This window comes from Aplidium turbinatum, chromosome 9, assembly GCF_918807975.1.
Source record: "Aplidium turbinatum chromosome 9, kaAplTurb1.1, whole genome shotgun sequence".
NCBI classification, from domain to species: Eukaryota; Metazoa; Chordata; class Ascidiacea; order Aplousobranchia; family Polyclinidae; genus Aplidium; species Aplidium turbinatum.
Genome location: NC_137480.1, coordinates 24,988,194 through 25,048,492, shown reverse-complemented (window position 1 = coordinate 25,048,492; position 60,299 = coordinate 24,988,194). Strand labels below are relative to the sequence as shown.

General features: G+C 37.4%; 4 protein-coding genes across 6 annotated transcripts; 2 read left to right on the top strand and 2 right to left on the bottom strand.

Annotated features, from left to right (window-relative positions):
• Nucleotides 1-4,307: 4,307 nt before the first annotated feature.
• Nucleotides 4,308-7,410, bottom strand: LOC145777304 (vacuolar protein sorting-associated protein 53 homolog). The gene has a single exon (XM_082588655.1). It carries the CDS (start codon nucleotides 7,360-7,362, stop codon nucleotides 4,807-4,809), a length of 2,556 nt encoding a protein of 851 aa, XP_082444781.1. The 5' UTR covers nucleotides 7,363-7,410; the 3' UTR covers nucleotides 4,308-4,806.
• Nucleotides 7,411-25,711: 18,301 nt separating this feature from the next.
• LOC145777717 (uncharacterized) lies at nucleotides 25,712-36,847 on the top strand. Its single transcript, XM_082589156.1, has 4 exons — nucleotides 25,712-25,990; nucleotides 26,598-26,747; nucleotides 35,267-35,446; nucleotides 35,757-36,847. The coding sequence occupies exons 1-4, from the start codon at nucleotides 25,810-25,812 to the stop codon at nucleotides 35,846-35,848; spliced, it is 603 nt and encodes a 200-aa protein (XP_082445282.1). The 5' UTR covers nucleotides 25,712-25,809; the 3' UTR covers nucleotides 35,849-36,847.
• A 144-nt stretch (nucleotides 36,848-36,991) lies between these two features.
• LOC145777715 (nucleoside diphosphate kinase 5-like) lies at nucleotides 36,992-46,257 on the bottom strand. Of its 3 annotated transcripts, none has more exons than XM_082589153.1 (6): nucleotides 46,109-46,257; nucleotides 40,328-40,508; nucleotides 39,503-39,685; nucleotides 38,813-38,936; nucleotides 37,877-37,995; nucleotides 36,992-37,157 (listed from the first exon to the last, which is right to left on the bottom strand). In XM_082589153.1, exons 1-6 carry the CDS (start codon nucleotides 46,183-46,185, stop codon nucleotides 37,080-37,082), a joined length of 762 nt encoding a protein of 253 aa, XP_082445279.1. In that variant the 5' UTR covers nucleotides 46,186-46,257; the 3' UTR covers nucleotides 36,992-37,079. The 3 variants fall into 3 exon arrangements, with proteins under 3 accessions (XP_082445279.1, XP_082445281.1, XP_082445280.1); XM_082589155.1 differs by lacking the exon at nucleotides 46,109-46,257 and adding an exon at nucleotides 43,796-43,881; XM_082589154.1 differs by lacking the exon at nucleotides 46,109-46,257 and adding an exon at nucleotides 43,630-43,786.
• Nucleotides 46,258-48,713: 2,456 nt separating this feature from the next.
• Nucleotides 48,714-56,355, top strand: LOC145777718 (small ribosomal subunit protein uS8). Its single transcript, XM_082589157.1, has 4 exons — nucleotides 48,714-48,765; nucleotides 49,081-49,229; nucleotides 55,224-55,389; nucleotides 56,237-56,355. The coding sequence occupies exons 2-4, from the start codon at nucleotides 49,097-49,099 to the stop codon at nucleotides 56,328-56,330; spliced, it is 393 nt and encodes a 130-aa protein (XP_082445283.1). The 5' UTR covers nucleotides 48,714-48,765; nucleotides 49,081-49,096; the 3' UTR covers nucleotides 56,331-56,355.
• The last annotated feature ends 3,944 nt before the right edge of the window (nucleotides 56,356-60,299 follow it).

The following is a 60,299-nucleotide window of genomic DNA, read 5'->3' as shown; positions in this document are numbered from 1 at the left end:
ATAGCCACACAAGTGACACAACTTGCACACGACTAACGATCAAACAGCCGCTAACCTACCGTTTTTGAGAAGATGTAGGCCTGACACTGTGCATTAGCCTATAAAAAGCATCCTACATAAAGCGACTCTGATGGCACAGACATGCAGTCAGTAGGTTACATTAATTAAAAAGAAAGTGTGGCACGAAACATCTTAATCCACTTTCGGGATTTTGCTCTATTTCAGTACCACAAACCTAAGTTGTTTCTGATAGAACAGTAGAGTCGACTTTCCTTCGCTGGATGGATAGTCATTTCATTTTTGTTTGGATGCGAAACGCCGAAACGTACATAAAACAAAAAGCTGAGCAACCCAACGTCGGGAGCTCCCATTCTCGCATGTAGGACGAATGTGAGGACTAGCGACCCTCCCCCGCATTGGTGACCCCGACGTTCAGAACAACGCAGGGCACTCTACCTTTGCGTGTCTCTGGCCTGTAGCGCACCCAGCATGGGGCTAAATTAAACCCGCCACTAAAAATGAAGTTTTTGTATGCTCCTCATACATTTTGCTTACAGGTTAGGTATGAATGAGACACAATACAACAGGGCTAACAATAGGCCTATATCTTACATATTTAACTTAAGTTACAAATAGTTTTAACAGTTGAACGTTTTCGATTTAACTTAGCCCTCATCAGGAATCTGAAAATATTTATAAAAATGCAATAAATTTCAACTTCTTGAAGGTAAAATTACATTAGGAAAAGGCAACTACATAAATAACTACGAAAAATTTAGCTCCACAGGGAAGGTGATAAGTAGGGCCATTTTTATATGACTTTAAAAAATCAATAATATGACTTTATTTTTTGGAAAATATGACTTTATGTGAAAATCGTTTATTTTTACATACGAACAACGTCACTCACGGAACTAAAGAGTAAAATATACGCAACATAACAGTAATACACATCCATTTTTATTTTAAACCACTGTTGTAGTACAGTTTCATGTAGTGTGGAATGTTAGAGCTTTTGAAGTTACGATTTGGACGTAAAAATGACTTTAGTAAGGAAAATGAGCGCTCCACAGACGCTGATGTGGGTTGCCACTTCTGCAGTTTTGCATAAAGCGCTGGTGAAATGTCTTGTCTTTGTAGCTCCATAATTTGTTGCACATCGTTTTTGTTCAATCGCTTCTTAATGCAATTTTTGAGCTCAAGCTGATCTTTTCCGAAATCAAGGGCATTTAGATCAGCATGGGCCTCTTTGATGGTGTAGGCTACGTACAACTTTCCATTTTGAGTATTAAGTTGACCTCAATGTGTGACCTCATAAAATATAGGTCTGCGGACTGTAAGTGTTATGTAGGCTAATCCTACAGTTTTCCTTCGTTCAATCAGAAATTGCCTTACTTTCTTAGTGCTTAATTGCTTCACCGCTTAAATTGGTACTTTTTATTTAAAGTATACAACGGTATGACTTTATAACTCAAAAATATGACTATATAACTTAAAAAGCTGATATATGACCTAACCAGGAAAATATGACTTTATATGACTTCATAACTTTCTTAATATACCTCATAGAGATGCGGTTTTTGCGTTAAAATTGATTTCACGACTTACTGATTCATAGAAAAAAATATGACTTTAAATGACCCTAGTGATAAGTTACATCAAGTAGCCTAAATGTTGAAGAGAATGGACTCACTCCCAGCAAATAATTGTTTGTTTAAATTTGAGTGATAGCGTTTGATTAACAGTGCTTCCTAAATTTTGGTGTCAAATTGGGATTTGTCTTTGCGTAAAATTTTAAATGAGTCGGCAGAGAATTTTCGATCGGAGCAAAAAGAACACTTCGTGATATGGTCTTTAATGGCACTTTTCTTTAACTCCCTAAAGTTCAGATGCTCCTGTACTCTCGTGGTCAAATGTCTGGTGGACATACGTAGGCTACCGATATAAGATACTGTACGTCAATGCCGAATCACACGAATCAATGTTTGAGCAGAGAGACAAAGGCGTCTGGGACTTTAGTTGAAAATACGAACTAAATTTGAATGTTTTGTAAGTAGAAAAAACGTCCAAATCAAATTTATTGTTTACAAAATTAGTGTTTTGTTTCAAACTGTTTTCGCACTTATTTGTGTTGGCAAACGGAAAGCTAATTCTATTTTGTCATAGGCTACATGACGAAAAAGTCGAGATCTACAGACGATTGCAAGAGTGGACGTAGGGATGAGGAAGCTGATGGTGCTATTAACATGGGGTCCACTATAGGCCAACTTCTAATTTGATTGAGAGAACGAATGCTGAGGCCTCTCAGACCTCCTCCGCTGGGTGTCGTCTTAGCCGAACACGCCGCCGGCCATCAAAACCCTCCCTTTTCAAAATTCCTGGCTACGCCAATGGCTGTGAGACTGAGTGCCTTTAAATATTAATCAAAAAAAAATGGACATTGGCCTATTGTCACTATTGCCGCAAATCACTCGGCCGACATTTCTGAATTAGCCCCCCCCCCTAACTTTTTTTCTGGGTGTGCTACTGTCTCGGGCAAATCCAGCCCTCAGACACTGGTGGGGTGTTATGTGGCACGAAACAGCTTAATCCGCTTTCAGGATTTTGCTCTATTTCGGTACCACAAACCTAAGTTGCTTCTCACAGAGGGTCGACTTGGCTTTGTTGAAAAACCCAACATTGGGAGCTCCCACTCTCGCATGTAAGGCAACGTCGACCAACGAGTGTGAAGACTAGTCACCCTCCACCGCAAAAGAACAATCTTAAGAGTAGATTAAGGAGTCGGATGCATTCAGCACAAAAATAATTTAAAATCTTTCTTGTTGAAAACGTAACCAATTTATTGAAAACGGAAGTAATGTTGCTAGAAATCTTAAATAATTATCACTGTATTAAATGGCAATACATCAAACATACATGGCACAATAAAATGATTATTTCACTGACTTCAAAACTACACTTTCAACGCTGATGGACAATGAATGAGGCTGGAAACCCGATGTGATGCATGTTGAGGAAAAAGACAAACATTAAGACAATATTTAAAATTTTGACCTAAAACTGCAGCAGGTGATCACACAAAACAGTTTCCAAACATTTCAATATAAGCCAAGGTCAAGAAATAAAGGCTATGACATAACTGATGATGGCATTGCTATGTCACAACAGAAAAAAAACAAAAAATCGTTTATTTTGCTTGCTGACAACTTGTGGGCAAACAAAAATTGTAGTTCACCATTAATCGTAAAAAGTTTTTGATTTTAGAATAACGATTGAACTGCTAATGTCTGCCAATCTCATGATCCAACCCAAATTTCATGCAAGAGCTAAAAGTCGTGCTGTGAAGAAAAAACGAAGCACAACAGTTTCCATCTCTACAATTAATGTAGTTGAAGAATAAGTGGCACCTTCACAATGTGACTACGTTCACATTGTTTATTCAAGTGACATTTAGCTCAAAAATTGTAGCATTCCATCCAAGGTTTCGAACTTTACAACTCAGCGCCAACATGCTACTTGTCCGTATCTTATCAACCAACTACCGTATCTTGTCTGCACGAGGAGGCATTGCCAATCTAAGCTACTACAAGTCAAACGAGAGAAGAAGCGCCAACATAATAAAAAAACGATGTTTATAATAATGTAACAATCATAAGGTGAAGTTGTAACTTAAAAATATAAAGCTTTGACATAGAACGGATTCAATAAACATCGAATCACAAAGAGAAATAACACATCACAATTGTTGCACCGGTAGTAATAGGGTGCCACCACATACCACAGCAAAAATATATCGGGAAACATAATATTCATTAGTTACCATTGTTATTCATTAGTTACCATTGTTATTCATTAGTTACCATTGTTATTCATTAGTTACCATTGTTGTTTTTAAACTGGTTAAGACAATATGCACAATAGTGACAAGACAAAGTAAATCATCGCCAAAATCAGGGGTGTGCACATTTGCAGCACTGCAGGGCCAAACACACATAACCAGTCTGCGGGCCACAACTGGTTATGTCTATTGTTCACCAATTGTAAGTTTTGAGCTGCGCGCGAATAGAATTAAACTACCACAGATAAAATGTGAATGCAATCAAAAGATGTGGGTAAAGATTTGTTTAAAGTAAACAATATCACACCAAATCAGAAGAATCAGTTTATTTAAATACAGAGCTTTCGCCACACAAGTGATTTTACAAGTGACACAAGAGATTTTATTTGAATAAGTTTATACTGATGAAGTCACACTTGTGTGGCAAAAGCTCTGTATTTAAATAAACCGATTCATCTGATTTGGTGTGATATTGTTTACTTTATTTAAAATGTTTTGTCACACCATGCATCCCAGTGGATCATCAGTTGAATTACAGGAAACTTTGATGAAAAGTTTAGGAACGAAATTTTGTTTTTGGAAGATTTGTTTGCTTGATTTCACACTGGTTGAACTTGTCGGGTTGCCAAACAAAACATAATGTTTACTAAACGTTGTAAACTTAAAACATAAATGAAAATCGTCTAGTGGGCCACACATTATTTAAAATCCGGACCTTTGAGCGGCAAAAGTTTAAGCTCCAGGGTCACATTTGGACCACGGGCCACAGTTTGCACACCCATGGCCTAAATCACCCAATCCAAATACAAGGAGAAAGTGCCAGTCTGGCACACGCCTAAGTGACTACGCCTAAATGTAGTGATTCCAAATTTCAAGTATACCGTATCTATAATTGAGAACAGATTTAAAAAGTCAAGCAATTGAAAATCAAAATAACTTTGTAAAGAGCTTGTGAAGCGAAGTTTGAGTTACAAACGCTTCATTATTAACTTTTCCAGTTTTCTGATTCGGGAAGTCGATTCATTGTCACCAGAAACATTTGTTGACGTAGAAAGAGAAGACGATCCGGCTGGGGCTTGTGCGCGGAAAATGTCAACAATCGCGTTTTGTTCAATTCGCCTGAGACCTTTCATGTCCAATACCTTCTGTATTGTTTCAATGTCAGGATCAACCAGTAGCCGCATGCAACTGGACACAAAGGCAGCTGTGGGCTCGTGTGGGGTCATGGCGACCTTCAGAAGCATCTCTGCCTTTGTCATTCCTTTGACAACTATCTTTGTGTATGAACTTGGAGCCTTTCTAGCAACTTGTGACGCAACAGATGGCAGCTCAAGCAAAATAGTCTTCAGCGAATGAGTATCAAGCAATAACTGCTCTGCTCCCACCGTACCAATAGGTTTGCATTTGTACAGAGATGAAATGTACCGCGGGATGAAAGAATTAACAAATTTTATGCAAAACTGTGTGAAATATTTTCGAGCTGAAGATAAATTGACTCTCACCAGAGGAACAGTTTGCTTAATATGAGATGTAATGGCAGTGACATATGGACTTTGGTCACCAACATGTTCAACTGAAGTCCATGAGATTTTAGACATGGTTGCCAGAGCAGGGTCACATGCCGATTCAAGATCTTGCACTAGGAGTTGGATGCAATTTGAAATGCCAGTGCTGAAAGCAGCTCTGTCTTCACTTAAATCAATTCTCGATGCAAGATACGAATCAACCTTCTCTTTCAATTTTTCTTCCAACTGCAACGTCGTTTCCAAGCAATAATCAGCAGTGGTTAGAATAGAACAAACTAAACTCAGTTCTCCTTGATTAAGTCGGTTCGGTTCAGCACCTTCTTTATTCAAACCTGATGTTTCCTTCAACAAATTCGTGACAGTAGAAAAAGTAATGTTGCCAGAAAGTGATACAGGAGGATTCGATAACTTAGGCAAATTCCTGGTTAAAATACGAGAAGCATACTCTCGCAGATATTTTTGAAACAACGTTGCTAAAGCAATCATTGGTTCCCCAGTGCTGAGTTGTAAACATTGGGTCATGCATTTCTTATAATAAACAAATAAATCTGCACAGCTTCCCAAAACACCACTTTCATTGTTCAGACCATCTGCTCTAATTTTTTGTGCTTGGGCAACAAAATCTTCTTGAAACTTTCCAATCAGTTCAGACAAATTCCGATCTTGTGACTCGATGTAGATGTACAGATATGGTTCAAAACAACCTGATATCAAGCGTTGGAAGGGGTTTTCAGGCTGACGAGTTGCTTCTGGTGCAGCTTCCTTTGACTGTTCTTCGGTTTCAGTCTCTTCCTCCTCAAATGGATTGTTTGATTCTTTATTATCGTTTAATTTGTAAACTTCAGAAGATTTCTGTTCACTCAATGAAGTTGATTTCAAGGTGATACCAGACAGACGCTTGGAGAGCAGGGTTTCAAAATTGGTTGTTCTCTGAATTGCAAAAAGTAGTAGTTTAACATCAATTTCTTTTGCTCTTCGTTGCATTAAATTGCTCAGATCTTTGTTAGTTATTTGACAAAACTCGATAGCGATTCTCTCTGAAACTTCCCAATGCTCTGGGAATATTTTTCCCAGTTTGTCTTCAAAATCAACCAACAGTCTTTTAATCCATGCATAGCGTCTGTCAATCTTATCAAGCCAAGCAATATCTTGTGATGCTTCAAATAAAACAGTATATTCAGAAAATTGATTCTTTATAAACTTTTTCAATAACTCTCGTTTTACACTGGGTTCTAAAACGTCTGCCACCTGACAGGCTTCTCGGAGTAATGTGCTGTTAATGCCACTTTTAGGATTAGCACCAAAAACAAGCTCAAATTCGGATAAAACTAGTTGTGTTAGTTCTTGCTTTAAACCATCTACTTGACCCGATAACTCTCGAACAGTTGGAATAGTTTTGTATTTACTAAAATGTTCCATGACATTAATGATACCTTGTAATAGGCTTGCAGCTTCACCATATTGGCGCTTCTTTGTTAAATTTTGTAAGGAGTCCACACCGCTCATCAACATGTGCAAGTGATTGTGAGTTGTGATAGCTTGAGTCAAATTTCGCTTGGCTTGGTCCAACTGCTTTATGTCTCGGGTGATTTCTTTTACCATTTGCTCAGATTGTTCAGCTCGATCCTTGATATTCTTAATCTTGACAAATAGTTCTTGAATTGCAATATGAGCTTCTTCTAATGCCTGTTGTCCATCAACTCCTGCTGTAGTCTGCCGACGAACTGCAGTTTTTATCTCTTGGTCTAAATTAGAAATTTTTCCTTCAACAGTTGCCACAACATCATCAATGTTGGATAAAGATTGTTCATTCGGAAATAAAGTGTTAATATAATCAACAACATTAAAATTAGCTTGCTCCAAAGGGTCTGAGCTTGGAAACACAAACGATATTACGTCTTGTACATCGTCTGAAAAATGTAAACTTGGCTCTAACAAGATATCTCCACTTACACTACTACTTTGTCTTTGTTCATTCTCCATAGCACTTTCACACATAAAGTTTCATGGAAACACACTTAGTCACAAAGTATGGTAGACTATTAAAATACCCTTCACTGGGAAAACCTGAAATTGGGTTATACATAAATCATGCAGTAACACAAAGAATATGTGTGTTTAAAATACAACATACAATAAAGCATAGCTTAAGCATTGTATGTAGGCCTACAAGCTTTTCCTTGCAGTGCATGTACAAGCTCTCTGGCCCAATCAGTTGGTTAACGTGTGACTTCTGGAACGTAGAACCTTCAAGTTCAAGCAGCGCTGGTTCGACTCTCGGGGTTAGCACTTGAGCAACATATTGTGAAGACTGCTATCCATTTAATACCTAGTGGATGGAATAAGTCAGACAACAACACATCAAAATTGCACTCTGTCAATCTCAGTGACAGAGCTTGCCTATGTGGTTCAAAGGATCTTCAAGTATGCAAAACTGTCAGGAATCACCTTTCAGGGCTTTGCTAGTCCGAGGAAAATAATAATTTATAACTAACCAACTACTTTTTCAGAGGTATAACCGAAAACTGTCGTTTCATTTAATGGTCATTTAGGCTATCAAATGTATGCTAACTTAAATACAATGTAGTGATTCCCCTAAACACGAATTTTTGGTAATATAACCCAAAACACGAATTTTGAAATAAACAAGCTAATATTTGTTCAAACTCAAAAACTGAAATGGCACCTAGGTAAGAAGATTGCTATCCCTATTTCTGCACTAAAAATTAGACCAAAACCGCTTTTCAGATTTCAAAACCCTGTCCCTAATAAAATTGAAAACTTTCTGACAGTCTGCACTAACTTTGCTGTTAAATCTCTTCTGGTGAACCTAGAATTGCCAATAAAACATCAATAAAATCGGAAAATATATAATACTCTAGCGCCATGTGGCAAATACAAGTTCAAAACAGCAACCGCTAGATGGCGATAGTAAATATCGCGCATTCGAGCAATTTTACCATTGCGGAAAAGCAGCCATGCTTTTATTATATCCGTTTTGATCTGGTCATGGAAAAGGTAAGGAAGTGTAATGAAGAGTTAGCCTTTGCCTAGGATGCAGATATAATTCAGATATATATGCATTAGAGAATGTAGAAACGTATTTAAACATGTATATTATATATACAGGCTAGTGTGGGGATGTTCAGAGCCGGAGGCAAATTTACAAATGTCAATCAATCAATGGTTTATTTGTCAGTAACAGGAACAACTACATGTTTGAAATATGCAAAATGTCCCGGATGATTTAAATCCGGACATCTCCATTTTCCCAGGATGTGACGTGATATCTGTTGCATCCAAGCTGCCTCTTAAAGGCAACAAATGGCAATGCACTAACTATGATGCCATAGTACGTCTCACGCGCACTCGTCACGCAGAGCGAGTCAAAATATTTGAAGACTTTGTTAAATCATTTTAATTCCTCCGTGTTGATTTCTTGTTTCGTATGCTGTGTTGTTCATTTTAATTTCTTTAATAAATTTCTTTCTTTTCACTGTTGCGTTGTGTAATGGCGTCCTCCCTGATCGCTCAGTTGGTTAGCGCGTGACTTCTGGAACGAAGAAGCTTCAAGATCAAGCGGTGCTGGTTTGACTCTCGGTGTGTGCGCTTGAGCAACGCACGTTAAGGACTGCTCTCCATTCAGCGGCATCTAATGGATAGAATAATTCCCTGGCAACAAGACTTCAACAATCGGAAACTTCATTCTGTCAATCTCGGTGACCAGGCCTGCGTCAGCGATTCAAAGCTTTTACAAGTATGCGAAACTGCTAGGATTAAGCTCTGCAAGAAGCTTTTCCAGTCTGAGGATAAAGGTTCAATCAATCAATTGATGAGTAATGTCATCACTGCTATTGTGTTCTCAAGTCTTTAAAATGTTTGGATTGATATTTTTTGGATGCAACCTAGTTCGTACCCTGAACAGTTCGGACCCTCAGTTCGTACCCTAAAAAGATCGAGAAAAAAAATTAAAAAAAGCGGAAGTCACTGATCGCAGTTTCCGCAAACATTTTAAAATTTTCCCCCTGAAAAGATCGAGAGAAAGATAGCACTAAGCCGAAGTTGCTGATCGCAGTTTCCGCTAACCCTAACCATAGACTAATCTATGCTCTAACCCTAACCCTCGCTGATCGCAATTTCCGCAAACATTTTCCAGCAGTTTCCGCTAACCTTTACCCTAGCCCTAACTATAGATTAATCTATGCTCTAAATGTAACCCTCGCTGATCGCAATTTCCGCAAACATTTTCCAGCAGTTTCCGCTAACCTTTACCCTAGCCCTAACTATAGAGCAATCTATGCTCTAACTAAGCCTCCTTGATCGCAGTTTCCGCAAACATTTTCCGCAGTTTCCGCTAACCGCAGTTTCGGCTTACCCTAACCATCGAGTAATCTATGCTCTCTAACCCTAACTCTCGCTGATCGCAGTTCTGCAAATACTTTTCCTCAGTTTCCGCTAACCGCGGTTTCCGCTAACCTAACCCTTGAGTTTGTTTGCGGAAACTCCGATCAGCGACTTCGGCTTTTTTAATTTTTTCTCTCGATCTTTTCAGGGTACGAACTGAGGGTCCGAACTGTTCAGGGTACGAACTACCGTAGGTTGCACCCATATTTTTTCACTAAATAAATAAGAATTAGGAAAATTGCGGATCCGCGATAATTTATACATATTTTCTTACAGACCAACATCGTTTTCGAGATCCATTATGCCAAGGTTTGTTTTTTTTTCGGATGAAACTATGTGAAAATAATCAGTAGGTATGCAGGAGCTAACCATGTCAAATGGAAGCAAATTTATTCCAAAATAAACGTGCAATTGAAAGATTTGTTGTGTCCACGAATTTCCCCAATCGCGCATTTACGCATTAGGGATTTTCCCCTTCCACAAAAATCCTGCTCCCAATTCACGCTCTTCTTCCGTATTTCCGAAGTTAATGGAGTTTTCACCTGAAATAAATTGTTTTGTAAGGTAGACGCAAGTAGCTAGAAGTGGATTACCATCAAAAAAATATATTTTTAGAATTAAAGAGTGGGTGATGAAAAATATTTTGTGTTTAGGGGAATGACCATAATTAAAGAAATAAAAAGTGGCTATTTTTACCCACTTGTTGCCATGGTTACAAACAGGTGTTGCCAGAGTTAGGATTATAGTTAGGAAGAGTTAAGGTAAGGGTTAGAGCAGTGGTCAGGAACCTTTTTAGGTAAGTGAGCCAACTGAGCCATTAATGCTATATTTTTGTAAATACATTTCCGTGAGAGCCATGTTATGTTACAATGCTTTAACACTTAATATAACTAACATGTGGTGGCACTGGTGAGTTGTGAAGATAGGAACGTCTCTTCGCAAGATGAGGAAAACAGTTTTGGAGGTTTCCGCAGTTTTGGAGGTTTCCCCAGCAACAAAAAATTACATTTAATTTGGTGCATTCTAAGCGCATTTTCAGCTCTAAATTGTAATGAAAGATAAGGTAAAACTTTCACGGTTGGCACTTTGGAAGATTAAATTTTTTGCGAGCCAGATGCCATCGTCAAAAGAGCCATACATGGCTCGCGAGCCATAGGTTCCCGACCCCTGGGTTAGAGTTATGAATAAGCTTAGGGTTTTGATCTTTGCCCAGCAGTAAAAAAAAATTCCAAAATACAAGTTTTGCTTTCAACAGCTTTAAAGCAATTCTGCCCTAATTTGAGAAAAGTTTAATCAAAGGATATCAATCCAAGACAGTGCTTTTCAGTTATGATTTTAAGTAACGGTGTCGTCCGGTGCAACGGTCCAGAAGTTACCGCAAGCTTCATACCACTTACTACATGCAGTCCAGAAGTTTTAATCAGTGCTTCCACTTTTACAAAGCTAGATTACCACTTGTATTACCACATTTGTCCTCAGATTACCACATTTTTTACTGTGATTTTTTACCCGATCTTAACCGTATATCGACTTACTTATTACATTAAAACAGTGGCTATTTTTACCCACATGTTGCCATAGTTACTATCAGATGTTGTCAGAGTTAGGATTAAAGTTAGTAAGGGTTAAGGTAAGACTTAGGAATAAGGTTAGGGTTTTGATCTTTACCCAGTACTAAAAAAATTTCTAAAATGCAAGTTTTTCTTTTTAACAGCTTTAAACTTTTCTCAAATTACGACAGAATTCCTTATCCGGCAACGCTATTATTTGGTTATATTTACACTATAGTGTAAAATAAGGCCTAAAACAACTACTCAGTTTATTAACAGAACGTCCGAAATAAGAAAGCAACGTACCAGTAGCTTAGCGAGGAATTTTGAAAGGGGGTGTTTTGAAGGCCGCCGGGCTTCGCCCGCTGGCCTCGCCAAATGCGACACCCAGCGGCTGGGGGCCTCCCCAGAAAATTTTGAAAAATTACTTTAAATTTGGTGTATTCTGAGAGCATTTTCAACAAAAATGTGGGTATAAATATTCCTGTAAAATGGTGCTGTCTGGTGGCATAGCAAAAGAATAAGATCATGTTTTCTTGGGCATTTTTTGGTAATAAAGCTAATTCTCTATGTTTTCTTGTTGCTAATTCCTGGCTGAGATATTTGAATGTTTATTATTCGAAAAACTCGCTCTTTTGATGCAGTTTCGTTTAAAATTAGGCAAACTTTGTTTTAGAGACATAGAGACTGAAAGCATCATTCTCAATATCGTGACGTCATGCGCGTGCCAAAGGGGGGGGGGGGTTGTAAGCCCAAACCCCTCCCCCGGCTACGCCACTGCAAAGTACTGTACTTGACACCGCAGTTAGAATCTGAAAGACATCTTGACTATGAATATGATCACATGGTCACCCTACCTTCAAAGTCAAAAGTCAGGACGCATTCCAAAATCAAACCGAAAACAGCGGAACATGCTAGTCACATGCTGTTATAAGTACTTTTTTGCATATCTGTTCGATTTTGGAGGACAACAGTTTAAATGCTCTTATTTATTGATAGTATTTTTTGTCAAATTTTCAAAATTTATAATTTCCACATTTTGGCAACATTTCCACACAAAATTTCCATATTTCCACATTTTTACCACAAATTTTTCATTACCACATTTTTACCACAAGCATGATGAAAATTCCACAATTGTGGTAATTACCACAAAAGTGGAAGCGCTGGTTTTAATGCCAATTGCCAGTGCCATTTGCCACAGTGCCAGACTCTGCCAGGCTACAGCGGTAGGCACTTTTACGTATTACACTGTCCGAAGAGGTAACCGCAACCATGCGTAACGTTTGTTTGTTTGCTTTTCATATCTTTATCCTGCATTGCGGGAAAGCGGACTTGAGCGCTATGCATCGGTGTACGCCTTCCGACGTACACCTGACCCACGTTGCAGCCTACGGCAATGTCTGTTTCCGGTTGTTTTACTCTACTTATTACTGAAATTTGGTACTACCCATTACTCGAAGTCGATCACTGGGTAGAGGCAATTATCTTAAAGTTTCTTGCCCAGAGAAACAACAGCAAGTGCGGTGGCTGGAGTCGAACTTGCAGGCTCTCGACTGCGAGCCCAACGCGCTAACCACTCGTGTTTTAGTTACAACTTTTCTCATAAACTCCATTGATTGCAGTCACTACGATTCTTCTTGCACTCAGATCAGTTGCAGAAGAAAAAATAGTATTAGCAGAGGGTGGGAATCGAACCCATGCAATCGAAATTACTACTCCTCTGCCTTAACCATTAGGCAACGTTGGTTGTGGCGATGCATTCAGTTAAATTTCTTTGTATCAAAATCTTTCGATAAAGACGACCAGATAATCACGTGTTGAGTCATGTCACGCATGATAGCGCTACCAACATCAGCGATGTCGTATGTCACGCATGGTTGCGGTTACCTTTTCGGGCAGTGTAATACGTAAAAGTGACTACCGACTAGAGCAGTGGTTCCCAACCTTTTTGACCTTGCGGCACCCTATCAAAGAGATAAATAGTTTGCGGCACCCTTGCAAAAGTGCATCAATTTTATGAGGTTTCTGTATTTCAAATAACTGTATGAATAACACAGAATGAGTTGTACAGTAGGCCTATAGCACGCGTAAATGAATGTATTTATTCAAAAGTCAGTGTAAAATTTAGGCTTGACTTCTTGCACAAAGTCCCTTAATATCTGGGGGCACATTCGATAAAGCCACCAGCATTTTTTCCTCAACTATAAGCAGTCGTTCTCGTTGTTTAGTTTTTTAATTCGATAATACGGAAAACCCACTCTCACATAGGTATGACGTGGAAAACTGCAGCAAAAGCACAATAGCTTTCTTTCCAACGCAAGGATATTTATTTTGAATTTTTATCCAGAACTTGTCGAGATGCATCTGCTTGTGCATAAACTTAAAATTTCCATCGTTACGAATATCAATTAATTCTTCTTCTTCTTTAAGATTCAAAACAATATGAGAGTCCAGCTGGATAAGCTGGAAATATACTTCTCATTTTTTTCTTCCAATGATTTTAGGTGCTGAGTTATTAATGAGACAACTTCTTTGTTTTTCATTTCAGAGATATGTGAAAGCATGTCAAAGTTTCCGTTCTCCACTTTTATGGACCACATTTGCAGTTTTTCTCTCAGTAGGCTACTTTCATTTTATCGTTTGAAGTTAAGAGAGTTTCATTTTTGCCATTTACGTTATTTAAATGGTCCCAGATATCTACTAAATACGCTAGTTTGGAGACCCAATTGAGCGCCATGAAACGCAAAATAAAATCATGAAACCTGGCAATAATGATGCGTTTCAAACGTTTTTATGGAAAGAACAGCAACGAGTCAAAATCTCTTTCACGCTGTTTTTCCTGGGCGAGAAAACAAAGACATACCGCGGATTCTCTACTTACCGTATCGTCAGCGACTTCTCCACTGAGCGACTCTCCAGAAGAAGCCGGAAATAACTGCCAGACGCAAAACTTAATACGCACTGAAACTCGGTTAGAAATTGATCAATTCCGCACTTCACGGGTAAACAAAGATTGGGCTGCAGTATTGCTATATCTCAATTCTCAATATCTCGCGGCACCCTTGAGCATTGCAATTGGCACCCCAGGGTGCCGCGGCACCCCGGTTGGGAACCACTGGACTAGAGCATAGTGGACCCAGGATTTGTCACCAGAAGTGAACAAACGACGGTTGCCAGATTTGATGGCTGCAGCAGCTTCAATAAAAATAAGACGAAAGTTAAAAAAAAAACTTGTGACAAAGTCATTGTTGTGTTAGAATACGTTGCAAAAGATCAATTAATCCACTTTTGCGCAATGTTATGTCTTCTGATTGCTACTTTAATTCTACATTTTATAGGCCTATTCACTACAACAGTATTTTTTACGTTGTTTGATGTAGCCTGCTTGATGTTGTGTTAGTGTGATATTTTGTGTGATGACTGTTAAAAATTTGAATTCTAAGGACTTTGAGTCTGATCAGGGGCGCCGGAACGATTTTTGACTGGGGGGGCAAGATTACAAAAAAAGGGCACTTTTGTTTACTAAAAGGCCAATTTTTTTTTCAAGTTTTAAGATAAGATATAGCGATAATGCTAATCTATCAGCTCACTATGTGTTGAGTAATGATAGCATACAAGTATCCGGTATGCAAAGAAGGGCATCATGCTATGTTATAATAGGCTTGCCATACGTCCCGGTTTAGCCGGGACAGTCCCGATTTTAAGACCTTGCCCGTTGTCTCGCCCGGTTAACCAATTTGTTCCGGAGTTTTCAATTTGAGATTTGCAAAAACAAATTCTTGAGCTAGTCATCACAATTCTTTCTCAAGTAGGTCTGCTAAAAATATCAACAAAATGTTTCAGAAGCAAATGATCAACATCGACTTCTTTTTCGATGAGCACGTTTTGGTAAAGAAATAGATGTCTAAGAGTGAGAGGAAAGAATCATGGCAAAATGCAACGACATCTCTTGAACAAAAGTAAACTTTTAACAAAAACATAACCATTCCAAACTTTCAAAACCTTGTCGAGTTTGCGTTTTGTTTGCCTGGGACATCAGCACCAGTTGAACAATTTTTTTCAATTATGAACAATATGTGGTCTGATGACAGAGGCCAAATGCTAGAACAAAATGTCAAAGCTCTCCTCACTTGCAAAATTAAGGTTGATTTGACATGAAGTGAATTTTATGAAAAGATAAAATCTAACACTGTAGCTTACTTTCAAAAAAGGTACTTAGCACAGAAAAATATTATTAGGCCTGATTCATGTGCTCATAAATATTGTTAAGTTCCCTTGCTTTCGTTGGAGAAATAGGCTTAAATATATTGGTAATTTTCCCATATTAAATAATTATAGTTGCATTAAATTATTTTGTATTAGGCCTACATTAAGATTATTTGCAGTTTTATATGCGTCCCGGATTTGCATTTCTAAAAAACGACAAGCCTATGTTATAATGATGTAACCTACTGTCAAGCCTTAAAGCAGCCTGCGGCCATGGCCGCTAAGTAGTGCTTGAATGACCACCGGTGCTACCTCCTCAATCGGCCAAGTTTGGCCGCCAGTCTCTTCTAGCCAATTATTTAATTTCGCAATAGAATGATCGTGGATTAACTGTCGAAAATATGTAGTGTCAAAGAGTGACGCAAAATTAGATCAGCGCGTCATAATCGCCACTGTTGCATTGTGCGGGAATATTTGTTATTGCTGGAATATATCCATCTGCAATCAGCCGATCAACAGCGCTGTAAGTCTTGTTTGTAATTCCCGATATATATTTGAATAAAGTCTTAATCGAAAGTGCTAATTTACATCGGCTGGCAATATTGTCGTTTTTATGTCGAATCGATGTTGTCGGACATTGAATCGTTGTTAAAAAGGAAAACTAGGTTAGTTGACATCCGAGGGGAAAACATTTTATCATCCTATTTTGCAAAAATTATGCTTCTTTTAGTAATGTCCTTCACATCATTGAAATACTTATTTTATTACCTTGCCGTCATCGTCAACACATGTCGAACGTTGCTTCTCGTTGCTAAAAAGAATTCTAGATGAGTGGCGAACTTCTTTAAAATCAGTCACATTGGAGACACTCGTGCGAGTGTCGTTAGATGGTCCCGCAGTACTGGATTACAATCCCGATGAAGCAGTTATTGCGTGGTGCAACGATTCTATTGTAGGACGTCGCCCAGGCCCAGACTTCAACAACGCTAAGTGATGATTTTAGCATTGTTGCAAGTTTAATTCTATTTACTTGTGCTATCGTTATTTTGTATTTTGGCCTCCAAGCACGCAGATTTGGCCGGCGAAAAGGAGCTCCCGGTAGGCCACGATTGCTGCCGAAAAAACAACAAATTTTAAGGCGAAAAGCAGAAATTGTTATATTGCAGAATGTGCAGTAGCTTACATGACTTTAAAACGGCACCATTGCCCCCCCTGCCCCCCCATCTGCAGAAAAATTGAGGGCAGGGGGGGCATTCGCCCCCCCTGCCCCCCCGCTTCCGGCGCCCCTGAGTCTGATTGCAAATAAATAAATAAAAATAAATAAATATTTAAATTAAGACATTCTTTAGAATATTTGAATCATGGCAATTGATCAATAGCGGACTTGTTTGCGTTTGATTACAGGCTAATTTACAAACGTAAGCTGCTTGTCTTGTCTGAGTTGTAGTTGATAAATACAATCTGACTATGTATTTATTGAGTTCTATTAAGGATAGGGAATCTCCTGACTAAGAAGCAGCAAGCCAGCAATTCTCCATCAAGTTCCAATTCAGTATTTTATTATTAAAAATGCATGGAGAATCAGCAGAGCCCTATTTATGGCAAATGCATTTCGCTTTAAAACTGTAGTTCAATTGTACAACTGCATTTTCGCTCTACAATTTTTAATAATAAAATAAAATCTGACTATATTTGACGTAATTTTGTACAGTACTACTTTTTTGCTACTGGCAGCATGCACAATGTCAACTAGATTTTGGCCTGGCATTTGTTCTGAAACTATAGACTAGAGAGAACCTGGCAAGTGGCAACACTGAAGCAAGTGATTTTTTTTAATTTTGTGAGAGGTAGAAGTAAAGGTTTTGAACTTGTGACTAAATTCAATCTAGCTTTCCTATCATCTTGTGTAAAAACAAGGTACTTATCGACAAAGTATGAAAACATAACTCATTTAAATTTTTGGAGCTGGTATACAAGTCCCCCCCCCTTGGTAACTTATGACAAAGACAGGACTCGACCAAACATATAGGGTGAAAAAAAAAACAAAGAGAGACTGTTCACCAGGCATTTGATAATTAAAGTAATTTGCGTTCTTCTGGTGACTATTTACTAGGTTACTTCCTGATGTTAAAGATGATAACTAGCTTTTTGTATTTCTGACGTTTCGTCAGTCAGCACGACTGACTTTATCAAGGTGGATACCTAAACACCAAATGGTTGGTTCACTATTTGACATTCAACAGCTTTGCAATAAATATGACATAATTATTCTGCAAGAAATCTGGCTGTCCAAGCAAAATTTGGACCTCCTATCAACCATAAGTGAATACCATCATGCAATTGGCTATTCACCTATGGATGACAGTCAAGGTGTACGTGCTGGAAGACCATTTGGAGGTACCGCAATTTTATGGAATAATAACTTGATAGCTACATCTAAATACAGTCAAGATGAGTCTATTATTGCATTGACATTTATTGTAAAGGATGCCTCATTGACCATTATAAATGTATACCTGCACTACTGTTGTGAAGAAAATACCGATGACTTCCTAAACTATATGAGTAAGCTAAGTGTGCTGTGTGATAGCCTGGAATGTAACAATATTTTTATCATGGGCGACTTTAATGCCAGTAATTCAAATGCATTTGGAAAGCTTTTGCAAGGGTATTGTGATGAACAGGAGCTCATCCTCTCTGACAAGATATCACTACCATCGAGTACATTTACGTACATCAGTGATGCACATGGAACAACAAGCTGGCTTGATCATTGTTTATGTACTGAATCAGCCCACAAATCCATCAGCAATATCTCTGTTCTGAGTGAATACTTTATATCTGACCATCGTCCCCTGCATATTACCATACAATGTGAAAACCTCTCTCGGCTTGTCCCAAGTATTGGTTCCCCTAGTTCACCATATCAAAAGATAAACTGGGACAAAGTTTCCAAGCTCCACTTAGTCAAATACTATGATGAAACTGAACAGCTAATTTCACAAATTTCATTGCCCTCCATTGCTATCTGCTGCAAGAGCCCGATGTGCTGCAATTCATCACATTTAGAAGAAATTAACAATTTTTACGGGAGCAAGTCTTTTAGGCGCTGACAGTTAGGCGCCGGTCAAATAGGCGCGCACACTGTGGCGTCTGCATATTTAGGTGCGGAGCACTGTGGCACCCGTTCATTTAGGTGCTATTCTTAGTAAAGTCTGCAGATTGTATGAGCTTGGCAGGAAGGGCAATGCTTTTCACACAATATGTTATATTGAACAGAAAAATATGTTGTTTTGTTAATGCGCGTGCATTTATTTGTTGTTAGTCATGGCTTCAGTGAGTGAAGCTGCTTTATCCGGCAATGCTTTTTACACAAAATGTTGTATTGAACAGAAAAATATGTCATGGCTTCAGTGAGTGTATCTGCTTAAACCGGCATTGAACAGAAAAATAATGTTTTTTTAATGCGCGTGTTCGGCATTTATTTGCTGTTAGTCAGCTGTTATTTCCGAACATGACTGAGTTCACTTTTAGTTATACTGTATAAGTCAAATAATAACTACACTACATCAGAAAAAAGTATACCTTAGCTTATATTCAAGTGGTTGGTAGGCTTGAGTGAAGAGTAACTTAGTTTCCCGTCAAAACCCTGACTAGGTTTTGCCAAAGCTGAGCTGATACAATTCGCAGACTTTACAAGGAGTAGCACCTAAATGAACGGGTGCCACAGTGCTCAGCACCTAAATATCCTGACGCCACAGTGTGTGCGCCTATTTGACGGGCGCCTAACTGTCTGCGCCTAAAAGACGTGGACCCATTTTTACAATGGTATTGTTCATGCCCTGGCCAGTGCTTCCCATAACTCATTCCAACGCAGTAGGCTACTTGCAGCAACAGAAGGTTTTCTGTATGCGGTTGGAACACAGAGGTGAGAAGTGGTCACAGCACAGCTCATGAGGCATACTTGACTTGGCTGGATAACGGCAAGCCCAGACATGGCCCCATTTGCTCGCATATGTCCACTACAAGAAGACAATTTAAGCATGCTCTGCGCCATTGTAAAAGACTGAAAGAAAAGCACAAAGCTAATGTGTTAGCAAAAAACATGGTGGCTGGATGCCCTACCAATGATTTCTGGAAGTGTATCAAGCATACAAAACAACATACATCCCTATCACTCACAGTAGGCGGAGAAACGGGCAGTGCCAACATAGCTAATATGTGGGGTGACCAGTACAGTGCATTGCTAAATTCCTCAAATGATAACTCTAAAGCTGCAAAACGTTTTATAGCTAGTAGTATAGCAAATGAGAAGGCTTATGAAAAACATGACAAATTTAAATGTACAGTTGACATTGTTAACCTTCTATTACATAAAATACCAGCTCCAAATTTTTAACAAATGTTTTGAAAAAGTGTGTCTGCAAAATCTTTAAACTTCTCCACATAGCCAATGACTTTATCAGTCATAGTTTTACAGTTTACTCTGAAGCCTAGTTATAAAATAAGCAAAAAAAGTTTCAACTGCATAATATTCTACCCATTTGCAAGTTTTCTCAAACCAATTTCAAAACAGCATGCCTCCTTGCAATAGCAATAACTTCTGGACTGCTCACTGTTGATGACTGACACAGTCTTTCCCTGCTTTCTTGTTTGTTAATATATGGTATGGCGCTGTTGAAACAAAATAAATTGACTTGACTTTCTGTTTGTTGTAGTAGGCCGGAATGGCCCATTTCGGTGAGTCCGATCCCTTAACGGGGGGTTTTTTCAATTTTTTTTTTAATTATTGGGTACCGTAGCCTAATTATCATTGCCGTTTTAGGGTTAGGGGTTAGGGTTAGAGGTTAGGAACTCACCGAATCAGACTCACCGAATCGGACTCACCAAATCGGACTCACCGAATAGTAGCAGACCCGTAGTAGGCTATCTAGATTGCTATGGTGTTATTTTTGTTCATGTTGTTTATATATATATAATTATACTGTGCTATTCTTGCAAGAGACAACATTAAAGTTTTCTCTCTCCTTTTCCTTGGATCAGTTTTGATAATAGAAGACTTTCATTCTAAACTGAATTTATTGGATGTCGTATTTTATGTCCCAGCCAGGTGCAACCTAGTTCGTACCTTGAACCATTCGAACTGACGGTCCGAACTGTTTATGGTACGAACTAGGTTGCATCCGTCCCAGCCAGAGAAGTTGACTTTAGCTGATTTTTTGAAGCAGAGTACCGGTAGTTCCTCTTCAGAGCAGTATGCAGATAGTGATAACGATGGGTTAGGCTAGCGCAAGCAATAAAAAAACAAAACATTTTGGTTTTAATTAAAGAAATAAGAGCTAATGTCTCTCAACCTCTGTTATGGTTTCTCAATGTCATTGAGGAGGAAAATAACATTTTAATTTGTTGTAAAATTGCCCATTAAGTTAACCTATGTGCTTGTAATTTTTTTTTGTTTTCAGATATACAATTTTTTTTTGGTAACTAGTTTTAGCCGACCACAAATATATAGAGTAGCCTAATGGGAGAGGATTACAGGCATCGTTCAGACATGTCACATGAAGCACAAGTTACTCAAGAGTTTGCTTCGGTTATTTTAAAAAGGCTTGATCAAGATCGAAAAGGCCAGCAGATATTTTGTGATGTGACTATAAACACTTCAGAGTCGACTTTTGTTGCACATAAATGTGTTATCGGATCGTCATCAGATTTTTTCAAAACATTGTTCTCCTCAAAGATGAAAGAAACCTATGAATCTAAAGTAAATACTTTTAGTATTGATTCAAAAACAATGGAGACTGTTCTTGGATTTATGTATTCTGGTCAGTTGTTCTTGGATGAAGAAAATATGTACGACGTTTTGAGTGCAGCTGAATTTTTACAAATTAATGAACTCAAAATTGCATGCTCAAATTATCTTCGGAAAACTTGCAGTAAAGATAACTGTTTGACAATGTGGGGTTTTGCAAGAGGTTTTAATTTGGAAGTGTTATCAACAGTTTGTGAGTTGTTTATTTCCACAAATTTTAATGACATTTTGCAACAGGAAGATTTGAAGGAACTTTCTTTAAAAGATTTTAAACTTTTTCTTGCATTGAGACCAACAAAGATATCAGAAGAAGATGTTTACCACTCTGTAGTTGCATGGGCTAAATATCATCAAACAAATTATCCAAACAATGTACATGACATTTTCAGGTGTATTAACTTCAAGAAATTGACAAAGAAATTTTTGAAAACGGTTGTACTTAATGAAAAAGTTATAAAACAGTCTGTTGTTGGTTCAAAACAATTATTGAATCTCCTTGCTAACTTGGTGCACAATGAGGCAAATACCTCTCATAATTTAATTATTCTTGGAGGATGGCCAAATGAGAAAGAAGTTTCAAGTTATGATGTTGTTACACATGATGTAACAAAGTTACTAAATTTACCAATTAAACATTCTTGGGCTTGCTCTGTTGTTGCCAACAATATTTTGTACATTATTGGTGGTCATTCAAAAGGTGTTTCAAAATCCAACCGATCAATGTTCAGTTTAATGATGAATAACAACTTCCTTTTGTCGTGCCTTAACTGGATGCCTTGCATGCCAATGACTCACTGTCGTCGTAATGCAGGGTGTGCTCTATTGAACAACAAAATCTATGTTTGTGGTGGAAAGGCACATGACACCATGTGGTTAAATTCATGTGAGTATTTTAGCATTAGTAAACAACAATGGTTTGAAATATCAAGCATGAATGAAAAGCGATCTGAGTTTGGTTTGGTTACACTTGGTGGGTTACTGTTTGCGGCCGGTGGATGCAATAAGCCTGAAGATTTTCTTGATACTCTTGAGTGTTATAATTCACAAAATCGAGTGTGGACTACTTTAGCTCCAATGAAAGTACCTCGAGCAAAATTTGCTGCAGTGGTTCATCAAGATGAAATTTATGTCATTGGAGGCGAAGGTCACATTAGTTATTTGGACTCCGTGGAGAAGTACTCTCCTGAGACCAACACATGGTCTTGTGTGGCAAGCTTAAACCAGCCAAGATACAATCATGTTGCATGTGTAATGGCTGGAAAAATTTATATTTATGGAGGTCTTCCCACTGTCGAAGTATATGATCCTATGAGAAATGAATGGTCACTTGTTGATAACTTGAAGATGAAGTTGGGTTGCACCATGGTTCCATATTGACATCTATCAACAAGCAACTTTTTGATCAACATGCTTTGCTGAAACCTTTTGCAATGCTTTCTGATGTTTCAAGATGAAGAATAAAACACATTAAATCAAGTGCGTTGAATCAAACTGCTTTGAAAAGATGAGTTGAAACCTCCACCATAACCTGTTATCAGTAGCTAGCCTATTGCATACTGTCCATATTTTTCCAATTGTTTGAATTATGTTGTTGTGATATGTTGTATTCTTGATTTATCGCATACGGTACCGTTGTTATCCCTGGAAAATCCACCTTATTAGTTTCTGCACGATGTGAAAACAAATAAGTCAACTGTGTGATTGATCGTGGCATGGACAAAGCAAGTCACCGGTACCTCTAGTCTAGATACTCATTTTCAGGCATTGTCAGGGTTGTCAGTTCCCATTAGACTAATTTTTGGATTACAGTTAGGGTTATAATTTGGGGTCAAGGTTAAGATTATGGTGACAACTCTTTGAAATGTCTGCCAATCCCTTAAAATGTCTGGCTTTGCTCGGCAATGCCTAACAATTTTTGAGGGTTGCCAGGTCTGTAAATTTTGCCTGCAAAACCTTGGTTACTTTTGCCTCCCAGTTACTCAAAAATTTTAACAGTTACAGAGTTTTGTATTGTTGAATGTTTTGATTTTCTATCAATTCCAATTTGCTTCAATAGAATAAATACTATTTTAGTTGAAAACATCTGGTAACACTGACAATGGGTATTTAAAGGTAGCCAAGTCACCCTATTGTTGCCAATATTCAGAAACACTGGACAAATTTATTTTACAATTTGGGTAGAGAGGTAACTCTTTTAAACCATAAACAGACATAAATTTATTTTACTCATAATAGATAAACTTGTTGTCTCAGATATTATCATTGACTTTATGTCATCAAACTTGAGCAGATTGGATTATTTTAGAAACATCTACAGATTTTGAGTTTTCATCTACATTTACATTTTTGAAGACCATGGCTAGTCGTGCATGACCATTTATGCTCAATGCTCCTGAAAAACAGTAGTTTGTTCTGTTGTTTCCACCAATTTTGATTTTATCTTATCCTTCTTTTGTCCCATCACTGCGCCATAACTCAACCGCAGGCCACACCATCTTTGACTGTATATATAATATATATATTGTGACATTGTTTGACTGTATATCTATTGTGCAGGTCTGATGTAGGCCTACTGTAATATATAATGACTAATGTCTTATATTTTTCTATACTGATGCTTTTGCAAAACAAACCTATACATATGTACAAAATGTGTAAAGATGTTTCTTTTTTTCCATGTCTTCCAGCCTGTATCAGTGTCAGTGTGTTTTTAGTAGCCTTTTGTGCCTTGAAGAATAGTTAAGTTGCATTGCCAAGGCAATGCTTCGTATACAATTGTTGGACAAAATCATTATTTTTCAGTGCAGCTCGTCCATATTCTGTGATAATCCAAAAACGTGCAACTACTTCCGCTGGACTGTATCTTAAATGTTTAACATTCAACTTTATGTCAATTCGGTTAGTTGCTTGTGTTATCCATATGCAATATCAGCTATTTTGGAAGTGTGACAATGAAAAGTAACGCAGAGAAAGAAATAGCACTTCTTTGATTTTTGGAAACACTTTATTTTATGTTTTCTCATATTACCTTAGGAAGTTAGGTATATAAGTACTAAGTAGTATATATATGGTCTGTAGTGGCACTTTTAGATTTGCTAATCTCAACTCTTTCACTGTCGTGGCCAAATGTCACGTAGACATACCGATTACCGATGTATATATGTACAGTTTGCGTCGAGTGAACAAGCACTTGCATTTAACTAATCCATAAGTTGACATTAAAAGTTCCATTCAAGACTCATACTTGAATGTCAATCATGCTTTACCAATAAACCACCCTTGAAATCTTTAATATTACAACTTACGTAAATATTCTACTGCATTTGACACTAAAATCCATGAAGCTATGCTCATCAAATCCTGCAATCCTCGTCTCAATAGACAGTTGTTTGCTGGAGGTACCTCGTATCTGCTCAATGTCTTTGATTACATTGTCATGTAGGCTAATGTGTTTTTTTCCAGTTGTTCAATTTAGCTTGTTTTTATTTCTGACCATCACAACGAAAAACAATATATGCCAAACATGGTACGAAAAACAATATATGGTACGAAAAACAATATATGCCAAACTCTGCAATCACAACGAAAAACAATATATGCCAAACATTGCAGAGATCTAGAAAAAGATAACTTTCTCAGTATTTCAGATGCCTCACAATGCGCTAATATGCTGAATAGCCAAAAACGTTCGCAATTCTTATATATTTCCATATAGTGTTATGTTTAATGTTGTGTTGTTGTTTGGTTGTATTCAGCGCTGTGGAGTTGGGCGAAAAATGTATGACTCCAACTCCTCGGTTTACAACTGGCCAACTCCGGTTTCAGGTTTGCCAGATTTAAAAAAAATAATTAAAAAATAATACGCAATAAAAAAATAATAAAAAATAAATAAATAAAAAAATAATTAATACGCAAGTACCGACTTTGGGAAACTAAACTTGCTACAACTGTCGCTATAAAGTGAAAAAGTAACAAGAACAAACATTTTGATTTTTTGGTAAATTTGTAGAATTCGTTACGGAAAACAAGAAATGATATTTTGCCAAAAAATTGCCAAGAAAAATTCTATTCCAAAACAAAACTTCGTTGCTAAACTTTTTAAATTATTATTAATTAAAAATTTTATTGTTTATCGTGTTGTATCGAGTCAAAGTTGGGCTTTTTTTTAATGATTCCAGACATGCCAAAGTCTTTCTGACTCCACAGCGCTGGTTTTGTCTGCTTATTTAATGTGAAATATGTTGAGAACATGTTGCAGGCCACGTTGGTAACCATGTTTGGGTGTGTACTTTTTTCAGCAAGGTCAACACGTTTTTATACAAAGGCTCTTAATATCATCATGTACGTTATTTTATAATATTTTGTTTTTAGACCATGCATTTTCACTGAATCATGTTGAATTAGTATGTTTCCTCAAAAAGGATGTAAATGTGAACTGACTATTCTAAGATTCACTGAGTGCATTACATTGAAATGAAGTGTCTGTCAGCCTTTTCAATTTTCCTTCTATGCATGGCAATTTTGCTTGGCTTTATTGCAACTTCGCTCACATCATGGGTCTTATTCCACACGAAAACAGATCTTTCATTGCTTCTTGAATGGTCTGGATTGTATCAGACGTGCTCATTCGAGAAAGGATGTCAGTTTAATTTGTGTAAGTTGGAATTACTTTAAGCTCAGTTTAATCCATCAAAAATTATTTGTCGGTCTTAGTTATGTTTTGCAATAGATTGAGAAAACTTTTAGCAACATAATCGACGATCGTTGTTTACTTCATAAATGTTAAATAATTGTAGAAGTAGCGGTTTACACTAACTTTCGGAACACAATTCTCTAGTCATGTGACATGACAAATGACTGGGATACTCTGTTCTGAAAGCTAGTGTAAACCGCTACTACCACAGCGAACCCGCAACATCAGGCTAAAACAGGTCGTTTGTATCTACATTTGTATTGTGCATTGCTCTTGGAAAATCGAAACGACTTTAAAACGACAGTTTATGAACCTCTGGTCAATTTATTAAGGCTAAACTGAAACTGATGTAACGGATAGAAATGATTTTTTGGCTAGAACTGAAATGACTCGCATGAAAATATATTTGTATCAGTTCAGTCCTATTCGTATTCCATTACAAGACATGTTGCCGAGTTGTTTAAAGTCAAGGTTGGTTATGGGTTTGACACCCGTCAGAAAATACTTCCTTTTTTGATTGGCAATATAGCCTAATATTTACGTTTCAACTCCCTATGTTTTGTTTCAGTTTCACGTCCCGTTGAAGGAAAGCTGGTTTTCATCTTGCTCGTCACATCAGTCTTGATTCTCATATCTAGCCTTGCTATGTTTCTAATTGCACAATGCAAGTCTAAGAGACAACTCTTTCTTGTGTCTGGCTGCTTCTCTGTCGGCGGAGGTTTGAAATTTCATTTAAATTTTTTTCGATACTTGTGTTAAATATTTCACTTCGCTTAAGCTTGGGTAAGTAAATGCCTAAAGGTCGTGTTGGTTTGGATTTGTTGGCTATGTTCTAGTAATAGATTGCATCAGTTGCAAACTGAAGTGCTCGATGTACCACAGCAGAGCTAATGATGATGACGAGAGCTCTTGAGAGAACATTTCTGGCCGGCCAAGCAAAAATCTGGGCAGCCACAGCTTTAAAAAGCAAATCAACTCGTTAAACGACCTTGCATGACTTTCACTGAGACCTGAAATGCACTTACACAACTTTTTAAAATGCTTCATAAACAACGTTAACTATCAAATGGGTATTGCATGGGTATAAACAAATTTTAAAAACGTAGGTATAAATAAACACCAGCTCTTGTTGCTTTTCACACCCGGTACAACCTAAGTACCAGTACAACCTACAACCACTGCAGGCATCAAATTATTAGATGCATATCCAAATCATGACCATTAAAAATATCACCCGATAAAGGTAAATTACTAGGATAAGATAAGAAAACATTTTGTGTTTAGCTGTTGTACCCAGCATTGATATAGACACCAATTTAGTTACAGTGTTTTACCGGTAAGTGTTTCTTACATTGCAAAGGTAGTGGTCACATTCAACAAAAGGATTATTTTTTCTCGATATAGTTGGCTAAATATAGTTGATTGAATACTGTATATAGTTATTCAATACAATATATAATTTTTTTAAATTTGAATAATTGTATAGGCTTACATATGGGGTCTGCTACTATTCGGCGAGTCCGATTCGGCGAGTCCGATTCGACTAGTCCGATTCGGCGAGTTCCCTATTAGGCGAGAGCCCTTTTCGGCGAGTGCCCTATTCGGCGAGTTTTTGAAATTTTTAAAAGGAAATTATCGGGTACCGTAGCCTAATTATAATTGCCGTTTTTACATCGTTTTAACGTCGCTAAACGTTGAAATCGTGCAGAAAGGAATAAAAAGAAAATGTTTGAACTATTAAATTAAAATTCGTCATGTCAGTTCAGTTGTTTTTATTTCTGACCAACATATGAAAAACAATACACGTCAACATAGCAAAGGTAGAAGCGACAAAACGCGAACGTTAAAACGTGCTTGAATTCGTCATGTCAGTTCAGTTGTTTTTCCTTCTGATCATGATATCAAAAACAATACACGTCAACATAGCAAAGGTGTAGAAAAAGGTAGAAGCGACAAAACGCGAACGTTAAAACGTGCTTGTGACCGAAGTAAGTTATTGAGTTGAAAGACATTTGGCACGGTCGCAACACTTTCAGAAAAATTTAAGATATGAAGGAAAAATAAAACAAAGAAAATGTTACAAAAAAAAAATAGATCATGTTTATGTCTATAAGTTAGTACTTTTGAATAGTTAAAATGATTAGTTTGGACCAACAAATGTGTGGCCTACAGCTTGGATTGAAAGGAAATTATCGGGTACCTTAGCCTAGTTATCCCGACCAGCAAAAAATTGTTCCAAGAACACAGTTCATTTTTACATTGTAGTAACAGAATGAAAAGGCTAAACAAATGTGTGGCCTATCGTGTTAACGTCGCTAAACGTTGAAATCGTGTAGAAAAGGGAGCTTTTGCTGACTAGGATACTTTGAAACTGAGAAACATTCACAGAAGCCCTACGATTTGTTCCAAGAACCCATTTAGCATAACATTTCATTTGTACATTGATTCAACGTCTGAATACATTATCTTAAAAATATCGTAGGGCTTCTGTGAATGTTTCTCAGTTTCAACGTATCCTAGTCAGCAAAAGCACCCTTTTCTACACGATTTCAACGCTTAGCGACGTTAAAACGATAGGCCACACATTTGGTTAGCCTTTTCATTCTGTTACTACAATGTAAAAATGAACTGTTAGGCTAACTGGGTTCTTGGAACAAATGTTTGCTAGTCTGGATAACTAGGCTACGGTAGCCTACCCGATAATTTCCTTTCAATCTAAGCTGTAGGAGTGTAGGTCACACATTTGTTGATCCAAACTAATCATTTTAACCATAGGCGCCTAAGCCGTGGGGGCCAGGCCCCCACGCATATTTCCGCGTGGGAGCAACTTTTTATGCGGCATTGATACATAAAAAAATAGATGAACTAGCGATCGGCAGCAGGAAAACATTTTTAAATGCAGACCGCAACAGCTTCGCAGTAAATAATCACTAGAACGAGCAGCGATGCTACAATCCCACCCCAGACAAAAAAATCTGTCATTTTTACGTTGATTTAACGTCTGCAGACGTTGAATCAATGTAAAAATGACTGATTTTGCTGCCTGTGACATAGCAAAAATCTACCATTTTGCGTTGATTCAATGTCATCAGATGTTGAATGCACCCAAAAACAACATAATTTGCTACGTTGACGCAGCGTGCGTTTAACTTAATGCGCTTGCAAACAGCCTTGCTGTCGCTTTCGAAAGTCGAAACCTCTGCAGAGAATTGTCGCGGCAGTGAATCGCTTGCTGTGAAAATGAACTTAAAGTCTCGGCCCGAGGTTACCACTAACCAACGTAACAAGGGCTGGTACAAACCGCACTGCCCACAGTCGCACAAGCGGCATAATCAACACAACAACGGACTCGCGCAAACTGCATGGCGCACACACGACCGTTGCCATAGAAACCCGATCAAAGGCGGGGAATATGCGCATCTTTTGTTTCATCTGCAACACGAAAACGGGCGTATTACAGCGAATTGAAACTTGAAAGCTGGTCAGCCATAAGTTGCGATATTGTAGTGAAAAGGGAGCAATGTCAAGTCGAAAACTTAATCAAACGTCTCTCTGTAACTATTTTTCAAGGGCCGTTTACGGATGTCAGCAACTTTTAAATTTATTAAAGGTGACGTGCTGTTGAATTGATGTAAACATGAATGATTTTGCTTGCAACAGGTATATTTTCAAGCATATGATCAAGTTAGTATTTTCATTCCATTTACAGTATACCTTTTAGTAAACCTTTTCGTCTCTTGTTTCATGCTAATAAATCTAGTTCGTTGCTAAACTTTATGTTGCGCTTAGCTCAAAGAGTCGCAGTCCATCAACCGCTAGCCAACTCAGACGCATAGCATGTGTTTTGGTCGAGCTTTGTTTATAATAATTAACGGTAAGTCGAACGTAGCGATAACTCCGAGTGTGGCAATAAAAGCAATCCTAGTGTGATGACATAATTACGTCATCCATCTGCGTGACATTTCGCTGAATTTACGTTGCTGCTGATGAAACACGCTTTCGCCCCCCACGGCCAAAAAAATAGTTAGGCGCCTATGATTTTAACTATTCAAAAGTACTAACTTATAGACATAAACATTATTTTTTTTGTAACATTTTCTTTGTTTTATTTTTCCTTCATATCTTAAATTTTTCTGAAGGTGATGCAACCTTGCCAAATTTCTTTCAACTCAATAACTTACTTCGGTCACAAGCACGTTTTAACGTTCGCGTTTTGTCGCTTCTACCTTTTTCTACACCTTTTCTATGTTGACGTGAATTGTCGCTTCTACCTTTGCTATGTTGACGTGCATTGTTTTTGATATGATGGTCAAAAATAAAAATAACTGAACTGACATGACGAATTTTAATTTAATAGTTCAAACATTTTCTTTTTATTCCTTTCTGCACGATTTCAACGTTTAGCGACGTTAAAACGATGTAAAAACGGCAATTGCAATTAGGCTACCATACCCGATAATTTCCTTTTAAAAATTTCAAAAACTCGCCGAATAGGGCACTCGCCGAAAAGGGCTCTCGCCGAATAGGGAACTCGCCGAATCGGACTCGCCGAAACGGGCCATTCCGTACATATGGCATGACGGGCAGGCCCGCAACCAGCAAATATTTTCGGGGGGGGCATTTAATTTTTATCAAAGAACAAACATTAAAATGATGCATTGTGACATTTTTATGTTAATGTCCACAAACAAAATCGTTAGCATGGCTTCCAACCAGCGTAGCCTATTTTCGGTTTCGATAGTCTACACCAGTGGCGTAGCCAGGAAAAAAAATTGGAGGGGCCAAATATTTGATGAATTGAAGAGAACGACAAAGTGTTTGATTTAAGACATCGCCACCTGATGTGCAGTAGCGTATCCTGGTGGGTTGAGCAAGGGGAAGCAATGAAACTGGTGGGGGTGAGAGCGTGCCGAACGCACGCGTATTCTAGGGGGGTCCGGGGGCATGCTCCCCCGGAAATTTTTCGCAAAATTACACTCAAATAATGGATTATAGCGCTTTCTGGAAACACTTTTAGGATAATATTTGTATGAAATTTATTAGCAGATAAACAGCTATTATAGACAGACAATCGATAACAACTTAATAACATTGAATTGCATAATTCAAAATTAATACAGAAATGAAATAGATACATAATTTCGAACGTTTTCGGCAAAACTTTCTGCCCTCTTCAGGAAAATATCTTAATTCATCTAAACAAAACAATTATTCGTGAAATGTTAATAATAAATGACTGAAATTCAATAAAACTGCACTGACCTGCGTACAAGCAACAACTGACGAACAAACACAAAAGGTGGTAGCAATCTGTCATAATTATGCGGGAGTGTGGTCATGAGACGAGATAGTGAGCGGACAACATAACATAAAATAAACGTAAGCTAATACAAATTCAACAAAAAAGATGCCCCTCCAGCGAATAATTGTTTGTTGAGCCTGGGGTTGTGCTGCTTTATTTGGAGTGCCTCATGAATTTTAGTTTCAAACTCCGATTGACAGTTGCGAATTATTTTGAATGAATCTAATGTAAATTTGATGTTGGAACAAATACTGCAGTCATAAATGTGGTCTTTGATTGCACTGTGCTTATTGATGTCTGTTAAATTTAGGTGTTCCGTTGCTCTTGTTACCAAGTGTCTTGTGGACATACCTATGTATGTCATGTTCGTGTCGCACGAACAAGTGAATTTGTAGACAATGTTGGAACGAAGAGACTGCGGAACGGGAGATTTCAGCGAAAAATATCTACTGATTTTAAAGGTTTTGTACAGAGGAACAATGTCGATATCAAATTTACACTTAAAGAGTTTAGATAGTTTTTTAGCATATACGAGAGATTCCTTTCCTAGGAAAGGTATGGATATAGAGTTTTGGAAATTTATGACGTCAGTATTCGGTGAAGATACTGAATTGAAACGTTGTAGAACCTTATCAAAAAACTGCCCGGGATATCCATTCGCACATAACATAGATTTAATTTTGGCGATTTCATTCATGTAGTGGTATTTGTCTGAGCAGATAGAACGAGCACGATTAAGCAAACCTAACACCAACCCAAATTTCCATTTCATAGGACACACTGCGTTGAAATTTAATAATAATCCAGTGTTACTAGGTTTTCGCCAAACCCATGTGTCAAAAGTACTTTCGTTAATCTTTAGTTGAAAACCATAAATATCATTGCTGATTACATTTTTTCGGATTCCCAACCTAATCACCCACCTATCAAGAAAGAAATTTTCATTAAACTCCTCACGTTAGCCACACAAGGCATGTTTTTGTACAAAAATAATTTATACAAACAAATCGATGGCGTAGCAATGGGGTCTCCATTAGGCCCTACCATTGCTAATTTTTTCCTCGCACATATTGAAACAAAAGTTCTTGAAGAGTCTAAAGATTTCCATCCGAAACTTTATCTTAGGTATGTAGATGATATTTTTGCTGTTTTTGATGATGAAGATTCGTGCTCAACTTTTCTAAATGTGCTAAATTCCCAACATAAAAACATAAAATTCACAGTGGAAAAAGCTAGAGAAACTATACCATTCTTGGATGTTGAACTAAAGATTAACGAAAGTACTTTTGACACATGGGTTTGGCGAAAACCTAGTAACACTGGATTATTATTAAATTTCAACGCAGTGTGTCCTATGAAATGGAAATTTGGGTTGGTGTTAGGTTTGCTTAATCGTGCTCGTTCTATCTGCTCAGACAAATACCACTACATGAATGAAATCGCCAAAATTAAATCTATGTTATGTGCGAATGGATATCCCGGGCAGTTTTTTGATAAGGTTCTACAACGTTTCAATTCAGTATCTTCACCGAATACTGACGTCATAAATTTCCAAAACTCTATATCCATACCTTTCCTAGGAAAGGAATCTCTCGTATATGCTAAAAAACTATCTAAACTCTTTAAGTGTAAATTTGATATCGACATTGTTCCTCTGTACAAAACCTTTAAAATCAGTAGATATTTTTCGCTGAAATCTCCCGTTCCGCAGTCTCTTCGTTCCAACATTGTCTACAAATTCACTTGTTCGTGCGACACGAACATGACATACATAGGTATGTCCACAAGACACTTGGTAACAAGAGCAACGGAACACCTAAATTTAACAGACATCAATAAGCACAGTGCAATCAAAGACCACATTTATGACTGCAGTATTTGTTCCAACATCAAATTTACATTAGATTCATTCAAAATAATTCGCAACTGTCAATCGGAGTTTGAAACTAAAATTCATGAGGCACTCCAAATAAAGCAGCACAACCCCAGGCTCAACAAACAATTATTCGCTGGAGGGGCATCTTTTTTGTTGAATTTGTATTAGCTTACGTTTATTTTATGTTATGTTGTCCGCTCACTATCTCGTCTCATGACCACACTCCCGCATAATTATGACAGATTGCTACCACCTTTTGTGTTTGTTCGTCAGTTGTTGCTTGTACGCAGGTCAGTGCAGTTTTATTGAATTTCAGTCATTTATTATTAACATTTCACGAATAATTGTTTTGTTTAGATGAATTAAGATATTTTCCTGAAGAGGGCAGAAAGTTTTGCCGAAAACGTTCGAAATTATGTATCTATTTCATTTCTGTATTAATTTTGAATTATGCAATTCAATGTTATTAAGTTGTTATCGATTGTCTGTCTATGGTTTTTAAAAAGTACCTCTCTACCAAAGCTATACTAAACAGCTATTAACTTATTAAAGGTAGCTCTTACACACGAACGGGCAAAATCTGCGGATAAAATTAGAGAACACCAAAAACTCAGCTACACAAAAACCCAACAGAGTAAGCCATTCTGAAATTGCTTCCACAAATTAGTTAAAAGAAACGTAAATCGAGTAATTTTGCGCGATTTACGATTTGCAAAATTTATTGGTGTCTTTCTGTGTGTCTAAACTCTAAAACAAGTCCTTAATTGTGGTGTTCATAGCCAGATGTCTTGGAAAACGTTATAAATTTCTACAAATTTTATTATAATTTCAACAAAGCGCTCAACTTCGGAATTCAAGCTTTGAAAATTTGGGGGGGCATGGCCCCTTTCGCCCCCCCCCCCCCCCCCCTGGCTACGTCTATGGTCTACACTCTACAGTATGGCTATACGTGTACGACGTACGTCTATTCATAGTAGGCTACATTTCATACTGCATAGAACGCTGAAAATTTTTTCAAAAAATTTCGGGGGGGGGCAAATGCCCCCAATGCCCCCCCCTGGTTGCGGGCTTGATGACGGGTTTACACATTTGGAAAGTACAGTAATGTTTGAAAAAATCCAGGCCCCGTAAAATTGATTTGTTTTAAAGTACATGAGCTTGCATATGGCATAACATGGTAGTTTAGTACCAAAAGTAACATGCATTGCATCTAAATATACTTACAAGACTTAAGTTATAGCTTTCCATTGCCACAGTGCAATGTTAAATATTTGGCACGTGGTGTTTTGAAAACTTCCGGGCCCCTAAAATGAGCCCGGGTCCCAAAGCACCCCCTAACAACGCTAGTGGTGGTAACAAAACATGCGAAAGTGTTGAGCACCATCTTGAGTTTCTTACAGAAGCAATTATCAGGTAGATTTGTAAAACCTCCACCACACAAAGAAATCTTTAAATTAAAAAATGTAGCCTATTATTGTGTCTTGCATATGTAAGGTGTCGAACCCACGCCCCTACGTGCGTCGAATATGAGCGTCACTACCAGGCTGAACAGTTTTTACGACATTTTGTTTTAAAGTACATGAGCTTGCATATGGCATAACATGGTAGTTTAGTACCAAAAGTAACATGCATTGCATCTAAATATACTTACAAGACTTAAGTTATAGCTTTCCATTGCCACAGTGCAATGTTAAATATTTGGCACGTGGTGTTTTGAAAACTTCCGGGCCCCTAAAATGAGCCCGGGTCCCAAAGCACCCCCTAACAACGCTAGTGGTGGTAACAAAACATGCGAAAGTGTTGAGCACCATCTTGAGTTTCTTACAGAAGCAATTATCAGGTAGATTTGTAAAACCTCCACCACACAAAGAAATCTTTAAATTAAAAAATGTAGCCTATTATTGTGTCTTGCATATGTAAGGTGTCGAACCCACGCCCCTACGTGCGTCGAATATGAGCGTCACTACCAGGCTGAACAGTTTTTACATTTTTCACAGCTTATATTTATTCTGCACGTGTTGTTGCTTGTATCACAGTATTCTTATGTCGTTTTTTGCAGCAATTATGGTCGCATCAACGGCAACTCTGTACTCCCTCACTGTGAAATGGGAACCTGAAGACTCCAGATTCAAAGGAGTCCCATCATTTGGCTCATCATACTACCTGGCCTGGTGTACGGCTTGTTTAAGCATGGTTGCTGGCGCTTTGTCAATTTATTTAACATGGCACTACACTCCAGGTGACGTAACTAATATATAATCGCAGGTTTACTTTTATGCAGAACTCAATACCGGTACTATAAGTTAATAAATTTTCACACTGTTTGTTAATGTGGTATGATGCAGGGGGAGTTCTTCTTGACCATCAGAACTAGGTTGAGCAGCCACTGATACCGCGACACACAGTGCCTGTAATTGCCCTTGCCCTGCGTACTTGATTGGCAAACAGTGTTCTGATGTGTCCACTGACTAATCACTAGTCAGCCATTTGTGTAGGAAGCATTCCCATCTATTTCCACACGCTTGACTGACATGTTTGATAAATTCCAGACATCCATCCACTCCCACCTCATGTTCAGCATGTTCGTTACCCGACTCAAAGGCGTCATCGGCAGTCCTTGAAAGGAAACGCTTTCTCATGAAGACATCACTTGACTTTGTGCTTTCAATTATATAAACTGCTGTCGCTCCGTGCATTTATTTCTGACCAACAGTTTTTTTTACGTATCTCTTCAATTGCCAATCAATCAAGTGCAGCTTGTCTAGATTTACATTATATTATAGTTAGATTACCTTTTTTTATATAAATTGTTATGTTTATTTTTATTGCAGTTTACCCTATGCAATATTTCACATAACTTTCACTCCAACTTGTTGTGCATCAATCATATCTCACTTGTTTGCCCAATTTGTTTTTAATCTTGTAGAAACCAATTTGGAGAGATGCAAAGTATTTTGTGTAAATTTTTTTACATTTACAAGCAATGAAAATCTATATCTTGCAGCCTACAATATTATTACCGGCTGTTCTTCTGCATCATGTGCAGCTTTATTGTGTTCATTTTTTTATTGTTTTGTCGTCGTGTGACGAAGACGATCTATCGTCTCATCACGTGTTCGCTCGATTCGATTTGTCTTCAACTTTTCACAGACAACAAGACTTCAACAAGGAAGAACTTTCAATCTTGCCAATCTCGATGACGGGACCTGGGGCAGTGATTCAAAGCCTCAAGGAGTAGGCGAAACTTCCAGGATTACGCTGTCTCAGAAGCCTTTTCAGTCCGAGGATAACGATTCCCACAATTAATCAACTTATATAGATAAGTGTGAAGTTAAAAGATTCTAACTACTGTTTTTCATGCAGTGCAGTGTCAAGAGATTTTTACCCCGCAGACTGCAATTGTAGCATTTCTATTTTCAGAATCATTTGCAGTTTGATGCATTTCTTGAGTTTAGAGAACGTTTAAATATCTATGAACAATCATGACCTAGCCAACCGACCACGCACTTATGTAACTGTATGCGGTGACGCAAGAAGCTTGCAACAAAACACGGTGGTTACTTTGTCTCAATTTTTTTGTTTGTTGTACTAACTAACACATATCTTTGCCTTTTATTTCAGTATTAGGTGCTATTGGAAAAAATTATAACTGAGTATCTAGTTCATCAAAGGCCGCATCGGCTATGATACTGTAGTAGTAGGTGCCATATATTGTATATGCAAAGTTTAATAAACGTGACACATAACCATTGCGATTCTTGTGGAAGTTAAAAAAATGACCACATGCAAGTTAAAATAAAATTTATATTTGTAAAAACAGACTGTACAAAATTATACGTGGAACATTGGAAAGTCAGTGCAATGTGACGTCACTATGCTTCTTGGACGACCGGTCCCATGACGAGAGGTTTGTTGGGATTATTGTCGATCAGCCAGTCAGCAAGCCAAGTCTGAAAAGCACAAATTTTAAATGAGTAGAATGCACGCCGTGGTTAAGTGGTTACAGAGATCGCTTCTAAAATAGTCGACCCTGGTTCGAAACAAGGTCAGGCATCTACAGTAGATATCCGCAGCTATTCCACTGAATATTCTGCGAGGAGCAGGCTAACAAACGCAGAGTGACATAGGAGAGATTTTGACGTGTCCCGGGGCGGCCAGTTGCAAACCGAGGATTCGGAGTTGTTCGGTTCAGCACGTCAACACAGCAAAGGTTGGGAAAAGCATGGTTTTGGTTCGACTCCACAGCCCTGGATAGAAGGCCGGTCTGTTTTGAAGCGGTTTTGCCATGTTGAAGAATCACGAAGTGGGTGCCACTCTGAGCCCAATCGGTACGGGAAAGCTTTACATTTATAGAAGCTAATCTAACACTACAAATCGGTCCTTGCTGTGACCTACAATCAGACAAAAATTCATTTGAAAGCTCCGCGTTGGTTAAAATAGTAGGCTACGTTGTAAAGTCTGAATGAAACGCCAATCACAGTTTACACTAGTAATGGAAATTCTCCAAACAGCGTGGCGCTAAGTAACGAACTTGCTCAACATTTTCATATCAAAATATGAAACTAGTTAATCAGAAGCGTTCAACTTTATCTGACGCAGGCCTACTCAATTCTATTGAGACAGAATAATTTTGGCCGAATAAAATCATAAGCACAATCCTTTCACTTACCGTTGGATCGCCAGGTTTTTTCTTGCACAACTCCGTCAGTCCCTTCAATAAAGTTGGGTTGATTTCTTTTGAGAGGTAGTCCTTAACTGCCTGGTCTGTAGAGATCGGTTCGATCACGTCTGGAATACACGTCACACAGCATTAGGTGGTGATAATTAATAGTAGTTTTATGTTTGGCTGTGAACGCTTTATGTCGACATGTTTGTTTAATTCATAACTTACACAAAGCTTTAGAACATGCAATTAACATTCTTGGAACAGACCGAATGCTACAACGCCAAATAAAAATTGTCAAAAAATAATTTTTATTTTAGGTTCAATGATTGTTTGGTAGGAACAACTTTAAGAAAAGGGCTACAAAAAATAAAAACTCTGGATTTCTTATTTCTGTAAATTTACACTATCCGAATGAGAGTAGTGGCGGATCTGGGGGGGGGGGGGATCGCCCCGTCCATAAGTTACACAGAAAAGTGACTTTATTTACGGTGTAGGCTATTTGCGAGGTCGGATTAATGTTGACCTACACATCGTGTGTTTTATTAAAATCGTCCCGTTCTGAGGCTACTTGCTGGATCTGCCCTGAATGAGATTTCATCATTCACAAGTCAACGCAACACTCTGACCACTTTTCAAAGGTGCACGATATTTCTTACAATCCACAACTACTTCACCTTTCAATGCTGTGCAATGTGCATCAGAATGGCCGATTGGGGGATAATCTGGGCCCGGTACCAATGAGATCATCGGGCCCCAAATCAAGATACTTCATGAAAAACGGACTATATCCAAACAATACGCGGTCGTTTTTTAAAGTTCCGGGCCCCTAAAGTACTTCCTGGACCCCCTGCTAACGCCACTGAGTATCACAAGTCATGAAAGTAAAATTGAGACAAGGACGAAACGGTAATGATGCGTACAAACTATGGAGTGACTTACTGTCGTGGAAGAGGAATCGAATTTCCCGTTCTGCAGATTGGAATCCATCACTGCCATGCACAGCGTTCCTGGTCTGGTCTTTGCCGTAAGAATCCCTCAAGCAGCCAGGGTGGGTCTCCCGAGCCTATAAGCAACCGGAATTGTACATTGGTTAAAAAAGAAACTAATGGTCGGAGCGCCTGCCCCATCTAATTGGCCTCTCACCCATACTGTAGCCTGTACTGTACATGTAGATTAGGGCTACGGGTGTGCTTATATTTCTTGGTGGAAAAGAAACTTGTTCTGCAAGTTTACATGACGAGGTTGAGCAACAACGATTATTAACTAAATAATAAACAATAGGATTCCAATTTGTGCTATAACTAAACTGTCTTTTGAATACGACATTTGTGTAAATCAAAATAAACATTTGTGTAAATCATTCTAGCAGGAAAGTATCATTTGATTGCAGTGTAAACTTCTTTTTAGTTTGATAAGGTTTTGCCTTGAGCGAATGTCTTCACATAGCTTGAAGCAAACGAATTGAATGAATCAACAAATCTAGCCACAATGACGTATATTTTGGAACAATGCATTTGTCACGCCACTTGTAAGTGGCAGAAACCAATTTTTAGTTCAATGTTCAATCAGCTTAAAAATGTCAGTGGTAGATACATCCATGTTATCGGCTTCTACACACACCAGATGTACCTTGAATGGGTTGGTTGGCCCAATCAGCTCCCTCCACGATGAAATGGCCTTTTCTTTGACAAGGACGAAGGCAATGATAGGAGCACTACTCATGTAAGCCACCAAACTAGGAAAGAACATCTTTCCGTAGTGTTCGATGTAAAAGTCGCTCGCTTGTTCTGGTGATAAATGAACTTTTCGTTTCTGAAACAAATACGTTTACGTGATAAATTTTAGGATAGGATGGTGGAAGTGCTCCAGTAGAAATTTACTATATAATGTACTCATGAAGAAAAAATCATATAAATAAATAATTAAATATATATACATCTGTTAGAAATAAAATAGAAACTTATCAGACAATTCAAAAATGCATCAGCATGCTGCGAGATTCGGAATATTAATCAGATGATTTCAATTCCCCATCAGTTTATTGTTCATAGCAAAACACCAAAACAGTTTGATAAAAGCTTTTCAAGATTCAATTAATCAAATACAGTTCAGCAGAACTGTTGGAAACCACAAAGCATTTGGAGTAGGCTGCACAAAGTCTCTATATCGCAAACTATAATTTTCAAAACCAGCGAGCATAAGAAAGGCTTTGTGTCCAGTGCATTGCAAAAAATTGTCTCGCTTCATGTCGGAAAATTTCTATAAAAACTAATTAAATTGCAATGTCAAGTCAATATTATACAATCTACATGCTATCCATATCTTGCCATGGTGTTATCACAATTAAATTGAATGTAATTTTCAAACACAGTGTTAGTGGAGTCGATATACATTATACAAATGTGCTATCCATGATGCTATCACACTAATGACACCCTCTGTTTAACTCACTACCTGTGTGATCGTGAAGCCATTTCTTAAAATAATATCTTCTATTTCCGCAGCATCCTCCATAGCATCTGGCTTTATCAGAGCAAGTGTTCGCTCGGCGTAGATTTGAGGAGGCTGCATTTGTGTAGCCATGCTTTCTTGTTTCTCCTCTGTGTAGCTTACGCTGGAGCTTCCACCTGTAATGCTGCAATAAAAATTGTATGTTGAGGTCATAGTATTCTTCATGCAGTCACAATGGTTGAAACACTTTATAAAATTGGCACACTAGCTACAGTGAAATAACTTCACACAGTGTAGGAGTTAAGAAAATAATTCTTAACCATTTGTTTGAATGATGTATTATGATGCATCTCAGAAGGTGAAAAAGCACTTGCCTACATTGCTAACATTATTAGCCCACTATTATGATGTAACATTTGAACAAAAGTGAACAACACGTCAATAAGAATAATCATAGTTGTGATACATTCAAGAGCTAAAATATAAATCCGGCTAGGTAACTCTTTTTTAAATCAATGTTTCTCAAATTGAATCTCACAATTTAATGATATTTGTGGATGTTTAGTCATACCGGTATGATTATTTACAAAGTCTAGCAATGGCAGTGCCAGGAATAAACTAGTCAACTTTTCCACGCTAGAATAAAAATGTCACCGATTTCCAGCAAAAAGTAAGGGTTGACGCACCGGCGCCGAGTCCCAGGTGGGCCGGGCCCGCCGAACATTTCAGGAATTAAAAAAAAGTTTAATGCTATTTTAAGTCCCAAAATTTCTGTAACCATCTGCCACCTTCTGATGCTAGTCTACTTACCTTATTTGCAGGGTTTTGTCGCCATTTGACAGGCCAGGCCCCACTAGACCCACTAATTAAGTGATTAGTTTTCGTCAATTATTGCCATTGTTACATTCATGCAACGTTAAACAACGTTGATTTGCCGTTAAACGAGCAAAAGTGTCCAGCCGCGCTGTTTATCTCCACTCTGCCACGCGTAGCCCAGTGCTATGCCTATAAATCAAGTAAATTGCGCAAACCTGTGAGGAACTTCATTTGCGACATAAGTCTGATCGCAATTTCCACTGCTTTTACATCGTTTTAACATCACCAGATGTTAAATCGGTGTAAAAGCTGTAGCATTGTTCTTCAAAGGAGTAATTTTCTCTCAAACGACGTTATCAATTAACTCTGCTGCAAAAATGCTCTATTTTGTTGTCTCAATCATCACAGTTGCGTCTGTTACAGTATGTGTTCGCCCGCCCAGCTATTTTGAAAACTTGGCGTCTATGGGTTGACGTATAATCATATACTCGAGTATATACACTAAGCCTTGGCAGCAACGAGAGTAGAGTGGCTAGTTTCTTTCTCTCGGCCGCCTTTCCTTCAGCAATTATGCCCACCCAATTTATAACACACTGAGTGATTGCTTAATTGGAAAGCAAGTGATCCGCTGTGCCATTCTACCGCCTTACCACATATACAAGATACAATTAAGTCACTGAGCTGGTGTAAAAGTCTCCATCCTGGATTAAAATACTATGACATCATAGGTTAAGATTGACCAAAAAAATACCGGGTGAAGTGTGTGAATAAGGCAACTTCACAACTTTATCTGTGCTAATTTTTAAACCTAAACCCTGAAAGGTAGGGTTTAGGATGAGAAAAAAAAAAAGTAAAGCAGGGAAGCCATATTAAAACAGTTTCTGTTATTCAAAGTCATATCAAGCATTGTTGTGGGTTTGACACCTGTCAGAACATACTTCATTTTCTTGAACAGTTTTTGTTTGGTTGAATGGTATTTGCACACTTCACTCTATGTTTCTTTGTCGATTCTAATCTATGAAGTTATAGCATTTATGACCAGAGCAAAGACTTGTATAGGCCTACCAGCTGCTAATTCATTAATATGATTTGGACTGCATATACTATTGTTAATAACAGTACGTAATAATTTTCCTTGTTTAAAATTCAGGAATATTGTTATTTGGATTTTAATTTCTATCTTTTTTTACACAAACCAAAAATCATAACTTAGCAATTAACTTGCAATGCGTAAAAAGTCAAAAGCACAAATCCATTGTAAGTTTACAAAGTAAACCACATTTATCAATAAATGAACATTCTCACATATCATATAGAATCTTGCAAATCAGCAATGCAATTTTTCATAATCTGTTCTTTCAGCACCCTTAGTTTTTGCAAAGTGGCTATTTTTACACACTTGTTGCTATGGTTACAATCAGGTGTTGCCAGAGTTAGGAAAGGTTAAGGCAAGGGTTAGTGTTAGAAATAACGTTAGGGTTTTGATCTTTGCCCAGGACTAAAAAAATTCTCAAAAAAACACAAGTTTTTGTTTTCAACAGCTTTAAACTTTAAATAGCCCAGAACTAAAAATTTTTTCCAAAATACAAGTTTTTGTTTTCAACAGCTTTAAACGTTTCTCAAATTAGGGCAGAATTCCTTATCTGGCAACGCTATAGATGCTATTATTACACTATATAGGGTAAATATAGCCACAGCCTATTTTTTACTTGATTGAATCATTATCTTTGGACTAAGAAAGCTTCTTGCAGAGCTTAATTCTGGCAGTTTCAAATGCTTATGGAGGCTTTGAATCATTGACGCAGGCCCGGCCACCAAGAATGAAGTTTCCGATTGTTGACGTATTGTTGTCGGAGAACTATTCCATCTATTAGATGATGCTGAATGAAAAGCAGTCCTTAACATGCGTTGCTCAAGCACACCCCAAGAGTCCACCCAAGAGTCAGCGCCGCTTGATCTTGAAGCTTCTTTGTTCTAGAAGTCATGTTCTAACCAGCTGAGCTATCGGGGCGAGCTATTTGTTCCTAGGTAAGCTCTTACAAACTGTTGAAAATAAGGACTCCAATTTGTCTGCCCTGATAGCTCAGTGGTTACGCACCCGACTCAAGATCATGCGGTGCTGGTTTGGCTCTCGAGGTTCTGCTTAGCAACGCATTTCAGGACTGCTCTCCATGCAGCATATAATGGATGGATGGAATAGTTGTCCACCAATACCAAACATTGGAAACTTCACTGTATCAATTTTGGTAACCGATTCTGCATCCAAAGCTTCTACAAGTATGCGAAACTACCACGAATAACCCATCAAGGTTTTAACGGTCCAAGGAAGAAGATGCAAAACAAACCAACCAACCAAAAAGTTAGTAAAATTGCTTCCTTGAATTGCATCAAAATCGAGTATTTTGCGATTTAAACATAAAAAATACACAAGCTACCGTACTGACAAAAAAGGTGTCTCCCATGTAAATTTATAAAAAAATTAAACTTACCTTCAGCTGTTGAGAAAAGCTTCAACTTTAACTAAAAACACTTGATACCAAAAAGTAAAAAATGCATGCAAAAATAAATATATCAAAAGAAATTGGAATAAAATTCACTGATTTTCTAAAAATGGCAAAAGGGAATTACATTGAAATCTTTCTTTAGCTACGGTACCTTAATAAAACTTCAAATGATTTAGTATGCCAGAAGTACCGAGGTTGTTGAAGTTCTGTGTATTCTTTTGGGCATTGTTGCCATGACATATTATTTTTTCCACTAGATGAGGCTATACAAATTGAATGAAAAGGAGTCGAATTAAATGTTACAAAACAGTCAATTTATTTGTTTCAATTATTTTGTTTTAAGGGGGGTTAAATGTGTCCCAAAAAACAAAATATTGTTGTGTAAGTAATCGTTCATAAACTTTTGTAAAAATTCCTCAAAAAAATTTCAATCAGAAAAAGCAATGGTCCAACTTCAAGTATTTGTTTGTTTGTTTTTGTATCTTTATCCTGCATTGCGGGAAAGCGGACTTGAGCGCTATGCATCGGTGTACGCCTTCCTACGTACACCTGACCAACGCTGCAGCCGACTGCAATGTCTGTTTTCGGTTGTCTAGTCTACTTATGACTTAAATTTGGTACTACCCATTACTCGAAACCGATCACTGGGTAGAGGCAATTATCGTAAAGTTTCTTGCCCAGAGAAACAACATCAAGTGCGGGTGGCTGGAGTCGAACATGCAGGCTCTCGACTGCGAGCCCAACGTGCTAACCACTCGGCCACTGCTGCACCTTCATACAGAGCTACACTAAGGACAGTTGGTCTGTCAATACTGGACAACTCTCCCATCAAGCAGCTGTATATTTATTATATTGCGAATTTCAACTGTTTTGAAGAAAGGCTATTTCTGTTTATAGATTTCATAATTTTGTAAAAGACACATGCTAAGACGACAATTTTCGAAGCCTGATTTGTCTGTAGGCTATGGAAAAATTAAAAATCACAAATTTTGCAATGTACCGTAGCTCACATAAATTCTGGCTTGTTTGTAGGGATTTGTTTAATTGTTATATTTTTTTTGTTTATAAAAGTAAAATTTAAAAAAGAATATATTAAAAGGATAATTTAGGCTTTTGTCTAGTCTAGGGGTATGATTTATTGGCTACCTACAAAAAAGCAAACAAATTAAATGGCCGTAAACATTTTTTATTATCAATCAACGTTACAAATTTGCTATAGCCTACTGGAATTGAAAAATATCTCTATAACCAATATAATTTATTGCGACCGGTGTCAGAAGAGCGACATTCTCCAGTCGTGAATTTAACATTCTCTGTTTTGGCTTTCAGTCCGTTCGCTTTGCTAGTCTATTTCTGAGAGTTGTGCAGTCTGTTCTGTTTCTCTGAGTGTTTGCATTTTTCAATTCCCCGCCTAGCCTATATCATAATCAGGCCTGGATTAACCATTGTGCTAGGGTGTGCTAAAGCACATGGGCCCCGCAGACAGAGGGCCCCACTTTTAGCGAAAGAATTTCCTACTGATGTTGATCTCTGTCTTGTTGACGAACTTTTGAATTTCTACCTGTATCTTAAAATGGCTTATGGAAATAAAACAAGTTTTAAAAACGTACTTTGGTCTACAATGACACAAGAGCGGTAGGCTAATCTGAGCCTTCTCAGCGTAGAGTGTGATAAACTGCGACTTCTCACTTTTGATGCTATCCTTACAGACTTTGCAGCAAAGAAAGCCAGAAAAAAGTCGTTCGACTGAATTTCGTGTTAGTTTTCTAAATCCTGTTGGTAGTCAGTAGTGAATCAAAGAGCAGTTTAGAATAGAAATTCAGAATAACCTTTCATTGCAATTTGCAAGGTAGTGTGCAGTACGGTACTAACAGTGGTCTCTTTTTCTACAATGTTTTTCCTTGCACGGTTTCGTTGATTTAATGTGTGTGATTTTGCATCCATTATAACGTAAACATTGTTGACTTAATTTGCACATGCTTATTTAATCATCGATCACGTGCTATTTCAAAGTTATCTAACTTACCTAAGCAAGGCTCGGTTTCCTCTGCAAGCGAAACCAGCTTACTTCCATTACGCTCCACGCAAGCTGGCAAGGGCCCCCATAAAATTCATTAGCACAGGGGCCCCATTTGACCTTAATCCGGGCCTGATCATAATAGGCTATACCGGTAACGCCTTTTTATCAATACAATCGTGAGAGTTATGAAAGCAAAAACAGTTACATAGTTGTGTCGCTTTAGAATTACAGATGTGTTGAGCTAAATTCTGTGTGATATTGGTTAAACAGGAAGCGTGACCTAAGTTTCGTGGAAACAGAGCTTAGGTTTTGAATTTGCAGCGTTGAAATGCATTTTGCAATTCTGATAAGTTTCGGTTAAATGTTAAAATATAAATTTGTTGCTTAAAACATGGTACATGTTACAAAACTATCCCAAAGAAAAGATAAATATTTACAGCCTACCTGCTTAGGCCACTTTCAGGACGATTGTATTCTTGAAAATCTTGATGCAACAGATCATCATCTTCTATTTCAATCATGTTTTTTATTACAGAAAAACTTCAAATCACGAACACTTAACAGGTTTTCGTGGACTGGTGATGAAACTAGCCTAGCCTATACATAGTCCATGGAGAAAATAAAGTCATTGGTGCGAGTCTAGTATTCCCAAGCAGTGTTACAGTTTTAAACCTAAGTCAAAATCGGATATCTAAACTCAAGCTTGAACTCATAAAATAAATATATCCTAAACATTCTCAAAAAAAACAATAGGCCTACCGCATGCTAACTTTTCAAATACGGTAAATCATAAATCAAAACATTAAAATGACAAAACACGCCAGCTCTAGCAAATTTATTAAATATTTTGCTTTTTCCGTAGCTACCTAAATTATGTAGTAATGTTTAGACTCCTTATGCTTATGTCTCTTTTCATCTCAACGTTTTCATTTTGAATAGCTATTTTTCCACTGCAACATTTTGTTACTTTCCGTTGTCAGGTGTAACTGAAGACGGTATTCGGTTTCTAATCGATTATCTTCAGCAAAGGCAGCGGTGACTTGAAAGCGTATTAGGTTACATTCGCGAATGAGCTGATAGGTAACGCCTAGAATATCACACAACTAAGGCGAAAGAGCCATGTCCATTGAGTCCTGTCTTTGTCATGAGTTACCAAGGAGGGTGGGGGAAGGGACTTATATACCAGTCCCAGGTATACAAGTTCTCTCATTTTCGCAAACCATCATTTTTTCCCGATTAGTTTTCTTTTTTCAATTTCTCTTTCACCTGAGTTGTGTGATGTTCCAGGTTTTTCCGAGCTGATAGGCCTGTCCAATCTTCCCAAATTTTAGCCTTATCTTATTTTCCTTTATTGATGTTGTGTTGAAAACGACTTCCTTGTTGCGCCCGTGAACTCACACCCATAGACGAGAAGTTGCTTATTTTTAATGTACAAAGGATACCACCCAGTTTATGGTAGTCTTGGTAGATGCATGAAAATGCTGGCGACCCTCCTATCGTTATCTTCTATCATTGATCACGGTCTTTCTGTAAAAGAAAAGATCTTGGCTACTAATGCAAAACAATTGGGCATAAAATTTTGTTATAAACACGATCAAACCAAAAAAATTTATGATCAATCAGAATAAAAAAAATCTACCAAACGACATTAGGCTACTTCAGAAGAACTGAATTATGAAACCTTTTATCAAAAATGTGCTCGGATAATCAATAATTAAAAAACAATAATGAAATGGCTATACACATTACACACACACACCGAAATTTTTGTCGGGCGATCCTGCAACTAATTAAAATAATTCTCAACAGAACCGGTACGCTTATGTAGGCTAGGCCTAGTTAACGAATGTTACAGTAACATTCTGAATTTCGCTATCAGCAGACATCATTTAGGCTAGCCTATAGTATAAAAGAGAAGAGAAATGATTCGAATGATAAAGTCATGCACACAAAGGTACCAGTCGTCTTTGCCGGTGTAAACTTCTTGCTACATTGATTCAACGTCAGAAAACACAGAAATGACAAAAATGTAAGATTTTGCATACGCACAAATAAATAACTAAAAAAGGAGGTGTTCGCAAACACAACACAAGAGCCATTAGGCTACGTAGCTGCTTTAGTATCAAATAAATCAACCAGTTGAGGTCAGTCGCCTAAAATACAAAATGCTACAAAAGTGCCCAATACCGAGCAAAAAGCCAAGCAGAGCGAATTAGATCAAATATAGTTATTAGGCTATTTAAGCTACTTTTAAAAGTCTCTACAGCCTGTATCAGTCTAAAGGGGGGTCATCAGAAGGTCCTTATTCAAATAGAATCCTAGAATGATTCCATTTGAACAAGGACCTTCTGATGATCCCGCTTTTAGGGCGAAACAGGCTGTAGATGCTTTAGAGAGTAATAGGCCTGACTATATTTGATGTAGGCCTAACAATTGATATAAATGGTAAAATTTCGTTTTATAATTGTTGTAAAGTTCTTTTGGTGTTTTTCTGCTCTATTTACATGATTCAAAAAATATCTTAAAGCTCTTCGAATTAGACTAACTTCAGGAAGATCTAAAGAAGAAGATGCGAAGGCTCATAGCGATTGCCTTATTCTGGTGACACTACCAGGGCGCAGAGATGTACGTATGCACCGCAAATTCTACGCGTAAACATGCGGCGTATACTTTTTGTTTCAATTTTGTGATAGGCTATAACTTATTCGAAAACCAACATAGTTTTTATTTATTGAGCAAACAAATTAAAAATTGCTTGTTTTGCTTCAAAACATCAATTATATGACAAGTAAGTATCCATACATTTTTTGAAATATACCGAATTTATTTTATGCAATTGCTTACAATTCGAATCGGACCTTGTTGTTTCATTGTTCAGGTTTTGCCACTTTTTCCTTTTGTTAGTTTTGTTACTGTATTTCTTTTTCACAATATCATTTCTTTTGCATTCTGACAAAGAAAAATAAATTGAATTGAATTGAATTAAATTGAATTGTAGTAAAAGTCCTTTTTAAAATGTGTTGAACTATTTTCTATTGAAAGCTATCAACGAATCTCGTGTCCAAAACCAATTCTTTCTTTTTGTATTCTCTGAGATAACGGTGAGAGCTAAAAGAATGATGGTTGGAAATCGGTATAAATCAGTACTGTTGTTACAAATTTTCGCGAAATCACTACAAAAATATATTCTGAAACGCAGTAAGTCTTTGCTGAAGGGGTGGAGGAGCAACAAGGCATACTGTGGAGAAATAGCTCAATTTTAATTCAGTTTCCCAAAAGCGCCATTTGGTTTTCATTGATTATAACTGTACTTGTAATTATAACTTAGTGTGCATGAATCAAAAGTATTAAAATTAACTGGCATTCAGTTGATTTCTATAAACACATTTTACAGCTTAAACTTGTATTTTGTGCAGGTAAAACGCCACCATCATGGTGCGTATGAGTGTGCTGGCAGATGCCTTGAAAAGCATATGCAATGCGGAAAAGCGAGGAAAGAGGCAAGTTCTCATCCGACCATGCTCAAAAGTTACCGTCAAGTTTCTTACAGTAATGATGAAACACGGTAAGTTAACATATAATAGAAAATCTGTTTTTGTATATTTTTTTGTCCCTGTGATGAGTGTGATGCTATTTCTTCATCTTAAATTACATTTTCTAGTTTTAAGTTTTATTGAAATTTCAGATAAACAGAATTGACAGGTCTTGGCATATGAGCAATTTGTGCATAATTTTGCTGTGATCTGATGTCTTAAACAGTAATTTGTTATGATAAATAAAAAAAAAGAAGTTTTGTAGTTTATTGGCAAACTAGTCTTAGCTATCATAATAGTTTTTTGATTGCATGTTTAAAAATTTTCCAAAAGAAAAATAACCAAGGTAGCTTGACAGCTCAGTGGAGGCCGATTTTGTTTTTATTTGATTGTGTACGGTAATTTTGCTCAGAAAAATTGTGTTGGTTATGCAGAGGAGACCTAACTGAGGTAATTTAGCACTTTTTTGTTTGTTTGATTCTAAAGTTTTTATTAAACCAAAAAAGGCAGGCGCAGCAATATCAACCTTTCAAATTTTAGCATATTTTTATCGCTGCAAAATTTTTGGCAATGTAAAATTACAGATCGTACAACATTTAGCTTTAAATAGCACAATACAAAATTTCTAGTCTTTCCCCAAGATAATTAGGAACTTAATTCTCGACCTTTTTAATCCAGTACGCTGGGAAAGAAAGGGACGGGTGTATAAATACTCTGAATGTGGAGAATTTATTTATTCTTTTGCATCCTCGTGGAAAGTAGTCATGGAAGTAGCTTTGGGCAGGTTCTCAGGTTTTCGTTATGATATATTTCGTATCTTTGAAGGCATCTGAACGATATCATTCGAACGACAGTTTATCGAACGACAATTTATCGAACGACACAGGGCCGTAGCCAGACCGCAGAGCAAGGGGGGGCCAACTTTTTTTTAGGAGGGGCCAAAAAAATTTAAATGGGCAAAATGATAATAATTGTAGCTGTTGCTATTGAATGTTGGGATTTTGTCAGGGGGGCGAGGCCCCCCTGGCTACGGCCTGGAACGACAGTTAATCGAAAACCTAACCTAACCCTTAACCCCCAACTCCTTAACCTCCAACCCCTTAACCTCCAACCCCTTAACCTCCAACCCCTAACCACTACCTTGCTCGCTTCAATTGACAGTTTGCCACAGATATGGAAGTGATGGGTTTGATATGCGAATTGATTTGCGATTTAGCAGTGGTAACTGCGAAATTTACAATTCGCACTGCGAATTGGTATTGTATTACTATTAGTGGAATTCGCAGTTGCCATGTTTAATTAGGCTACACTGGAAACATAATCTGAGCTTAAACAGGGGTCCCACTCGGCATAAAATCATAAAAAATCATAAAATTTTGCTTGATTTGGTAAAAATCATAAAATAGCATAAAATTTAGACACAATCATAAAAAATCATAAAATTTAGTTGTGATGGAGAACTGAGCATGTAAAAATCAAAAAATTGATATAGTGTAATGTGTAACAGTTCCAACCATGATAACAGAATAATTATTCGTGCAACGATTGTGACGCCGTCTGTTGAATGCACTGATTTAGGATAACATGTGGTTGCGTAATCAAGTCCAGCGTTGCCTGTGGAGCTGGAATTAGAAAAGGATCGTAGCTAGATACTTTCATTGCATGTTTTAAACGTCATTAGACATAGGCTAGACAAGTAGACGCTGACAAGATTTCAAGACATTGCAGTTATTGTGGGAGAATGGTGAAAGGATAATTTGACAGCAATGTTTTGGGAAAAAGCGTAGGGTTAGGCAAGGAAACTATTGAGGCCATTTGCAAGCAATGTGTTACTCAGGCCTCGAAATTCATGGCGGACATGTCCTTAAATCTTGAATGGGACTTCTGACATTATTTCCTGCAGTTTTTGCCTCAGCAAAAAAACTTCAAGTCAAACATTGCATCCACCCAGAGATACAAAAGGATTTCAGAAGCATTAAAAGATCCTTTGATTGAATATATTTCATTTGTATCATTTGCTTCTGGTGACTTTGAACGGTTTTTAGTCCTATTCCAATGTGAAGAGCCACTGATTCACATTCTTTACTCAGCAATCTGCTATCTGATCACGGCTTTGTTTAGTAAATTTATCAACAACAAAAAAACATCATCCACAGAGTCAGAAAATCTTTTGCTTGATGTCACAAAGAACTTCAGAAGCCGTTGAACTTGATTGATGCTGGAACACGAGCAAAAATTTTAGTCAGTGATATTGCAGTCCTTACTGAAGCTGACAAGAAATTTAAATCTGACTGTCTGAACTTTTTTGTGGTTGCTACAAGTTACCTTTTACATCATTTGTCATTCCATTCATCTGTTCTTAAGCAGGCACAATTTTTGGGATGCAATCTCGATCTTTTCAGGAGGAAAATTTTAAAATTGCCGATACTGCGATCAGCCACTTAGGCTTTTTTTAATTTTTTCTCTTGATCTTTTCAGGGTACGAAATGAGGGTACGAAGTGTTTAGAGTACGAATTAGGTTGCACCCAATTTTTGTACCCAGAAAAATGAAATAATGTTGGAGCTACAACTTCTATCGTCAATCTAACTTGGACAGTCTCCAATTGCCTTAAAAAGTGTCCTGCAATTGATGTACATCTGTTTTAAGAGAAGAGCTTTATGATAAGGCAAGACTGCAGTGGTTATGGTATCAATCTAAGGATATTCTAGATGAGTTTTACAAAAAGACTGATCTTGAAAGTAACAAATAGCTACACCAATTCCCAATCTTCCTACTGGACTCAAGCACTAATCAAATATGGTTTAACAGTAACACCCCTACCAAAAGTGTCTTCCTACAAGAGAATTGACTATTATTGGACAAAAATTGGAGGCCTGTTAGATGATGCTGGGATAAAAAAATATCCGCAACTATTTTGTCTTGCAAAATATGTTCTAACATTAAGTCATGGTAATGCCAGTCCTGAAAGAAGTTTCTCCATTAATAAATATTTGATTGATTCACATAGAAGTTCTCTTAAAGAAATCACAATTGTTGCACTGAGAATGGTGAAAGGTGAACTAAATCGGTATGATGATGTGGTAAACTTTCCCATTAACAGAACACTAGTTTCAGAACTAAAAGGGTGCTCATACAAAGTATATGGCTGACCTTGAGCAGGAAAGAGCTCTGGAAGAAAAATTGAGAAAAGAGAAAGAAAGTGCTCAGGCTACTGTTGAAGCCAACAATATGGCAGAAAAACAAAAGGAAATCAAAAAAATTGAAGATGAAATTAAAAAAAACTGAAGCAAGCATTAAAGCTGCTAATGAAATTATTGGAGATGGGCATGCAAAGCTTCAGGAGGCATTGTCAAACAAAGCGTTGGATCGAAAAGTTTTTCAAGCAGCTGAAGCAAGAATTGACATCGCCGTAATCGTAAAAGAAAATGTGAGAAAGTGCTTGCTAATGCTTTAGGCTCCAAACTGAAATTAAAAAGAAAAGATCGTAAAAGGGAATTCTTTACCAATTAACTTTGTCTCAACAAGTTAAGTTGACTTTGAAATTGAACGAACGCCATTTTCAGTCTTATTTCTTTTATTTCTATTTTGTTCGTGTTTCAACTGCCTTGCTGTGAGTGTGAAGTAGCCTAAATTATGCTGACTTGCAATCGGTATCTCTCTTAGTTTTTGTTTGCATTTTCTTGATCTAGTATGGCTTATTAGGTTTTTTGTACTTCAGAATCAGAAATTTTATCATCATCATCCTATCAGAAATTTTATCATCATTATCCTATCATTTTTCAATTCAGTGTTGTGAAGAGGCTGCACTATACTATGAATGGCCGCTATAGTTTTTCATAGGGTCACTTTGGCCACTAGTCGAGTAAGGATCATTGGTTATGATACCTATGGAGGTTTATTTTAAGTTTAGAGTTAAGCCTGAACTTATTTAAAGTAAGGTCATGACTCGGTTCGAGATCTGAAATAGGACTAGATCAGCTTTGGGTTGCATTAACCATATATAGTGGCCACTCGTATTTTAGAAAAGCCCCTATTAGTGTTAAAATATAGGTCTGTAGCTATTTGAAACTAGGTATTCTACTGTTCTTGCATTTAATTAAGTGACATAGTAGCCAACTAGCCATGTTCTACACTATGGTATTGCAGCTTCCTGAACAGTTGTTTCGTTTATTGTAAAGCACTATTGCATCACATATTTCACTTTCTTCACACATTACATATTCATTTTCTTTATTTTTTAGGCTGGTTGTAGTAAGAGTATAATAATATAATAACTGATTTACGGCACTCAGCAAAGCAGGGTGATCTGGACATTCAGTTTGACCATTTGAGTACCGGTAATGTTACTAAAAAGTTGGTTTACATGAGCCATGCTAGAAAGATCAAGCCACAGCAAATACTGATTAACAGGTCTGTTCCAAAGGAATTATGATAAGTTAGATTTCTGCAGAACCTAGAAGTAGCCTACTGGTTATTCCCAATGTCTTCGCAAGTCTGTTGTTGCGTTGATTTGATTTTTAAAGTGCAGCTTGCTCTGAACTGAGCTAAACAATTTAACCATATTGAAATAATGTAAAGAATAACAAGCTTACAGTATATTATTATATGTTTTGTACTTCCACTCAAAAGCTGTAGCCTATGTTGGGTTTGACGTGATGACTTGCATTGATTGTTTTTCCGTAATCGCTTTTTATCCTTAAATTGTAAAAAGAAATACTTTAAAAAATTTAATATAACAAAACATCGAGCTCTGATGTAAAATCATAAAAAAAGCATAAAATTTTGATGAAAAATCATAAAAAAATCATAAAATAACCAAAAAAATTCATAAAAAATCATAAAATTTTTGACTTTTTTGGCATAAAATCATAAAAAAAATAGGAAACTTTTGAGTGGGACCCCTGCTTAAACAATGTTTGCATGTTGTTTTACCTATAGAAGGTTGGCATTTGTAGTAGCAAACCATGCGCTGAAATTGCGCACAGATTTCCGATAATTAGAAAGTTTGCGAATTACCGCTGCGAATTGGCCTGTTTCACTATAGTCTTTGCCCAAAAAGAAATATGGCCATGTTTGCCAAACTAAATTTCATGTGACATTTACTGCAAAACTGATTTGTTCTGGGTCAGTCAGTTTCATTTACTGTGGTTATTCGCTAGCTTGATGAAATAACTGTTTGTATGAACTAGATTTTTCTGTTTGCAAGTAGTTTTGGTTGCTGTGCCAGTTAATATTAATTTCTAAAAAATAGGATTTTATCATTTATATTTTTAGTGTAATGTAGTGCTGCCAAGTTTATAGTGCATGTGGGATATAGCTATGTATGGTATGTTTGTGTACCACAGTTTGGGAACCACTTGTTATATGGTTTTTGAAGTTTGTTTTTGATATGTTTGCTAATTTAATAAATGTGCTGTCACTGTTAAATGTTTCTGTTGTGAAGGGCAGATTTACTCATGTCATAGTTCTAGAAATGTTGCTTTTTAAAAGACAAATTCAGTTTAGTGTGTGACTGTGTGTCTAGTTAGTCAGTTCTTTCGAATAGCATGATATTGTCTGTTAGTTGTAAAAAACTAGAAAACATTTGTCAAAAGCTGGCAAGCAAGTCTGACTAACTGAAAATCTCTTAGTTGTGGCTGTCTGTGGTTCTTTTGATTGGTTGCTGCACCATCTTTTGATATTTTTATGGGCTACATGAATCAGTGAAACAGACACAGAGTTCGCTTATCTCTGACATAGTTCTTTTCGAACCAAATCTCTCGCGCCTTTTTCCATTTTATCACCAAATCATTAACTTATTATGATGTCATAGGTACAATGTTCATAATTCCTGGCTGAATGCAATAAAGTTTGTTGATGATTGATGCATTGAAGTGATGCTGAACAAGCAACGGGAATCTCTCTGAACAATGTGAAAGATACTCCAGGCTTTCTGATCAATGCATTGGTTACAAATTGTTTTGTGTCCTGTGTATGGAAATGCTATGCATTCAGTTGATAAACACAGTATATTTTTGCTTTCAGGTTACATCAATGAATTTGAAATTGTGGATGATCATCGGTCTGGAAAGATCGTTGTTGAGTTGAATGGACGCTTAAACAAATGTGGAGTTATATCCCCACGATTTGATGTCGCTATTAGAGATATGGAGAAGTGGTCGAACAATCTTTTACCTTCCAGACAATTTGGGTGAGATCTTAATTTTTTAGTCACATTTAAAAATAAGTTGGCAATCAACTTATATGTATGCTATCATTGCTATGTGAAATTGTATCTGCAGTCTTGACGGAAAAATAAGTTGCAAAGATTCTACTATCTCGGTTTGGTGGGACATGTTAGTAGTAGTAGTAGTAGTCCAGTATTAATCCGGTGATGTCCCCGTTACCGAGGGTGGCCGGATTCACCCCCAAGTGCCGCAATCGCCTTCACATAGATCTATTACCATCAACTGATTAGAAGCACATCGTATGCACTCTTGCTTGAGGTGATGATAGAAACGGGAATCTCTCTGATCTTATTTGAAAGATAACATTTCAAACTGATCAAGCAATGTTGCTATGATGCGTTCACTGCAAGTATCACTAAGTCGTAGTTGAAGCTGAAGTTATAAAGCGTTGGTGTAGGTGACATAGATCCCTCGGCCGTTTTAAAGTGCTGTATCATTTCTCGTCAAGATCACCTTGTTGCGTGCTTTTCACGCTGAGTGTCAAACAAAATTTAAGAAAGTTAAATTTTTTAACTCTGATTCTTGCTCCCGTACTTTATATAAAAAATTTTAACTCTAATTTTTGCCACTATTCATTTCGTCAGTATGTTTTTGTTGTGCCATTTGTTAGTAAACAGGTTGTGTTTATCTGTTTCAACCTCCTTGATGAAGTCAGTCGTGATGACTGACGAAACGTCGGTAATAAAAGCTAGGCATCATCCTTAACATCAGGAGGTAACCTATTAGCCTGTAGTCACCAGGAGAACGCAAGTCACTTTATTTATCAAATGCCTGGTGAACAGTTTCACTCTATTTTTGGTTTTGTTCCAGTTATATCGTATTGACTACAAGCTGTGGGATCATGGACCACGAGGAGGCGAGAAGGAAACACACGGGAGGAAAGATTCTCGGCTTCTTTTTTTAGCGCAAATAAAATGCAAATCTATTGATGTCTAGCTGAGGCTTCTTTGCTGCATTAGCAAGACAGGGCTATAGCTAGTTGGTACAAATACTGGTGCCACACAGAAGAAGTTGTAGCAACTTAGAGCTGTGAATGATAGCAATCAAGATTATCACAGTATAGCTTCAAAGTCCCGTTACTTGATACAAGTTTTGTCCGTTGAGACTACACTAGAGGCAACTCCTAAAAATGCTGTTTTAGAAGTGCTGACAAATTTAAAAAAAAATTAAGCACTAGAAGTAACTTTGCTTCGCTGCAAGACGGCCCACGCTCTACCAGCCGCGAAAACATGCAGACGTCAAACCGAAACAACCGCACGGTGATCTAACTCAATCGCCCATGATACAGTATAATTCGCTTGTATCGGAACAGAGTTTTGACAGTATTACTGTTCTAAAATGTAGCACGTTTTAAGGGTGGTACCCTGAAAGGTAAAATTGATATTACGTGTAATAATCCATAACAGATGAGATTGAGCTGAAGGAACTTTTGCCGTGTGAATTGTTTGCAAGCCAAACCCGTTTGTGCTGCAGCCCATGGGATGGACGCATCAAGTCCTGTTTGGCTTGCTCATAGTGGGACGGGGCAGTTGCTGAATTTAGAAAAGAATTAACCAACTGATGCAATGGGAAATAAAAAATGGAAGCAGTTTGGCTGCCAGTAAGCCTGCAAAATGGTCGCACCTTGCGGATGCGTTTCAAGGCAATTTATTTTGTTTCAATAGCGCCACATATAAACAACAGAGTAAATAAAAAACAATGCATTGTAGCCTACGTTACGGTTGTCGGTTGGTTTCTGACCAAATCAGGATTCAATAAAATGAAGCCAACAGATGATTGATGTGGTTTTGAATCTATCCTCGGACTGATAAGACTTGATAGGTTATTCCTGGTAGTTTCGTAGACTGTGGAGAGCCAATTACCGAGGTTGGCAGAGCGAAGTGTCCGATGGTTGAAATATTGTTGCGTAGAATTTTTTCACCCGTCATATGCCGCTGAATGGAGAGCAGTTCTTAACGTGCGTTTCTCAAGCGTACACCCTGAGAGTCGAACCAGCGCCGCTTGATCTTGAAGGTTCTTCCACGCGCTAACCAATAGAATTATTAGGGCGGATTCAAATGTAAATTAATTCGCAATGGATAGGCTACAGTGAAATAATGGGTCGCATTGACGATAAGAAAGGCTATGCTTTTTACTTCAGGATCCATTTTTTACGCCACGAGATTTTTCTATTTCTGCAATGATTGTAAAAGTTCTGCAATAGAATGAGTTTCTCTTTTAGCACTATTGTCATTGCTTACTTAACAATGTAGATATTAAAGACCTGTTTTAGTCTAATGCTGCGAGCTCGCTGTGGTAGACCTAATAGCGAATTGCACTAGCTTTCGGAACACAGTTCCCAAGTCATGTGCTATGACGAAAATTATTATATTTTAAAGTTCTTTAAACGTAAAAGTATCTGCTAGATGGCGCAAGAGTGCTATATGTCGTTGTTTTGGATATGAACAACTTTGTCAGACACAAATAAAAGTTTGTTTGTTTGTTTATCTTTGTTTGTTACCAGTTGGCCAAGCCAGCCTTACCAGTTGGCTAACTATCAACACGTTCATTCTATTTCAACAATATGGCTGGAAGCCAATGCCATTTTGATTTCAAACTCTTGGCTAAATTTACTTTAACTGTGCTTTAAAATGATAATTTTTAAGAATCCTAATTGGTGACATAACTCTGGAAAGTCAAAAAAGAATTGGTCTATGCCTTAAAATACATCTGTTACTTTGAAATTATTCTACGTCGATCAGCGTAAATTTACTTTCTAATTTCCTTTTATCTACTGTATGCCTCTCCACGTTTGCTCTGATATCCCGCTCCTGAAAAGAGTCAGACGAAAAGTACTGCTACTTTTAGCTGTGAAAAACCGTCTCCTCGCCATAGTAAAGCTCTGTAGGCCTACCACAAATAAACTCCTTAAAAATGGCATTGCAAACTATCCAAGACGTCCCAGCGAGTAAATTAGTTCTATTTCAGAGGATTAATTTGCTAGCGGGGGTCGTACAATTGATGTCAATTTTCTTATCATCCTTTAGGTCCTGCTCTATGCTCTCAACTAGTGGTGGATGGAAAGGTTTTTAAAAACTCTCCATTGCCATGTAAACTTTGAATCTCTTAAATCATCGATTACAGGTGCTCAACTCTTTTACTTTAAATTTCCCCTTGACGAAGGTTTAAACCTTCCAAAAAACAAAGGATCCAAAATTGAGCATATGTCATACACTTAGTCTTGCCATCGGTTTCCTTTAGCCTACATTTACATGCAATTTATGTTTTCCTAAATGGAATTTGTTCCCGGTTGAGAATGATGATAGAAAGTAAGGAAAAACTCAAAATAGGTTATTTATTAACAATACTAACCTGATTACGTGCAAAGAAAATTTTGTCGGAGTTTCAAAGTCTTGTGTGAAGGCAGTGTAGTATTCAGAATCCGCAAAACCACACAACATTTTCAATCACACATTTTTGAAAGTACGGCAAATGCTCAAAGTGTGCTTTGAATTAATCAAATGTTTTGACAGTTGTGGAGGTTATGCTTAGGTGACCTATTGTTTCGCTTTATTACTTTGGCCGGAAACTTGTGTATTCATATGATTCATCAATTCATGACCGATAAGTTGAATTGTTGCGTGATGATATCATCAATTCATGGCAGACCTAAATCACCAATTCATTTATGTTGGTTCTTATCACGCTGTATTTCGAGTATTAATTTTGTTCCAGCATTTAAACTGCAGTATTTGTAACCAAATTGTTAAAGTGGTAGCACACTTTAATTTGTAGGCGGCTTGGTCTACCCATAATAACGGACTTTGTCTGCAAAACACTCAGTTCATTTCCCCGAATTGTTTTTTTAAAAACTACAGACTCAGGAAACTGTTCACCTAAGAAAATATTGTCTTTACTGTGCGACTTTATGAACTATAGAGTGTTGCTGAGTCTCATGCATAAAACCAATTACATGTGATCCACATAAATTTAAGTTTTTTTACATTTTTTTTAATAACCGATACGGTAATCAACTTAAACGTAAAAGTGTTAATATCTTTGATAAAAAATGTTTCATTTGCAACCTGGGTTTGAGCATTGTTTCAACGTATAGGAACATAATACTAGCATAAGAGTTAGCTACTAATCCATCAGTTAAATTATTCATAAGGTCTGTTATTATGCAATAATGACAAACGCTTTTACAAATAAAAGCGTTTGCTCTGTTCTTTACAGTGAACATCAGCGGATGTATTTTTATTATCTCCCTCTGAAAGTTGAAATGATAATGAGAGTGGACAGATCAGGGGCCTCAATGAAAACCTGGGTTGTAGAACTAGGCCCCTTAAGTTTCATTTTGTGGAAATTTAGTTATCGTCTAAAACATGTTGTATGATGATCGATGTATGTCCCGGCGCTGAAATTGATTTAAAAAGCGGCTTAATTTCGCTATAACACGCGCGTTGGTGTTTGCATAGAAATAAACGAAACATCGTTGAAAAGACTTTAGCCTCCTTCACCTGAAAAGTCTTATTTTGGACTTCTACTGGACTGGACTACGTAAGTAGTTCTTCAACTCAGGTCTTCATATGATCTGTAGAGTGACATTTCTCAAAAGCTTTGTTTTGTTATTGCAAACAGTGAGTAGATAGGCTACAGTACATTTTTATCGAAGATATTTTTTTTTCAAAAGGAGATAGGTTTAAGTAAGAGAAAGAGAAAGGTTTAATCAGGAAATTTTGACAAAGGCATCGTCATTTTGCTGTGTAAATGATGTTATAGCTACGATGGGTAACCAGCCTACTTCTTTTTTAATTTTTAAGCTGTCACAAAACTGATCTTTCTTAGGGGCAAGATGTTTGAAGCAGTCTGGTAAGTTGTGTTTTACGCCATT

Coding starts and splice junctions, on each gene's coding strand:
- LOC145777304 (XM_082588655.1), bottom strand. CDS start 7,362: ATGTGTGAAAGTGCTATGGAGAATGAACAAAGACAAAGTAGTAGTGTA.
- LOC145777717 (XM_082589156.1), top strand. CDS start 25,810: ATGAAGTGTCTGTCAGCCTTTTCAATTTTCCTTCTATGCATGGCAATT. Junction 26,748..35,266: donor CTGCTTCTCTGTCGGCGGAG/GTTTGAAATTTC, acceptor CGTTTTTTGCAG/CAATTATGGTCGCATCAACG. Junction 35,447..35,756: donor AACATGGCACTACACTCCAG/GTGACGTAACTA, acceptor GATAAATTCCAG/ACATCCATCCACTCCCACCT.
- LOC145777715 (XM_082589153.1), bottom strand. CDS start 46,185: ATGATTGAAATAGAAGATGATGATCTGTTGCATCAAGATTTTCAAGAA. Junction 38,937..39,502: donor GGCCAACCAACCCATTCAAG/GTACATCTGGTG, acceptor GGTTGCTTATAG/GCTCGGGAGACCCACCCTGG. Junction 37,158..37,876: donor AAAAACCTGGCGATCCAACG/GTAAGTGAAAGG, acceptor TGTGCTTTTCAG/ACTTGGCTTGCTGACTGGCT.
- LOC145777718 (XM_082589157.1), top strand. CDS start 49,097: ATGGTGCGTATGAGTGTGCTGGCAGATGCCTTGAAAAGCATATGCAAT. Junction 49,230..55,223: donor TACAGTAATGATGAAACACG/GTAAGTTAACAT, acceptor TTTTGCTTTCAG/GTTACATCAATGAATTTGAA. Junction 55,390..56,236: donor TTACCTTCCAGACAATTTGG/GTGAGATCTTAA, acceptor GTTTTGTTCCAG/TTATATCGTATTGACTACAA.